This window comes from Harpia harpyja, chromosome Z (assembly GCF_026419915.1).
Source record: "Harpia harpyja isolate bHarHar1 chromosome Z, bHarHar1 primary haplotype, whole genome shotgun sequence".
Lineage (NCBI taxonomy): Eukaryota > Metazoa > Chordata > Aves > Accipitriformes > Accipitridae > Harpia > Harpia harpyja.
The window spans coordinates 100,778,372-100,834,594 of record NC_068969.1 but is presented as its reverse complement, the minus strand read 5'-3'; the positions used below and the strand labels follow the sequence as shown (position 1 = coordinate 100,834,594).

The window sequence follows — 56,223 nt, the reverse complement described above, 5'->3', positions numbered from 1 at the left end:
CCGCCGGAGCTGTCCAAGGTTTGGCGGCGAAGGCGGCGGCGGCCCTTCAACCCCGGGCTGCCGCTAGCCCCCTCGGCCGGGGCCGCCAGCCCCTTGGCCGGGTCGCCGGCGAGCCGCGCAGGCCGCCCCCCCGCCTCTCCCGAGGCAGGCGAGGAGCGCGGTGGGGCAGGGAGGCCCGTCCCCGCCGCGGGAGGGGAAGGGAGGCGGGCAAATGGCGGGCCGCCTGACGGGAGCAAATGGCGGGCGGCGGGCAGGGGCGGCGGCGGCGCTGAGGCCGGCGATCCGGCGCCGGTCCGCCGGGCGGCGGGAAGGGGCGGCGAGGCCCTGCGGAGCCGGGGCAGGAGGCGGCGGGAGGGAGCCGGCCTTCAGGTACCTGTTCTTCCAGCCCGCCCGGGGCGCTCAGCTCGCGTTCCGCTGCCTCCCTGCGCTTCCGCGGGGCTTGGAGCGGGGGGGGACTCCCGCCGGGGCGAGCGAGCCGCCCGGCCGCGAGCCTCTGCTCGTGCTGCCGGAGCGCTGATGAGTTCAAACACACTTTGCCGCTGCTGTTTTAAGTCGTACGCCGGCTTGCCCAGAGGAAGGGCCCTGGCTAAAACGAATTCTTTTTCTCGGCGGAGCGACTGGGGCGACGGCCGGCGCCTTCCCCGCTGTACGGCGGCGCGGGGCTGCGGGAGGAGGGGGCTTCGCTGCTGGGGCGGCGTCGGCCGGGGCGGGCGGGCGGGCGGGCGGTGGCTGCTGCGCACGGGCGGGGTGGCGGGGAGACGCGCGCGTTTTGTCCGAGGCCCTTTCCCTGCGCCAGGACTAGCCGGAGCGCAGAGCCCAAGTACGTCCAGCCTAAGAAATCCCGTGTGGTGTGTGAGAGGCAAAATGCGCGACTAATTCCATGGGAGGAGCCAGGACATGCCTCAGTGTTCTCTGGGTTGGGGTGTTATTCCGTATGTAGTCTGATCTATTCGTATAGCCTTGGAGGGGCGGGCACCGTCACTGGTCAGACACATGACAGTGGGTGTTACAAGAAATTTGGAGTGTCGGGACTTTCTCCTTTAAGGATGTAGACTGACATTTCAGTTGAGTCACACCGAACGGATTTGTTGACATCACAGGTGCACATGTGTTACAGCGTGTTTAGATTGTCCCCCGCCACAGTTCAGGAGGAAAACTGAAAACCGGTACTCATTTTCAGAGAGAGAAGGGTGTTCGTGTATGCGTGTGTAAAAACTGAACTGAAAAAGTATCATTCTATCAAAAAGGGCCCTAAATTACATATGTGGTATTATTTTCTTGCAGTGGTTAATTTCTTTCTAAACATTTTCTCAGATCTAAAGCAGTTCCAGGGGCTGAGCAATCCTGTGGCTGTAAACGAGCGAATAGTTTGGTTCAGTTTATTTTTCCTGACCACTTAAATATTATCATCCGTCTTGTAGTGCCTTTAATTCAACTGATGATACTTCTTTTCTAAATAGTATCTTATCCCACAAATAGATGCGAGGACCTCAGGATTTTAGTTAGTTCTAGATAGTTGGTCCATTTGGGAATTAGGAATTAAGATACCTGAATATGCTGGTTTTACTATTCTTACAGTTACTTGTTTGGGATCCTTTGAGAGTGTTGTTTTAAAATATGCAGCTTCTGGGGTATTTAAAAAAAATGTTGTCCAGTTGTGGGGTCCTTAGCTTTGTCATATGAAAATACTCAAAATGGTTTTGTAAACTAACACAGGGCCTGCACTATTGCAAATATAAATAATTTATTATAATACGTTCTGACTTAGTGATTCTGTTTTGTAGGCAATTAAGTTGCACTGGAAGATAATTGGTTGCTCATATTGTAGCCACATTATAGAATCATAGAATTGTTTAGGTTGGAAAAGACCTTTAAGATCATCAAGTCCAACCGTCAACTGTGCCCACTAAACCATGTCCTGAAGCGCCTCGTCTACATGTTTTTTGGACACCTGCAGGGGTGGTGACACCACCACTTCCCTGGGCAGCCTGGTCCAATGCCTGACAACCCTCTCAGTAAAGAAATTTTTTCTAATATCCAACCTAAACCTCCCCTGCCGCAACTTGAGGCCATTTCCTCTTGTCCTATCTCCAGCCACCTGACAGAAGAGACCAGCACCCACCTCACTACAACCTCCTTTCAGGTAGTTGTAGAGAGCGATAAGGTCTCCCCTCAGCCTCCTTTTCTCCAGACTAAACAGACCCAGCTCCCTCAGCCACTCCTCATAAGACTCATTCTCTAGACCCTCCGCCAGCTTGGTTGCCCTTCTCTGGACACGTTCCAGCACCCCCCTGTCTTTCCCATAGCGAGGGGCCCAAAACTGAACACAGTACTCGAGGTGCGGCCTCACCAGTACCGAGTACAGGGGAACAGTCACCTCCCTGCTCCTGCTGGCCACACTATTTCTGATACAGGCCAGGATGCCGTTGGCCTTCTTGGCCACCTGGGCACACTGCTGGCTCATATTCAGCCGGCTGTCGACCAGCACCCCCAGGTCTTTCTCTGCCGGGCAGCTTTCCAGCCACTCTTCCCCAAGCCTGTAGCGCTGCATGGGGTTGCCGTGACCGAAGTGCAGGACCCGGCACTTGGCCGTGTTAAACTTCATACAATTGGCCTCAGCCCATCGATCCAGCCTGTCCAGATCTCTTTGTAGAGCCTCCCTACCCTCAAGCAGATCGACCCTGCCTCCCAACTTGGTGTCATCTGCAAACTTACTGAGGATGCACTCGATCCCCTCGTCCAGATCATTGATAAAGATATTAAAGAGAACTGGCCCCAGTGCTGAGCCCCGGGGAACACCACTTGTGACCAGCCGCCAACTGGATTTAACTCCATTCACCACAACCCTTTGGGCTCAGCCATCCAGCCAGTTTTTCACCCAGTGAAGAGTATACTTGTCTAAGCCATGAGCCACCAGCTTCTCAAGGAGTACACCATGAGAGACAGTGACAGTTACAATAAACTGATCAATTAGACCTTTGGTAAAAAGGATTTTTCTTTAGGTCTTGTAGGTTGAACTTCATGGGAGGATTTTCTGGACTTCACTGCTGGGGAAGTGAGATGCTCTTTGGAGTGGAGGTATTGCAAGTTCCCACTCCATGAGGTACAGAGCACTGACCCAAGCAGATACAGCATCGTGGCAGCTGTAGTGCTTTGCCTGGGAGAAGCACAAATGACAGAGATGTTTGTAAGATATATGTTCCAAAGGCTCTCTTTGTGGGGTGATTTGGGGGTTTTGCTGTTTTGTTTGAGGCAAAGCTACTCTGAGGTGGGGAACTTAACAAATAAGAGCACATGAATTTGAACCGCGCTGACAAGTGATGGGATTAGCGCCTTACAGGTGGAAACACTACACAACTTTTGCATGGCCAGTCTTGGCCTCCAGTGTTACTCCAGAGCCCTAGAAGTTGGGAGTGTTTGCCTCTTTTCCTGATTTTTACTGTGAAATAAAGGAGATAAACTTCAATCTTTGAAACTCTTGGTTAACACTGAGAAAATCTCCAGCATCGCTCTTCTGTGTGTTTGGAAAAAAAGTAGCACTTTGTCCATAGACAGCTCTCTTTTAGGACACTCGGGAAATATTAATTAGCTCGGCCTCTGACTGTTCCTATAAAGTAGGTAAATGGCTTTTATTTTCCCTTTTTTTTTCCTTCTTCTGTACTTTATTATGGTTACACAGAGTAAATAGATCTGCAAGCAGGCAGTATTGGAACTGAAAACACTGTCCAGCTTCCTGACTTTCCTTCCTCAAGCAACAAAATCAAAGACTCTTCTCCTCATAGCAAGGAAAACAAGTTATTGAGAAAGATAATTCCAAAATAGAAATTAGTGTGCCTATTGCTTGAAATGTAATTTTCCAGCCGATTCTCTGTTCTCATATCGTTATCGTTCATCATCTTCTCTCATCCATTCTCCATTCTCATGTCTCGGTTCTTCTGAGATTGGTGGTCATAGGCAGAAAGTCTCTGGTCACCATCATCACTTATATTCTTACACTTCAAAGGTACCTATGAATTTCTAAAGAAACTACTCAGGTTATTTTATTAATTTATCTTGTTCTAAAGTTAATCACTTACTCCCATGTCTTAGGTCTAAGATGTATGATCCTTTCTCTGTTGATTCAACTTGACTGGATTTTAAGACAGCCATGAAGAGGGAGCCTCATAGAACAATTAAGCAGCTCATAGATATTGTTTTATATGCACCTGCATTCTATTAATCATATCTAAACAAATATCTAATCATTAGTTATATGTCTAATATGAATAGTCTTAAAACAATAAGGCGAATAGTCTTAAAACAATGAGGCTTAAGGCCTAGTTCCTTTTACAATTCATAAGCTGAGCCTCTCTTTCCTTCCAGTTGTGAATTGGTATTTTAAGATGCAGAGAGAGTTAGAGATTATACCAATCTAGATATCTGCAATGAAATCACTATAAGTATGTCTGTGCTAGTGATAGATCTCGTTAATGCTGCATGGAGACAGATCTGCTTGAAGAGGATTAGTGGGATACATTTTCTGCTGGTTGTCATGACAACCATAAATCCATGCAGCTGCACAGCAGTGTGTTAATCTGTGAAGTTTAATCCAGTTTCCAAATTAGATCATCAATACTGAGCTGCTAGATAACAGCTGGTTTAAATGCTCTCCATTCCCTTCTCTTAAAGTAGCACCCAGAGTCAAACTGATGCACCCCCAATCTTCTAGGAAAGACACAGTGTTAAATCATGGCTCAATTTGTTGCTGTGACAGCAGTGTATGACTTGGCTCTGTGTCCCAAGCCCAATATTTTTCAGGTGTTTGTAATAAGTCATTGTTCTCAGTCTTAATTACTATGTCATTGATGTTTTAGAGATTGTATCAAAAGTTTAAGGGCTCTTTAGTCCCTCATTGAGATAATCTGGTTATTACACTGCGCAACAATAAGTGCTGATACTATCATGACTTTCAAAGCTTTTGTTGCAAAATGAGAAAGTATTTAATCTGGAAGGAGGTTAGAAAACATGAGTATTCCCTGCAAGGTGATTGGAGCATACTTGAAAACTTGTCTGGCACTGAACAAGTCAGGAGAACTACTCCTGGCTTAAATTGATCCTCAGTTGTAGATCCCTCTTCTATTAGTTTGCAATTACTATGTTATTACTTCCATAGTTTTTCCAGTAGTTTGCTGAGATGTACTCGTGAACTTCAGTGTTTGTGAAAGCTTTCTTGAAGTCAAGGTAACCAGGCCCAGTTCATATGTGCAAGATGCTGCATTTGTGTAAAATGACAGCCCTCTCCTCCACAATAGGCCCATATATAATGCTGTTTTCTGTACAGTACAGTTGAAAGAATCAGCAGGAAGTGATTGTGCTGGCAGTTGTCTTCTCTGCCCTGCTAGGCCACCGTGAATTGAGTTAATTCTGGGCTGAGAGGGACAGCATGAAACCGGAGACTCCACCAGTGCTTCTTATTTTCAGTTTTGCTTTTATACACAACAAAGTGGTGTAAGTTGTTTTTTCTTATTGGTTACAAGTCCCACAGAATCCTCATTTAGAAACATGGTTTTGCCGTAGTCAAGTTGAAGAGTCTCTGTCCTGCTCATGCCCAAGTCTGGTCCTACATTCAGAAGGTACAAAAATTACCCTGTAGAATTGAGCCCGCGGCTCTGCTCTTAATTAAAGTTCTGCTTCTCTGGCCAAGCATGGCATAACTGCAGGGAAGGAGAGGTAATCGCCTACAAGCATCAATAAATGTAACATTTAAAATGAGTACTCTGTGTTTAAATCCCAGGGACTCACTTTCATTAGCATTTAATAGGGAAGTCTTGCTTCTCCAAATGCAGTGAAACAAATAAGAGGAGCAGGAATGAACATTAGGAGACTGCTAATGCTTGCTGCCCCAGCCTGGTGATAAACCCTAAAAGTCCTCTCTCTTCCCCATGACCCTGGGGTGTCATGCTGCAGTGTCTACTGCTGACCTTGGGTTGCTTTCCCCAAGGCTGCTTCTGTAGGCAGCTCTTTCCACTGTGTTTGCCCATGCTGTGTTTGCTTCACCCACAAAGCATATCGATGTCACTGAACTCATACCCATGTTAATTTTATTAATTCATTAACAATTAATTCATTATTAAATGCAAATTATTTTTATTAATTTTTATTTTGTTGACCTGTCAAGGTTTAACTCCAGCCAGCAGCTAAGCACCACAGAGCTGCTCGCTCACTCCCCTCACTGCAGTGGGATGGGGGAGAGAGTCACTGTCGTGGTTTAACCCCAGCCAGCAACTAAACACCACGCAGCCGCTCACTCACTCCCCCCCACCCAGTGGGATGGGGGAGAAAATCGGGAAAAGAAGCAAAACCCGTGGGTTGAGATAAGAACGGTTTAATAGAACAGAAAAGAAGAAACTAATAATGATAATGATAACACTCATAAAATGACAACAGCAATAATGAAAGGATTGGAATGTACAAATGATGCGCAGTGCAATTGCTCACCACCCGCCGACCGACGCCCAGCCAGTCCCCGAGCGGCGAATCCCTGCCCCCCACTTCCCCGTTCCTATACTGGATGGGACGTCACATGGTATGGAATACCCCGTTGGCCAGTTTGGGTCAGCTGCCCTGGCTGTGTCCTGTGCCAACTTCTTGTGCCCCTCCAGCTTTCTCACTGGCTGGGCATGAGAAGCTGAAAAATCCTTGACATTAGTCTAAACACTACTGAGCAACAACTGAAAACATCAGTGTTATCAACATTCTTTGCTCTGAACTCAAAACATAGCACTGTACCAGCTACTAGGAAGACAGTTAACTCTATCCCAGCTGAAACCAGGACAGTCACCAAAAAAAAAGTGAAACTCATGGGTTGAGATAAGGACAGTTTAATAAATAAAGCAAAAACCGTGCATGCAAGTAGAGCAAAACAAGGAATTCATTCACCACTTCCCATGGGCAGGCAGGTGTTCAGCCATCTCCAGGAAAGCAGGGCTCCATCACGTGTACTTAGGAAGACAAACGCCATCACTCTGAATGTCCCCCCCCTTCCTTCTTCTTCCCCCAGCTCTATATGCTGAGCATGACATCATACCGTATGGAATACCCCTCGGGTCAGTTGGGGTCAGCTGTCCCAGCTGTGTCCCCTCCCAACTCCTTGTGCCCCCCCAGCCTGCTCGCTGGTGGGGTGGGGTGAGGAGCAGAAAAGGCCCTGACTCTGTGCAAGCACTGCTCAGCGACAATGAAAACATCCCTGAGTTACTAACACTGTTTCCAGCACAAATCCAGAACACAGCCCCATGCTAGCTACTATGAAGAAAACTAAGTCTACCCCAGCCAAACCCAGCACATGACCTTAAGCATAAGAAAACATTCCTGATGAAGTACTTGATTTAGATCTCTAGGGTGCAAAAAACCTTCTGCTATTAGCCTTTAGTGTCAGGTTTTCATCTGTAACTTGCTCTTGCTGCTGATTTTTTGTCCTTATAGTTTATACCTTCATCATGCCAAAACTGTACATTTTTTTTTTACAAACAGATTGTCCGTCATTTTGCTCCCACCGCTCCTGCACCACACGGTGCAATCGCCTCTCCGTTCGACAGCTGTGGCCCTGGGCCGGGAGCGGTGCCGGGGATGAGCTCGGGTGAGGGTCACTCTCTGGGTGCCCCCTCAGACCCGTCACCCTGGCGGCTGCCTGCCTCCATGAGGCCATGGGCCGCTGCCCGCAGCAGCCAGGCCTGCGTTTGCTCTCCCAGCACCAGTACTGAAGCCCAGGATAGGAGTTAGCTCTATAGTTTCACCAGTTTACTCTTTTATAAGTCAAAAAACCCACAAGGTTATTGCTTCTGGGTCAGCGTTGTTTCCTTTTGGATGCTGGTGGCTGTGAAATGTCACAGCCCTGAGGCCTGACTTTATAATTACAGGTTTGCTTCATTGTAACATATTTGGAAATATCTGTTCTTTAGGCACTATCACCCCCTTAAAGTGGTGCTTCTTTTGGAGCGCAGTGCTTATTGATGGTTTAGTTCCTTCTTATATTTTAAAAGTGTTGGTATTCTTTACACACTTCTGTTTGCACACCTGTTTTTCTTCTATGTAATTGGTATTTGACATTTGGCAATATCCTGAGATGTGTGCTACTGTGATTGCTCCTACCCAGCTTAAGTTGCAGAGGGAAGTGGAGAGTGGGAAGCAGTAAGATTGTGCAATGTTCTTTCTTAAATTCTGGTTTCTAGAATTACCATATCTTAGTTTTTTCTTTCTAAGAATGGGGTGGAAGGAGAAAACACTTCTCAAACAGTTGTTTTAATCTCTGCCTGTAGCTCTGACGTGAATTTATAATGTGTCTTACTAGAGAGTAGTTTTGGGAGCAAAAGTGAAAATAGTATTTAAAAGGTTCTAATGGTCTGGAAGGTGTAAAGATTTGTGAACACAATGTCAGCTGCTGTTTCATATTTTCCATTTTAGTAGCTTCTCATTGGTGTTACCTTCATAAAGACTGTCATTATCAAGACAATAAAGTGCAAGACTGTAGGTGCTAGTAATGTGTGGAGGTTGTCTGGATGAAGAGCTAAAGCTTCAGAGCGAATGGCACCTGCTGTTCTTGCTCCTTGTTTACGCCTCTACTGTACAACTCTATCCCCTCTTGAAAAGCACAGCCTTAAGATGATCCAGGCAGCAAATCTCTTGAGCACTACTACTTACTTTTAGCAGTGCAGAAGGCTGTTTGAGCTACCAAAGAGCATGCCACAGGGGCACGGGGATTTGAGTTTGCCAGGAATGGTCAGCCACTCGGAGTGTCATGCTTTCCACTCTCGTGAAGAGCTGCCTGGAAAAGCTGTAAGGCATTTACTGACAACTTGCCCCTTGTCTCATAGTTTATAGCTTGTTTACGTGTGGGTATGTTGCACAGCTACACCACCACACTGAACACAAACATTGCAGGCCTTTGTGGCTGTAGGTATTGTATGCTTCTGCTTGGAAGGAATCAAATTCAGTGTAGGCTTCCTTCATCTGTGCTGCTGCAGTGAGGGGAGAGGGCAGCTGCACTCTTGTCCTTAAGGACTTGTAATTGTATTTATCACTGGTACTGCATTTCTGCAGGTGTCACCTAGGGGCTGGGGGTGCACGTGGAGGGCTCCCCTGAGGCATTCATGACATCTTGAAAAATGCTCAGATTTTAGCAGGATCAGATTTTAAAAAAACATCAAAGGAAGGCACTTCAGAAGTAGTGCTAATGCAAAGTGTCAGCTCTTCTGCAGCATATCAATGACTGATTTTTATCTTAATTTGAAGTGTAATCAGCTCCATTTGTTGAAGGAGATTTCTCTTGACGGCAGTTCAGTTGTCATTAACACTGACAACTTCTTCCATCAGTAATGAACATTTTTTTAAAGTATTTTATTTCAAAGCCTTCTTGCCTATTCCTCCTTGGTTTTGTTGTTTGGTTTTTTTAGTCCCTCATGCTTTCTTCTGTCCCAGACCCCTTTTGGCTGCTTGATGCCACTTGAAACAGCTGCTGTCTTGCTATGTATCAAAAAAAGATGCAGGTTTCCCTTCAGAATCGAAGTGCTGGAGCATCAGTAAGAGCTGGGTTTGGTCTTCTTCCCAGATGTGGATTGTATCATCCTCTTTGCTGCTCTTGGTCTCCGGTGACTCAGGATTTGATGACCTCCTGAGGACGTGTTTGGCAGAAAAATGAAAGCTTGAAGTTAAGAGATACCTAGAAACTAGTGGTGGGTACTTTGGTGGTGGTCAAAGCCAACATGGGAAGAGGAATTCCTGCAACCACCAGTTCTCTGGCAATCAGCGGTTTTTCTTGGATATTGCACGTGTGAGTCTCTGGTGGCTATCTGCCTACATATGTGTCTGTGTGACAGGTATATTGTAAGATTTAATTGAATTTGGGATCAGGAGGACATTAGATGGAAATGTTGAATTCAGGGCTGTAGGACCAGGTAAAATGTTGAGAAGAACCCTTGAAGTCACACACTTGCATCTGACCCTGCTTTTGTTTCACTGCTTCAGTCAAAGGAGCATGCATTTCTCTGACATGTGTGTCCACACAATGAGAAAGTCTTTCTTCTGATTTGATGTTACCATTCAGGTCACCTTAGAGACAAGTGTTATTATCTGCAAATGTGAGGAGAAATGCTGAGAAAAGTTTAAAGTCAGAGCTAGTTTTGAAGAATGCATTCTGTAAATGTGTCTGGGCTTTGAAGTCTTGCAGACTAGCAATGATCTTGATGTTGTGACTAGTAGTCTACACAAAATGGTGCAGCAGAGGAGCCTGGTTTCTGACTGCTACAGCACAAAAATGAGAATCAATTCCTTGCTCATATCGGAGTATTTTTCAACCACCAGGGACCTTAGCTTCAGCTGCTAGATACTGAGATGACAATTAGTTGCAATACAGTTCCACAGAAATTTTATCTTTCAGAAGTGCTTTGTGAAGAGTCCCTAAATTTGGCAGCTTTAGCACTGGGAGTTTGGTCACTTTTGGTTTTGGTCTCCACTAGTCCTCCCAACAGTAAATGCATCATGGTGTATATAAGAAATTTCAATGCTGTGTACAGGCGCTGTCTGCCAAGGCCTCTTGAATTTTAAGCTGATTTAGACTCTGATTCTGTTTGTATTTGTAGTCAAGTTTTACATCTGCTACCATAATTTTCATATGTGTGAAACATTCTGCTAATAGAGGAATTGACAAATGAGTTTCAGTGCAAGAAGGGATATGGAGATGCTCAAAAGATGTGTGTGTTTTACCTGAATCTTGGAGTGCAAACACTAGGCCATCTGGTGAAACGATTTGAGGAAGGATGAAAAAATGCCTCTATTTATTTTTTTCTGTCTTCTTTGAATATGTATGTCAGAAATTAGAATTAAAAAATCTAAGTTACTCTGAAATAATAATTGAAAAAACTTTGAAAAACTTTGTTAGAACTGGAATTTTCATAAGGGCTGAAGGAAGAGAACTCACCTTCATCAGATCATATTAGAAGTCCCAGTATAAATGTCTTTAATCTGCTTCAATGGTATTATAGAACTTTTCAAAGAAAGCTCAGAATTCTGTCTTAAATTTAAGTGTTGTAAAACAAGAAGTTCAGAATTAGCAAATGTATTGCCAAGACTCCTTTACATGATGAGAAATTCCATGTTGAAAATAAAATAGAAAAGGTGAACAGATTCCGTATTCATCAGAAATGAGACTCCATCATTTGCATCTCAGCCATCAGACTAGCAGCCTGGTTCCTCCAGCAATCTTTCAAGTTCAATTCCCACAGCTTATGAAACATTGTAGTCATCTGTGTGTGTGTCTTAGGCATACACTAACAATTCACTAAGGCTGTTGACTTAACCTGTTTACATCTTCAAAGTGAACTGTAGATACAAGAAGTAATTTTGTGCATTTGTTCGTTATAATGGAAAAATATGAAAAATACCTTAAAGGAATATCAGGAGTATCATCACCAGGGGTAGTAAGCAGGAACTGTGGCATTGGCTAGAGTGAGCAAAAAGTTAGTCTGTGTGCACATCTAATTTTATTTTCATGAAGAAGAAGACAGCACAGCATGGAAGGAGAGGCTGACTTTTTGCTTTGCATTTGATTTAACAATGCCCACAAATGGTGTATATGCTCAATTCTGTATCATGTCTATGAAAAATTCTGGAGTTCTATAAGGAGAGTGCAGGGGGTGCAGGATATAGGCCTTGAGATAGGAGCAGGCTTTCAGAATAACATTCTCTGTTTTTTATGTTGAGTACTACCATGATCACTGTGGTAAATGACTCTATCTTTGCCTTTGAGTGGTAAGTGGTACTCCCAGCTTTAAGAATGAGACACAAAAATGGATGAAGTTCTTTCTTCCAGTAAACAGTGATGAGAAACTGTTCATTCATGCCAGCTCTATGATTTAGAGGTTATGAGAATAATCTCTTTCCAGTCCTGTTGAGCTCTGCATGTTGTCACCAGATTAAGTGGTGTGATTAGCTGGGTTTAAGTGCTAATTTTATGGAGAGGATGCAAAAGACATGAATTTTGTTTCTTTTTCTCTCTCACCTAGTGCTGTGGCACTGAGCAATGCTGCTGCCATGGAGAGACAGGAGAGTAAATATTGTTGATGAAGGTTCAGTCAGAGACCAAGCTTTGGAGAAGCCAGAAGAATCTGTTAATCTTTACATTAGAGGCTGAAAAGCTTAGTACCAGCAAAGCAGGCAGTTCTAGCTCAAGGCAGCATTGACTCTGTTCACATGTGGTACGTCATCAGGCAAAATTAAAGACAGTGTCGTGCCTACTCTGAGCTGCTTGCTGGAGAATTTGCTTCCAATACACCTCTTTAGGAGCGGATCGTGAGTCTGCTTCCTGAGAGGTTTCAGACTCTTAATGGGACATGGTTTCTAGATTGAGGGTATAGGAGATCAAACAAGTCAGAGTCCCTTCTTAGCTGTAAATATAGGTGTTACTCCAAATACTGCAACTCTTTGCGTGTCTTCATTTCCAGACCTGTTTTCTGCTATTGATCTGTAGTCCTAAAATGACATAATGTCATTTGTAAACTGCTGTGAAGAATAACAGGTTTTGGTCTTGAGTTTACACTTTGTCACCATGCACGTTTTAATAATCAAGATGGTGGGAGGGTGCCCTTCTCAGGAGAAGAGTTGCCATCATGCCTTTGAGCTTGGGGGTGATGTATCCATCAGGTGGGAGCTTGGCCTTTTACTGCCAGAGGCTCTGGCCGTGCACAGGCTGCCATCCTGTCCAGCACCTGACGAAGTCACGGAGTTTGTCCTAAGAGAATGTGACCTTCTGGATTGCCAGCTGCACTTCGTTCCGATTTCAGGGCAACATTAAGCATTTCTTGTCTCATTTTGTCTTGCTGGCCTCGTGGTGTTAGCCTGCTCAGTTTGGAAAATCTGAACAGGCTGTTCTTCTGTATCTGTTGTTCCCATTTTCCTCTATTCGCAAAAACTATCCTAGAAACCTTAGCAGGTCTTATAACTTTATATTTTTAAACATGCAGTCATTTGAACTGCAACTGACACTGTGATGCATGTTGCTTTTAGTATTACACAAAAGTATCATTATGGTTTTAAAGGCAGCTTTTTTTTTTTCTCAGTATGTTTTCCTGCAAGCATATAATTTTATGTGCATACCACTCAAACAGCAGTTTCATTCTTGAGTGTCTTGACAAAAACCCCACCCAACAGATTTTCTAGTTTAGTTGTAATGATAAATGGAAAAAAATCTGTTGTGCTCAAGCAATTATCACCATTAAAATAGTGAGTAAAGTACAAACTTTTATATTTTGACTCTCTACATTTTCTTTCTCTTTTCTTTCTTTGTTTTTTAAACACTAATTATGAGCTAGTTCCACTGATTGTTTTCCTGTTGTTTTTTTCCTGCTTTACAGAGTAAAACGAAACCACAGAGTTTTTCTCCTTTCATTGAGTTCTGCTGCACTAAGCCTTTTCTTGTGTTGGTAGAAGGCTGCTAGAAAGGGGTGGAGCATTAAACAAATCCAGGATAGAATAGTCAGTGAGTGAAATTCTAGAAGCATTTTATTGTCTTCTATTTAAAAATAGTTTGCTATTTCAGAACTTTAGTCTAATAGGAATAGCTTATAAACTCTTCTGCATGTCTCTGTTCTCAGATGCATTTCTGGATTCTAATCTGAAATTCTCTGGAAGATTTCTTCAAGGAGGAAATTGAGGAAAGGTGAGGAACTGGAGTATCTTACCTATAGACTTTTGCATAAACTTGAGGTTTTGGATCGTGTGATGTGAATGGTTGTTCTGAAAGTATAGACACCACATAACTGTCTGCATCGGGGAGTGGATGTTTGCAGGGAAGATTATGGTTTAAAGATGTTCTGAAATTGGTTTATGCCCTACTTTTGTGTACCTTGGCTTTTTGCTTCATTAGTGAACCTACGCTTCCTGAAACCATGGAAAGTAATTCGTATCTGTATAGTAACATAGAGTTGGACTTAATTTCCATTTTTGCAAGTTTGTCAAAATCTGGTCCCCAAACTTGAGCATTGAATGTATTATTTTGTTAAAATGTTAACAAGTATCATCTGTCTTAGCTCTTGAGATGTTTTGTGGTCTTCTGTGTGGTGAATTTTATGATCTTTTGTATGGCGGTTCAAATGCTGCCACATGATATATAGTTAGCAGCTCCAAAAATCTTTGGAACAACAGTTCCTTTTCCAGCGGATTTAATTAGAAAAATTAAATGGAAAGAACACTGACTGGTTTCCTAATGCTGCTGGATACTCAGGTTTGCGCTGTTCTTTCTAATGGAATGTAGTTTATGCAAGTCTTCAGTTTGACAAAAATAATCATAGTCTCTGTTCCAGGACAGATACTCAACAAATCTCAATAAGATTAACTAATGAAATTAAATACTAGCCAAATTTATTAACATTAATATTCATTGAAGTCAGGAAAGCTTTTGCTGTCCAAGTGTGATATGTTATGAAAAGCAGGATGGTTTTAGGGATTTGGGATGTAGCAACTTTTTAGCATGACCCTGACTTCTAGTGAGTCAGTAGCGAGCTCTGTATTGCCTGGACCTCCGAGGTGTTCCTCTTCCGCACTTTCCTGGCCAGAGGAGTACCGGTCTGTGCCTGCCCTCAAACCCTGGCTTCCCTGCTGATCCTTGCGGCAGGACAAGGCAGTTGCCTAAATGTGTTGGGGTACAGGCTCCTCGGCAAACACTACTGTATTTGGATATTTGGTTTGAGAGACAATATTATGAACTTTTCGGGGCTCCAAAACCAGGCAAGTTTAAGAGAAAAAAAGAGGCTTATTTTACTAGGATGCATGTCAAAGCATTTAGCTGCAATACTGAGGCCAAGGTTGCAAAAGAAGAGTAAAATCTAGAGTTGTGCTCCATCTTGTTTGGGTTAATATCCCTCACTTAGGATCCTTAATGTGTGCCACAGCAGCTGAATCTGAGAGAACAGTTCCATTTGCAGCAGGCTGTCTTGAATGTTGCTTGCTGCAATTGTACTGTTTCTTTAGATCTCAGTTTCAAAAATACCCATCCTAATTTCATATCTGCTCTCACTCCTGTGGAAGGGGAGTTTTTAATGGGCAACATTTCTTTGATATGCAGAGATTAGTACCTGTCGTCGTTTAACCCCAGCCGGCAGCTGAGCACCACACAGCTGCTTGCTCGCTCCTGCCCCTGCAGTGGGATGGGGAAGAGAATCATAAAAAAAAAGTAAAACTCATGGGATGAGATAAAGACAATTTAATAGGACAGAAAAGGAAGGGGAAATAATAATATAATAACAATAATAATAATATACAAAGCAAGTGTTGCACAATACAATTGCTCACCACCCACTGAATAAGGCCCAGCCAATCCCTGAGCCATTGTGCCCCCCAGCCAACTCCCCCCAGTTTATAAACTGGGCATGACATCATATGGCATGGAATACCCCTTCGCATCATTTGGGTCAACTGTCCTTGCTGTGTCCCCTCCCAGTTTCTTGTGCACCCCCAGCCTCCACTGGCAGGGCAGTATGAAAAGCTGAAAAGTCCTTGACTTAGTATAAACACTGCGTAGCAACAACTGAAACATCAGTGTGTTATCAACATTATTCTCATCCTAAATCCAAAACACAGCAGTATACCAGCTACTAAGAAGAAAATTAACTTTATTCCAGCCGAAACCAGGACAGTAACATATGACCTGTAGGATGTCAAATAAGATCAGATTGCTTCCTCCTAAGCTTCTTGCCAAGCCTTGAAGACTTACTATGCATTAAGCAGTTTCCAGAGGTTAGCTGAAGCTTGAGCGATTCTGGCAAGCTTGTGCTTATTCCCCTGCATGGCTCTGTGCCTGCAAAGGTCGGGCAGGACGTACAGATGGCAGACCTGGCAGCAGGGCACTGCCTGGTGCAGAGGTTTCTCAGTATGTGGTATCCGAATACAGGTTCAGAGGCAGGAGCCGATTTGAGGAGCGGGTGGTCTGCATGGTGAGAGGACCACGTTGGTTTGAGAAGGTGGCATGCTCATATATCGCTAGAGGAATATGGCTGGGACCATTTTGCATTTCAGTGTTATTTTCTGATGGGTTCTAGAGACCTCCAATCTAATTGTCAATTAGATAAAAAGTACAAATATGTGTCTTTCTCTCTAGATTTTTTACTCTAAATGTTCTGAAAGTTCTCAGTACTGCAGTCACTTTGGGACATTTAAAATTGGCAAGGACAGAGCAGTTGCAATGACACTTTCAGAGGATAGTTCTTCAACATTCATAAAACCAAGCAGACAGTCTTTATGGCATTGCTCTGTTTCTCCATGGCTCCTGCCGCTTTTACGTGGGTATTGTATGTCTACATCTACGCCCTCTTTCAGTCAGGCTCAGTAATATAATTATTGTAATGCAGTAGCTTGTTAATGCTGATTCAGGATAAATTTTGAGTGTCTCAGACATTACTCTGAAAAACTGGAAATGCCAGGCAGTATGAAGTACATTTCAAAGTGCAGTGCAGGATTCGTATCTTTCCAGATACCTCCCTGGAAAATAATAGCAACTACTTATCTTCTGCCCAGATCCATTTAAAATTTACCTTATGAATACTTAACTTTTTACTACTCAGTACTTTTGAGCAGTGCATATATATTGATGCAGCTAAACTTGATTACCTTGTAAGAGGTAACCAGTTATTTGTATTTGCTAGGGCCCATGTGATAGACAATATAAGCCAGACCATTTTCTGTTGTCCTTTGTATGGAAACACTTTTTAGGTTTCTCTTTCCTGCAAGTAACGGCAAGGTGATTTTTATTGCAGGCCATCTGCTTAGCAATGCATATCTGCCTAAACATACAGTCATTGTCTTGAAATAAGTAAAGACTGATATCCTCCGTGATTTCAGTGGGAATCAAAGCATTGCCTACTTCTTACTTCTTGTACTATAGCTTGCTTTTTACAGATATTTTATTTTCACTGAAAGCCTATGAGTCAAATTAATTTTTAGTGAAGTAATTGAATTAGATGTAAATTTTGTCCTGTTATTTAAAAGACTAATAAAGACTCTGTTGCATCTCTGTTGCCTCAGAATACATGTTTAATGGAAGCTGGTTTTACCTTGGAAGAACAATTCCATGGCAAATTGACCAATTTGCATTATACCTCAGGGAAGGAAATAAAAGGGACTGGCCAGGTTAAAGCTTTGAGAGGGTAAATTTTATTTCAAAACACAGTCAGACTTCAAATTAACCCCTCCCATGTATTTCAAAGACCTGGGAAATCAATGGGTTATACTAATAAATTCTTTTTTTGCCTTTGCTTTTAATGCAAGTTTCTGTGCAATTCAAAGACTAATTAGTTCTTTCTCCAGGTGTTTTGATCATGCAATGCTGCAAAAGGATGAAAGGGATTTTTTTCCCCATGTTTTAGTTTCTACTTCACAGGTCTTGATGTATTAGCTTAATATAGTTCATGTTATGTTGATTTTGTGTGTTTATTTTCTTTTCAATATAGCCCATACACTCTGCAGACTGTGGATTTGATGTTAGACTCCACCAGCTGGGCTGTACCCAACCTGTGTTGGCGTCAGCTCAGCTGGGACTGGGGGGTTACATCTCAACACTGAGGGCTCTGCGCAGCCTGTCTTCCTTGATGCTCTTATCCAAGAGCTTATTCGAGCCTGTCAGCAGATAACACTCAGAGAGGTGGAAAGGTGAGTCTGTGCTGCACCCCAATACCAGTATCGCATGAACTGCCTGTCAGTAGCCCTGCAGGACTCCTCTGAGCTGCTGCTCTCATGCAGGTGCTGGTACAGGTATTGCCTGGCACATGCGTGTACTTGTGCAGGCCCAGCCTGATGGTCCACCTGCTAGGTGGCCCTGTCTGGGTCAGGTTGTAGCGCTCCTTGGACACAGCCAGTGACTGCCTATTAGAGATCACGGTGAGATCTTTTAGGGGTGGATCACGGATTAGGGCACACCTGTGGGTTTTTCCTCTATTTCTTCTCTCTGCTCTTGGCAAGAAGGAAGTTGGACTGAATGACTGTAGAGCTTGCTTGGAGCTATAATCTTCTGCCACGGTGACCTGTGCTGAGTGGTGCTCTCCATGCTTCTGCCTGTCTCCGGTCAGCAGCTCTGGGAGAGGGTGGGTCAGGTAAAATCCTTGAGTGTGAGCTCAGGTTCCAACAGGGAAATATGTGTGTTTGTCTTTAGGGGTCCATACCAGAATGGATGTGTGATCAACCCAAAAGATGAGGATTTCAGTCTTTCTGATGAAGTTGGGGGGCACACTTGATCAAGCATCCATCTGTATTCTGCTTCACTATGCAGGGCTCAGGCTTATTAAACTTCTAAATAGGTTGCAAAGTCCATTGTCTTCTCCTGTTAGTTATGCTTGTAGACTAAGCTGTGGGCTAGAATTAGTGTGTTCCAGGGTGGGGGTTTTTTTGGTTGGCTTTTTTTTCCTTTTTATGCCAGGATTTCCTATTTTCTTGGTTTGGCATCAGCCACCAGGTTGTGGTGAAGAAGTCAGTACAATACAACCATTTGTTACCTCCTCCTGCTTCCGCTCTTGGTGCTGTGGCCATCAAGTGAGGTTTTGCACAGAAGCCGTTGAAGGTGTTTGTGTTCTGTTTCACCAAGTAATGTGCAGCAGGAAAAATAATAAGAGTCCACGATCTTTAATATTATATTTTTGTTAGCCTCCTGTTTCACTTTATCTTGTACGCAGTCTTGCATTTGTGGTCTGTCTAAGATGGGCATAGAGGACAGCAGATTGCTTTGACTTGGCTCTAGTTGATGTGCTGGCACAGCTTGCCACAAGTGACTGGGGTTACCCTGTGTCTGCACGTTGTTGCGTGGCAGCACTGGGAGGTCCATGGAAGAGGTGAAGGTGACTGCTCTCTTGGTGATGTGTCAGACCACCAGAAGATCTGCTCTTACAGTGTGACCTATAGTTAGTCACTTACATGCTGGCACCATTGTGCCTTGTCACAACCTAAAATGTGCTAAATGAGGTGATGGAAGGAGTGAGTACTGTAACTCACTACAATGCATATTACAGTCATTCTCTTACAATATTGTGGCATATATCTTGTATTAAACAGATAAGCTTTCATTTAACTAAAAAATCAAATAGAGCTTATGTATAGTCTGTTGTACAGGGCCTGGCCCCCTTTTCACTGTCCTAAGCAACTCTTATTTCCATCAGGTACAACACTTGTGTGGTTGTAGTTGCATGATTACAGAAGTGTGTACAGTGTTGTTTTACATTGCCTTAGCCAGGCCTGCTGCATATGTTGATATTCCGTGTGCAGAAAAACAATGTCATGCTTTAGGCAAGGATATCTATAAGGTTAAGAATGGTGTTGATCGTGTCTGTTTTTCATCAAACAATAACTGGCGAACTGAATGCTATGCTAACTAACAGTAGTAATTCTGGGATGTACTGAAATGGGTGGCATGTGGGCCTGGGCAGAGAGCGCAAGTAGTTGTTTCTGGAGGCTCTCCACAGTCAGTGCACTGTTCATATTTCCTCCTACCTGAGTTGGGAACATACAGGTCTGCATTCAGCCTGTGATTGTGCTATATTGTGTGTTTGGAATCTTTTTTTTTAACAACTCATACGAATCTCTGGGCTGTGTATTTTATATAGTCACTCTGTTTTCTGGCATTCACAGAAATAAAACTGAGAGTGCTTCTTACTCAAATCAAAAAAATATTCTCAGGGCAAACCTTGAACAAACATTGATTTCCTTTGGCCACAACAGCCATGCACTAAACCCGTATTACTTGAGCAAAAGTACAAAAGTGAAGCTATTACTTTCCTTGTGTCTGTGAACGTTGCATGTGGCTGCACAGGAGAACTTTTGTGTCATGTTTGGTCTGTGGTACAGGTCTTGTGGACTGTTCTGCTGGGCTCTCATCTTTTATAACAGATAGGTCTTCTAAATATAGGAATATACTAGGTTGTTGGTATTTTCTTGCCATAACTGAACTTTCAAAGCTATGGTTAAAAAAAGGAGTCAATATTGTTCTTACAGATGACAGGTTAAAACAGAAAACAACTATGGGCCAGAATTCAGGCAATCCTGAATTTCCTGCAAGAAATCGTCCTTTCCCCAAATGGAGAAGGAGAACAAACAGAGAATGGAAAGTTTGGGTTTAGCTGGGGTTTTGGTTTGCTTGGGGAGGAGTTGTCCTTCCACATAGATTTTTCTTCCTTGGTATCAAATAATAAAGTTAGAGGGAACATTTGGTGCTAGGTGAGGCTGGTTTGATGGGACAATACTGAAGACTTTGTTCAGATGCCACTCAGTCTCTTGCCTACTACCAGTTTCAGGATTTGGCCAATAGTTGTTGCACACATAGAGTATTTGTCAGGGTTTTGACTCTATTTAGATCCAGAGAATAACATATGATTATTTATTATTATTTTACACTTCTTCTGCCAACCATGAAAACAGCCCTTTTCTTCAAACAGGAGTAAAACAAAAAGAGTAACAAGAGTTCAAAGGCATCATGGTATGAATACATTCTCCCTCCATTCCAGTTATAAACTATGTCAGCCGTAAGTTTGCAGCATGCACAGTAAGAAGCATCCCTGGCTCAGAGAAGTGACAGGGAGAAGAGACGGGCCCTCCTGTACCCTTGGGGCGAGAAGCCAGGCTCTCTGCCTCTCCCCGGGCAGAGCTGTCAGTGACGTGGCCACAGGACGGAGAGGTGAAGCAACTTGCAAAATCACTCATACATGTCTCAGGGCAAGGAGCAGCTTCCCAGAGGCTGGGTCTGTCGCCTTGGCCTCTCTAGAAGCAGCCGAGTGTTTCTGTGCCACTCCAGTTCCCATTTAATGAAACCGTCACCAGCTGCCTTTTCTTTGCCCTTATGTGGTGCCTTTGGCCTCTCCTCCTCTTGCTCACGCAGGAGATTGGGGTTTAGAGGGCAGCTCCACCTGGCAGCGTCACATGCTCTCTTCTAGTGCGGCACCTTAGGTGACTGTCTACCTTCCCTAAGCTCCAGACATTGAGTTACTGGTCTAATTCTCTCCCCCTCAGTCTGGTGAATCTGTACACGACGGCAGTGAGGTGTCTCCCATGTTCGTCAGTCGGGTGTTGCTGCAGGCTGAGAGCAGGGGAGGTGAGCATTGCCACCGCCTGCGCGATCTCCGAGCTTTCATGCCCAGCTCACCCACCCTCAGGCATGCGTCTGCATGATTAGCAGCTGCTGATCAACTCCTCTGTTTTTCAAGGTTAAACAAGACAAGTAAAGAAGAAAAAAATGGTGTACTGCTTTAAAGGTAAGTGATTGCTTGCGTATTTAGAATAAGGACTTCGTCTGTGCTGACAAACAAGAGTTAAATTGGTGAAATGGTATGTGGTGTGCTGTCATTTAGTGAAGCGTATGGCTGTTACATAAAGGTTTTAATGACTTTCTTCATCTGTCTGCTTAGGAACACCATGCATCTGGCAAAATTTTGAGAAGGCTCAAGGCGTTAAAGAAAGCTCATCTAAATAAAGGAGGGTTAACGTGACATTGCAGTTACTTAATCCTGTATTGTCCTGCCATGTGACTGCAGAGATACTGAGGCGCAGTGTTCCTTTTGCCTGGTGCACAGATTATGCTTTTCCTGTCATCTTCCAGGATCAGTTGCTTTGTTAAAGCTGACATGAGGAGGAAACACAGGAGCAACAAACTTTTTACAGCAAGGCTTCAAGGCACAATGACATTTCCAAGGCAGAGTGACAAGCATACAGGCTGAAAAATGAATCAAAGGCAAACCCTATGTTCAGCTCTTGGACTGGTACCAGAATGAAGGAGAACCATGCTCTTAAAGTCAGCTATTCAAAATGAACTGGAAGCATCCGGATTTATTCAGAGTAGTTAATCAGCTATTTGTTTGACCTTTATCTATCAAGTTAGTTTTCAAAGCAGCAAGCTAAAGCCTGAAAATTCATGTCAAATGTTTTGCATGTGTCAAATGTACAGCGAGCAACTCGGCGCTTTCTTGCACAAAGTTTACAGTTTTAATTGCAAAGCCTCTTTTACCTTGTAGATAAAGATCCTGACATACTAAATCTGTTAGCGAGAGATGGATGTAAACAGCTTCCAGTTTTATCTCTGATTTTTTAACAGAACTGCAATATGTAGATACACCAGATTTGCTTTTGAAGTAATTTCCAAACTAATCCTTGGACTTTCAGTAAGCTGCTTTTTTTGCTAAGTTTGTCACTGTGTCCATTATGTGCAGGATTGCGTATCCATACAGAACTATTTCGTTTAAACTCCTTATCGGGACATCTTGTTAAATGGGGAAGTAATTACCCTATAAACTATGACAACAGGATATGTGAATGGAGGAAGTCTTGGAAAACACCGCTATTCCAGGTGGCATCGTGAGGATAGCGGAGAAGACGATGGGCACCCGGAGTGCTGTGGAGGAGATGAAGAAGACAGGCAGCACAGGCTGACCCCATTTGAGAAACTAATGCATGATATGTCCCAGAATGAAAAAGTGGTGAAAGAATTAACCCTGGGAAAGAGAATTGGCTTCTATCGAGTCAGAGGAGAAATAGGAAGCGGGAATTTCTCGCAAGTGAAGCTTGGAATTCATTCCCTAACCAAAGGTAGGCACTGCTGTGTGGGTCGCCTGTGTGCTGAGCGCCCTGGTTCTGTATGTATACCAATGGCCCTATTTGGAAAGAAAGATGCTGTGTGAATCTTAAATATACATATAGTTTGTATGTGTCTTTTTTGTTGTTGTTGAGTGAAGCTACAGGCAGGGCCACACATAAATGCTTAAGTTTGGATTAGGCTTGAAAGAAACCAGAAACATTTTCTCTAGATGGTAGCTATTACAAGGAAAGTTCATCTCTGCACTTCATGAAATTAACACATCTCATCCTATGACTCAAACACTCCACACTTTGAAGCATGGTGTTGTGCCTCCCCTCCTACAAATCATCCTGTCCGTCTGCCCTCTTGCCTGCCCCAGCTCATGGACTGCAGGGCTATAGGTGGTGAACATCCAGGGCAGCCTGGCTAGGCATGCTCCTGCCCACAGATAGTTAGCAAGGCTTCCTTTGTTTCATCACAAATTTTACTAGCATGGACAAAGCTTTTATTTGGTCACAGTAATTTTGGTGATAAATTTTATGCCTGCTTTACTGACTCATTTGCAGATAGTTCATTACTGTAAAAAGCTGGGACAGGGCTAGAGGTGTGGGCTGAGCAGGTGCAGGCAAACGAGCTCTGGTACAGCCAAACTAGGGTTTATGTTGAACTGTCAATTATTTTTCTTTTTTTAAGTACAGAAAAGCACCCTATATGGTGCTTCCAGGAAGAACTAGAAAGGCTAGGAAGCTGCAGCAAACATTTCAGTTGTAGGTACAAGTAAGAACTTGTGTTCATCTGTCCTGTTTCTTCTTCTGTCTCTGTCTGACTGACAATAATAGAAACTGTGCTTGTTTTCCCTCAGGGAAGACTAGTTTTCCCCACATCTTTGTACACTGCTGTCTTGGTTTTTTTCTCATAGTCTTTCCTTTCCAATTTCATTGACTCTCCTTCCCTCCATCATCTTATAGGTGAGAGAATGAGATACACCCCAAAGCCTTCATGCCATGTTATCTGTTGTTATTTTCTCTAACCACCTCTTTCAGCCCAGCCTGCAGAGGTGTGAAAGCTCACATTTATATGTGCAGCAGTTGTTGCACTGGGAATCAAAGTGGGGAACTGATGGTATTTATTTTTTCCAAATTTAAGCCTGCCTATGCCTAAGGGCTGCTTTAACTGGGTGTGGATTTTTTGGTTTTGCTTGTTTCAGAAAAGCATCTCTGTTCTACTTGGCCCACAGCAAGTTATTGCTTCTTTTCTGTGATTTTTTTTGCTTCCAGAAAAAGCAGTCTTGTGCTTACTGTTGGAGGAAATGCTGCTCCTGTACTGGGAACAGGAAGAATGCTAATGAAAGGAAGTTATAAATTTGATGTGGATGAACCTTTTACCTGTCGAACATACTTAGGAGACGAGTTGCTTTAGCATTTGAATAGAGCTGATTGAAAAATTTTCTACTTCAGTGAATAGAGTAAGCTTGGACAAACTAAATACCAAAATCATAGTTCTTTTTCTTGAAAATGCTCTTTTTCACCAGAAGTTTCTCAAATTTTCTTTTGCTTTTTAGTAGCAGCTTTTTTGGTTAAAAAGTTCACTGGGCAAGGAGTTCATTTCTCGACACTAAGTTTGCAACTATCATGAGGAAGGGAGGATGAAGGATAAACATCTTTTGACTCATCTCTGCCTGTGACTTTACCTGTCCTCATAAAATACAGTATGTGGATAGGAGGATAGGAACACGCAAACACGTGCACACACATGCGCTCATGCATACAACACACCACCACCACCTATAAAGAAGATTCTGTTTTTTTCCAGTAGATGCACATCGTTGTGTTGGTAATGAAGTGATGTTCCTGCACAGTACTACTGAGTACAAGTCTTTTTTTTGCTGATTTTGTAAATACAAAGGCTTCATTATTAATGCTGTTTGGGTCCCTGTGGTAGGGGGAGGTATATGTGGTAGGGGGCTGTTCAGCTCTCCAGTTGTTGTCATAGTGTTAAAGTCTAAGTATTTCCTTTCTCCTTACATGTCACCCTATATTAAAAAAGGAGACAATTTTGTTCTTTACTAAGATGAGCTTTTGTAACAATTACATGTGTGCGCTGTTCTGTAGCCCTTGTGATCTGTTGCAGCAGGATACATGAAAAAAGTTTTCTAGAGGGAGAGAGAGAAAAACTGCAGGATAATACTGGATGAAGAACCTTGTTTCTCTCACAACAGCTGCCTTGGTTGCTTAGAGGATGCAGGAAAATCTTTCGTGCTATGATGTGTACTAGGTTATTCAGGAGCATTGCCCACTTCATTAACCTGAATTTTGGCAGAGATTTTCTCCAGAGACTTGTAGAGTTGCTTTCTAATGACTGTTAGGTTCCTAAGCTCTGTGTAACCTTTATTTTACATACCTTCCAGCTGACAAATGTAATGTGACAGTACAGCTGAATAGATGCAATTAAAAGCATCCAAAATAGGCTGGCTTTTTACCAGCTATAAAACATCAATTGCAAAGGCAGGAACGTCCCAGCACCTAGTTTGTTTTTTTAAAAGCAATTTTAACTTGGTTCTGTTTGTATTTTGTTTCCTTTTGCCCTCATAGCATAGACGGCTTCTTCCTGAAATTATTTCTCAATCTTTTCCTAACTTCTTTTATTAAGATTTCAGCTAGCTCTTTTCAAACCTCAGCAAACACTGCATATAGTCAATCAAAATCTCTTGCTACTCAGTGTTAGTATTTTGGTAAATAAGATGCCTGCTAAACATGCCCTTCTGTTCAGCACTGCTGCCATGCAAGGGTAATACAGGATTTGTAAACCAAGCTTTTTTTGGAAGCAGAAGGAACAAATTTAAAAAAGAAAGGGAGGGTGTCAGTTTTTTTACACTTTAGGTGGGCTGGTTTTCCTTGTATATCATGCATATGCAACTGCAATGATACAGATTTAAAGGAGCTCAGTTCTGATTCATGGTGGTGTGGAAACAGGATCAGGCCCCTCAGCTCTAAACCTTTTTTTGTTTTAAAAAAAAACTGCAGGAAAACTGACCAGGAGGAATAGTAAATTCCAGCAAAAGGGAAGAGAAAGAATTTAACCTAGAATATTATTTTTTTTAAAGCCCAAATGCCCCCAGCTTTTCTAAATCAAGATGTAACAATGCAATTACATAGTTAAGATTGTAAGAATTGTTATTCCCTGTAGTATCTAACCATTTAGTTCTGCAGATGTTATCTCCTGTGAGCTGATGCTCTTTCCTCTTGGTTTAGGGGATCAATATCCTGCCAACGTGACAAGGGTTTTAGTCTTTCACCCCTAGGTCCGCAGTCAGAGCTCTGCCAGGATCAGTGTGCTGTTACCGTTCAATAGCTGCATTTCCTCCTCATTCACCACACCACCATGAGCGCCACACAGGACTAGGTACCGCTTTCCTACAGGCCTCACTAGAAAGCACGGAACAGCTCAGAGAGAAGCAGTGTGGGGAACACTGCCCTATACTCAGCACGGGCTCCTTCTGAAAACAGGCACATCAAGGGATAATTCAGCACCTTTCACAAGAATCACGTTTGCTTGGAGTATCTGCTGCCCTTCAGTAGGGAGATCAATTTATGCATGTATGTTACTAAGAAAGGTAAATATACCAAACATGGAGTCTCTTGATCTGTACAGAGGTATGCATATGTATCCTTAACACTTCCTTTAGGTATGTTGGAATACTGAACTTGAGTTAAATAACTTTATAATATTAAGTAAAAACATTTTGAATGCTTTTATACCAGAACACATGTACAAATGTAATAGCCTTCTTACTCTTCTCTTAAAGCAACAAGTAAACAATACTTTTTTTTTTTTTAATTTACTCCCATGTACTAGAAACCAAGGTGAAGCTTTTTTTCTGAAAGATTTGATAAAAGCAATTAATTGTTAAGAAATCTGTGAATGCTTGACTAAGATATTCTTGGGGAGAAAAACCTTCTTCCCAGGAATAAACAGTTGTTTTTATTGCCATGGTCCAGTTTGATTTTGCTGTTCTGACAAGTTATACAAAGCCACTGTAAACCTATTTTAACCAGACTAATCCCTCAAATACCAGCTGTATTCAACAGAGTGAAGACAAAAGCCATAACCTACCAATTAATACAGGAACATATGGGCAATTGTGATTGACCTATTCATACTGCTCCAAGCTATCCTGGTGATGTGGTGCAGCTGCAGCTGTCTATCTGTGTTTTGTGGCCCTTGGCTTCACTGTAGGTATGCTACAAAAACATGCAGAACTTAACAGCAGCTTTGCATTACTAGGACAGTGTAAGACAGCTAGATTTGCTGTCCTACAGGATCCCTGCAACTTACTCTACTTCAGTGTTTTTTTCCCTTCCTCCGAATAAAATCTTTGTGTCATGTGGATTCATGGCCCACTGTGGCATACAGACATAAAAATGTACTTTCCCTGTATTCTGTACAGTACCAAGAACTACTCATACATGAACGTGTTGAAAAAACTGGCACAGCTATCCTGAGAAAGACAAACCTCTACAACACTTGATTTTGTTACCTGAGAATTTGTGGGGGTATGGGATAAGAAGTTGGGGAAGAGTTCTGTAAGTCACACCAACTAAAAAACACCTCTCCATTATAAAGTTGCAGGGTTATAGCCAGAACCCCTAAATTACCCCCAAGTTTGTCTGTCTGCTATGAAACAAAGCACCTAAATTTGACACCTCCATCAGTTTGCAAGTGCCAGGCTCAGGCCTAGCTCATCGGAAGAGCGCTGAGCTAACAACGGAAGAGAAAGCACAGACTTTCCTCACCAGCATTAGACACCGAACAGCAGATGATGTAACTGTGGCCATCAGACATGTATTAGCCTGACAGCAGTGGAGCACACTAAGACAGCAGATGATTTGATTAGCCCTTGCTATACTCTACCAGCCTTCAGCCATGTCAGCAGTGAGCAGGATGCCGTAGACAGAAAGTGGCATGGGTGTGCATGAAAGATGCAAGGTTTAGTAGGCCTCTGCGGCTTAGCTTACACTGATCAGAGGTGAAATTTTATTGCACTTCTGTAACCAAGGACTGTTGTAAATAAATAGTATTACCATTTGTGCCTACTGCATTAACAACATGGAAAAGCATTTTTCTTTTCAGAGAAAGTTGCAATTAAGATTTTGGACAAGACAAAGCTAGACCGGAAGACTCAATGTTTGCTATCTCGTGAGATATCCAGCATGGAAAAACTGCACCACCCAAATATCATCAGACTGTATGAAGTGGTGGAGACACTCTCAAAACTGCACCTGGTGATGGAGTATGCAGGAGGTGGGGAGCTCTTCACTAAAATCAGTACAGAAGGGAAGTTGCTAGAAACAGAGTGTAAAATAATCTTCTCCCAGATTGTGTCTGCTGTGAAGCACATGGTAAGTTGCTCTTCTTCCACAGGCATGTTGCCCCACACTACTCTAGCAGATTTTGTGGATGTATCTTTTGGTTTTCAACTAGTAGGTTTACTGTTACCAAGATTTCAGGCCCACATTTCTGAGGAGCAAAACAGCTAGAGAAGCACTGTCTTAAAGGTATCTGAGAGAGCTTTCACATCCACCTCAAGCTAGTGCCTCTCTGTTGACAGCTTTTGGGAGGGGACTGAACACTGGGTTCACCTGTGGTGAACACCAACAGCGTTCTCCTGTCTGCTTTAAGTTGCTGTAGGCACCAGCTAACAAAGCTTCATTTCTTCCCTTCAGCTATTTCAAAACATAGGATCAGTCACTCTTCTCTGGAACGCTTTCTTCTACCGGAAGAGGCTTATTAGGTGTTGCAAACATCTAGCTTGCTTATTAATGAATGTGGGAGACTGGTACTTAAGACAGTCAATTCCTGGTTCTCGCTTTGGCACAAATCTGTGAAGTTAACAGCCAGCAATTCACTTCCCCTTGCCTAGTCGTCAGTATTGCAACTGGATTTAGGATGATGCTATTTATGCAGAGCCCAAAGCATCTTATAAAGGCAGAAAATGAGCAATTAACTACTTCAATACCATCTCCTCTGAACCTTGCATAGTAACTACAGCTACTTCAAACAACAGCATAAGAAAATGGAAAGACCGTTCTGCAAGTTTGAGAAGTAAAAGTAGTATTTGTTAAAGCTGGCTCAGGGTGCCCTCCAGTGGCTCTCATTCTCCTGCCACGTAACGGCCTCGGGCAAAGCCAAAGCAAGAATGTTCCCGGGTCAAACATCTACAAACTGCATTGCAATCTGTTCATGACATATATAAACAGTGTGCATTTTTTATATATTTTGACACAATGATCATATGTCCTGTAAGCGATGGATTAGCTTCAACACCTTTTCCACAGGACAGGTACTCTGCAGCTACTGGAACTTACTTTACATTTCAAGATAGCATCTATTTCTCAGCATTAAAGCCAGACTACCAAGCTGGCCAGCCTCTTCGGTTGTACACACACAGTTCTGCAAAACATTTAACTTTTGCTAAGCCATCAAATCCAGGCTACTTAAATCCCATCTCACTGCTACCAGTCCACAACGAGGACTGAAGATCTCTGCCTGTTACTGATGACAGTTTAAAAATCTTAGGATGCCGAAAGGCTTCCTTATTGCCTCCAGATACACATACACCTTGTTACTTCAAAGGGTAGGGCAGAGAGTGCGCGAACACATCCATTCCTCCCGGTTGTTTCAAAGATGAAGCTAAACCCTTACGTAATCAGGACAGGTGTATCGCCACTAAGCAGAGCAAATTCTGTTTGAGTCCTTGGCTACTACTGCCATTTCCAAGGGAAAAAAATTACAAGTTACAGCATATGTATTTATTTTAGATTTCTAAAACTAGAAGACACCACTGAACTTGTGTCCTGCAACAACATGAAATACCAAAAGGCACAAATCTGTGGTCCTTTTCTCCTGCCACCACCAGTTCCTCATAGGACATCACATCACACAACAGAATTTTAGCAACTTTCTTACTTTATCTGTGATTATGTTTACTTGGTGAACTAAGTGCTTTCGCTTCTTAAGTCCACAAGCTTACAATATATACAAAAATGGAATTCGTTAAAAAGAAGTTATTTATGTTACTTACATCATTACAGAAATGTAGTAACTGCAAAAGCAAGTGTTCTGAGCCCTGAAAAAAACAGATTTTGCACATGAAGATATCTAGTCTTGTAGGATTAGCCACAATGCCATCACAAATCTGCTTCATTAAAATAGCTGATATTAGTTAACAAGTTGAGACTGCTATTCTTAAAAAACCCAGCATCCTTCCCATCTTCTCCACCTGCTCCATTGCTTTTGTATCAGTAGAGAATTAAGTTAAATTTGTTTACATAATTTAACTTTTCAGTTACATTGCAATACTTAGTTCTGACTTTGTCCAAGTAACTCCCTGTCTCTTGTGTGGTAATTAATCGATGGTAAGAGCTAGTCACTTGAGAACTTCCCTGTGAACAAGCTAACACCAAATTTACCTCTTATTCTACAGCATGAGAATAATATCATTCACCGGGACTTGAAAGCAGAAAATGTCTTCTACACCAGTAACACCTGTGTTAAGGTGGGAGACTTTGGATTCAGCACAATAAGTAAAAGAGATGAAACTTTAAATACTTTCTGTGGCTCTCCTCCCTATGCCGCCCCCGAACTCTTCCGAGATGAAAACTATGTTGGCATTTACGTAGACATCTGGGCACTGGGAATCCTGTTATACTTTATGACGACAGGCATCATGCCATTTCGGGCAGATACAGTGGCCAAACTGAAAAAGTGCATTCTTGAGGGGACATACAGTTTGCCTCCCTGCCTCTCAGAAACTTGCCAGAAACTGATAAAAGGAGTCCTTCAGCCAGTACCAACAGAACGATACTCTGTCAAACTTATTATGAACAGCGAGTGGATGCAAGGAATACAGTACCCCAAACCTTTACAGCCATTTAAACTAGATCCAAAGTATTTATCAGACATCAGTACACTCAAAGAGGAAGAAATTGAAGTGAAAAATATTCTGGAAGATCTGGGAATCACAGAAGAGCACATTCAAAATAACCGGGGAAGAGACGCGCGCAGCTCAATAACAGGGGTCTACAGAATTGTTTTGCACAAGGTACAGAAGAAAAGGGCACTCGAATGTGTTCCTATCATGTCCCACCCAGACCCCAAAGAACAAGACTTGAGGAGAGGAATCTGTTCTTACAGCGGGATGAAGCACACATCCAAGCTGTGTTCTATTTTATAAATTGCACTGCAGGCTTTATACTTGGCACATTTAACAAAGTGTTTTATTCACTTTCCACAAGTTCTGGTGTTACATTTTTTGTAATTTTTGAATAAACCAAAAATGCCTCATCTCTCCTTTACATTTGTCAAGTCACAGCAAAATGCTCAAATAGAGGTCTCATGCATTTGTTTGTCCCTTGCTCCAGAGAGAGAGACATGGTGTAGCCAGTGCAAGAACCCCAGTAAGTGAAACAGGTAAGGGATCATTAGTGGAGGTGATCTTTTAGTAAAGGTCAAATAGTATTGCATTTAACACACTTGGGAGATTCTCAGTACAGGCACTTAACAGCTAACTTCTTGAAAAGCTGTACCTCAGCTTGACTCAACTTTACCACTGCAAACCAGGACAGTTTATGCAGAGAACTAAATTTAAGCAGAAACCTAAACTTAAGCAGAAACCAGAACATAATCTAAAGAACTGCAAATTCTTCTTTAAGACTTCTTCAGAAAATTAAACATGATATAAATGTGTATCAGAGCCTCTTTTTTTTTTTTAATTTAAAGAAACAGCAATGCTGTTGTTGACCACAGTTCCTAATATGTCACAGTTCCGAAAAGCAAATTAGGATATGCTGCTTTAACTTTGCATGTGTGGTTGCAATTCCTAGCGCATAACTGGTTGGGCTGCCACCTACTAATCTCCGACACCTCCCATTACTCACACCATTCTGACGGTCTACAACTGCCTGGACTCCAGTTGCACTAAAGAAAGATTTAACTGTACTCCAAAACTCATGTAGTTTTAAATTCTTGCTTTAGCACTAGGTATCATGAACGCAACCAGTAACAAAATCCACTTATATATATATTGAGCATTACAGGCTTGTACTAACTCCTGCCATACTACTTTGGCAACAAAGGCTGGCACAAAGCCAATTTTGATACTGTTGACCACTGCAAGTTGAAGGTTGGATAGCCTGACAACTCCAATTGTTCTGAGCATCACCAAGATGTAGATACTCAGATTTTCAGCTTTAATTGCTTATTTTATACTTTAATCTTCAACACCATCAGCTCCAGTGCAAATGGTGGAAAAGTGCAGTAGCTGTCCTCTGAACAGGCATAGCTGACATGCCTAAGCTAAGAGGTAGAGCCTATACGATTTTAGTTAAGGCAAGTAAACTAATAACAGGTTTAGAGAGGTACAGCTAGTGCTTTCAAATTTAAGGGTAGGGTGCTTTATCTATTATGGGGACTGATGAGATGATCAGTTGACTTTAAAAGGAGTAATTAATGCAAATGAGCAACAGAATGACTCTGAAAAGCCACCCATGGGAATCTGGACTCAGTGAGGCTCAGGTAAGTACAAAGCAAGAACGAATCCCCCTTCACAGTTTTTCTGAGGGTGATAAAACAATACCATCTTTCCTAAGACAGTAATAAAGATGAATTGTATTCCATAAGCTGGGAATGAATTGCTCCACTATGGAGAGTCTCTGTATGAAAGCATTTAAGTTATCTTAAAACACAGCCCTGAAATAGTAGTTTTGCACCAGCCTAAGCAACCCTTTCTTTCCATTTTTGTAATGGAATGATATTAAGAAGAAAGATCCGGAAGGTCCACACAGCTTGTGAACCCACAACTTTGGGTTTTCACAGGGCCAGTTTCCTCTTTCTTTCCTGTTAAAGAAAAAAAAAAAAGCATCCTGAAAACCCAACAAGTCAGCACTACTCCAACAGGTTTCAAATATCTCAAACTTTATTTTAATAAAGGATCAGCCCCACAGACCATGAGGTCCCTGTGGTTAACTTTGTGCCAGTAGCTCACTTTGTGGCTTGTCCACTGCCAGCAATGGACTTTGTTCAACGGCAATTTGTTTTTCTGGTGTCAAGACAAGTTTCACGTGGGCAACCTAAACCAAAATACTTGCAAACACTATCATCATGCATCGTTGCTCCATCATTTTCAGCAGAACAAACAGATTAGTATTCATCAATTTATAATAAACAACTATTTTACCAAGGCTTGACTGTACAAATACAGCAAATTATCAAATCCTAGTGAGTGACAGATAGTACAAACACTTCATTACACACAAAAAAAAGTAATTTAACAGACAAATAATTTTTTGCTACTTTATATTAGATAATGTAGCTTTGTAGAATCAGCAAAGAAATAAATTCAAGAAAACTTCATTCTGTACATTAGCTCAATTTAAGTATATATTACAAGCTTACAAGGCTCATGTCATAGTTCATTTCCAATCTGGGCTTTAAAAATCTACCAGAATGGACTCCCCATTAGCACTGTATATCTACCACTTGCAAAATGGTTAGCTTTTAAGCTTGCATGTTGGGAAAGAAAAAAAAAAGAAAGAAAAGACCCCACTCCTACAATATTGCCAATAGTGAGAAGGACTTCAAAGTACAAAGCCAAATTCAAAGTTAGAAATAGTCTTTCAGAAATGTATTATATAAAAGATTAGCAAGAGGCCAGAGCTCCAGACAAAGTGATCCTCCTCTCTTCCTTCATTTGCCAATTAAGACAGTTCCGTAATATCTACAAATTTATTTGAAAATTCTGCTGCCTTAGATACTTCTACTAAACAATCCTGAAAGGAGCCAAATCAATGAACCCACTTCTTTAGAAGAAAAAAACCTACTACCTCCCTTCTTTTTCCTCTTTCCTCCCAGGCTGCTGTGATTTATAATACAGTATAAAACACATACTATGGATGTTAGGAGGAATTACATAGTAACTAACACAGTGGGTCACAGAGTTTCTTGGAAGAAAAGCACCTGTCAGTCTAGCCGTTCTTGATACAGTCATTTTGACAGGGGAGAGAGATTCTATTCCTTCCAGCAATGAACGTTACTTGGTTCTATGCCTTTCCCAAAGCAATGGGGTGATCGGAAGTAGACTGGGAGAAGAAAGAGAAGGTGATAAAGGGAAAGAGAAGAAGAAGTGCAGTATTCAGAAGATTGCTTATTGTGAAGGCACTGAGAACCCTAACATTAAAAGCTTGGACTATTTTGCCACAGACTTGAGTACAAATAGAAGTTAACAGTATAGGTTTCAAGTCATTTTACGTGGAAAGAGCAAGCAGAAGATTCTTTTTTTTTCTATGTACAAAGACCTTGTAATTGACTACAGCTACTGCTCAGCAATTAAAAAAATTCAGACATGTTAAGGAATCCACACAGGCCCTGGCAAGTCCCTCCATCTCCAGTATATTCATGATTTTAGTGTTCTGAAAAATACTATAAATATCAGCACACTGTATTATGACAAATCTTTTCAAGGACCTTAAACAGTTTTTCCATGCTCCAGTAAAGTATCATTGTACACTGAAGCTTCAGCACTACTGCAATCCTTTTTCTCTCTCTCTCACCCTACCCTCACACCTTGTTTCATTCCCCACCTCACAGAGGTATCTTAATGCTCCCCATTGGAAATGGCAACAGTAACGCCTTCAGATTCTGTTGTTGCAGGGATTCTTGGCACTTTCTTAGCAGGGCTTGGGATGTGCTAAGAAGAAGGGAAAAAAACCATTAAATACAGTTTTCTAGTTCACCGACATTCATACTTCATGGCTAGTCCAACTCTCAAACAGCATTCATGCTACACTGGACAGCTGGGTCTTAAGTCAATCATATCAGTCATGCTTCATGCAAACTGATTATGTGAAAAGAGCCAGTTTGTTCTTGTTTCATTCTTGAGCAGCTTCATTCTTGTCATGATGAAATGTACTTTTTAAAACCCCATGTTCAATTTTTTACTTCTGGCTTGTATGTTACATATGTTAACAAAGTATTTAATATAATTTGTTAAATCACCTTCTCTTTTAACATACATGCACATGCTAAGACAAACACATAAACCATTCCACTATTTATATCAAACTTTAAAACTGAGTGTTCACCTCATGAACAATGCCTGGGTGGACAACTTCGACTCCTGCCTCCAGAGGTCCATCGCCCATGAGTGGGCGCCGGGCGTAAGTTCTCCTGTGTTTCTCATCCACACGCACAAGGTACCATGTTCCCTCGAACAGATCTTCTACCGAACACTGCGGAATATAGTTGGCTGTAAAAAAGCCAGTAACACACTGTTAGTTGGTTCCTGGTAAGAGTTTTACGCAATGCAGGTCTTTGCAGTTTAGATGTAGTAAGACAGAAAAAACAAGTCTGCGCTTTCGTTTCAGCCACACTGGGCCAATGAACACAAGCTATTCAGAAGTAGAAAGGGTCGGATATTTCCTTCATTCTAGACCCTACTCATTTGAAGTCAGGTGAATTAAGTGATGAGCATTTTGCTGTAAGACTAGGAATGATTTATATATATGAACTTCTTACCCAAATGATGTGTTTCCTGTCTAATCTTCATGTTTTCAGCAAAGACATCAGGTGCAATACATTTTCTTGAGTCAAGTCTTGTTTTGAGATCAGAAAGGCTGGCAGTTATTTTGTCCAGTGCAGAACCTACAATATAAAACCATCACGTAAGGTAGCCCCAGTGCTGAGAGCTGTGTGGTGACACGTTAACACTTCAAGCTCATTGAACATATTTTGCATTACAGAAGCTAAACTTTTAGTCATTTAAAAATATTCCCAATTACTCAATCAAAATGTTAACAGAGTTTGAAGAGTATTATTTATTTGCCCAAGGAGACACTTTAACATTCCCTGGAGCTGGAACATCTACAGTTTAGCATTTCTGTCATTCGCCATTGCTCTCCAGGTTTACTTATGCTGTTGGGTAGTGTATCAAGGCACGCAGAGGTGAGCTGTGCAAGGGAGTTAAAATTAACATCTCTTCCTTTCACTCACCAGGAGTGGCATCCTGGGTAACTCTGATGGAATACAGCGTAGCAGCAAAACCAGAGCCATATGAGAACACACTGATTCTCTGTCCTGCAAGCTGCTCTGGGGAGTACCTGCAAATCAAGCAACAGTTGTTTAAAGTGAGAATTAAGCCAAGGTGCCAATTTTAAACAACTAGAAAGTGCAGCTAGCTTAGAAAAAGCAGCCAGCAAATTATATTGACTACAACACACATTTAGCATGCTATGTGCATAAATGACTTTTAAAAACACAGTTTCAAACACTGCTGTTAGGTCGTGAGTTCCAAAGCTGCCTAAGCAAAACAGAGCAAAGAAATGCCCAGAATATGATTATCTAGAAGGTAGCCAGTTTTCATTCTTAAGTGACCTAAAGCCTAAAATGAACAACCACATATTGGAAGGCAAAGTCAGAATAAAGACAAAAGGATCCAAGAGGAATGATTTCATTTAAACTTAACATGATTTTGTAAAAGTCTGTCATTGCAATTAAAAAAAAAAAAAAGTTAAGTACATACTAATTTAATGTGGCTTTGCTTATTACAGTGAAACAGAGAAGGCATTCTGATTCTCTTTTCCACTGCAGTCGGATTGAGGTTTTTGGGGGGTTTTTTGGGGGGTGAGGGTGGACAGGGAGAAGGTTGAGGCTGGGAAATGACACCACCCTATAAATAAGGTCCTACTTTGGAAGGCAGTAAGCAGCTGTTTCAGATCAGCTGCTGACATAGAAATGTTGAATCTGCTTGTCACTTGAACTCATTGTGTGTGCAGAATAATTTTTTAACTTTTGTCTTTCTGCTTAAGGTAATCTAGTAGGAAAAGGTTTGCTAGATGGTGCTTTTACAAAGGCTTTCTGAAACAAAAACCTTTTATGACCTTGCATATAGAAAGCTATGACTTTTTTTTCAATTTTGTGCTTACTGGGCTAGAAGAGAGGCAAGGCAACCATAGACTGAAGGGGTATACATATTTCCATTCTGGTTGGATACAAGTAATGAATCTTTGGTTTTCTGATTGAAGATCTCTGCGCTAGCTTTCATAAAAGCTTTTTCCACATCTCTGTCAAAATACGTATCTTCAAGTTTTACATCCCTAAGGAAAAAAAAAAAAAAAAAAAAAAGAGAGAAGTAGTTCAGAAACAGTTACTGAAATAGCAGAAAGTAAAAAACACACCTTGGAGGTGTAACAAATTAAGATTATATGGATAAGGAAGACAGCAGCCATTCTCACCTGAAAGCTTCCAGACCACTGAAAACACCATTTGCTGTTTCTGGGTTCTGGTCACTGAGAAAGTCATTCAGCAAGAGTCTAGCCACAGATTTCTGTACCAGTTTACAGTAGGGAGAATGGAAGATCATGAATCCAAAGTCATTCAAGGTGAAACGTCTGTCTGTCCCTTCTGGAAGTAGCAGAAATGTTGTGTTACAACTTACATTTAGTCCTCACTTCAGCTATGAGAATAAAATAAGAGGGGTGGCAGGATACCAGTCATCATATTCCATCAGCATACAAGAGACAACCGTAACACTAACTATTGCTGTCAAGTTCATTTAAAACACTGCTGCTACTTCTATTTAAAAATTAGTTTCTTACTGATCTTTTGCACCAACATTTGCCCTTCTAGAAGAAAAATCTATAAGCTTAACAGAATCTCCGTATTTCTACCCAGCATTTTGACATAATAAATAATCTACCTCATTTAACTATCTAATCTTCACACCTATGCTTAATATGAATGAAGCAATTATTAAACACATGGGGTAAAAACCATCAGTATCGCTACAAAACATTTAAGTATTAACCTCAGTATCTTAACAGCCTCGGTGAAGCAGGGAATAACACACTTTTAAGCAAATTATTATACAGAACACCAAAAAAAGCCTGTAGAGACTACTACTTACTGACTATCAGGTACTTAGCCATACCAGAACAGAAATAAGATGTTTCTTATGGGAGAAAGCAAATATTTCAATCGCCTCAGAACACACAAACACAAAGAATTGGACCCATATACTAGTCTTTAGATTGGATGCTAAAACTTGAAAATACATTGTCTGTGTAGTTACACATTCCAGTGTTTGCCAGATCTTGCAATATCATCAGGTGAGGCTACGTACCCTTTTGCCACTGGGCATGGATTTTGTTGCGGTAGACAGTATAGCAGCGATCTAATGCACTGAGGTAGCACTGTATAGATAGTTTGCCATCAACTACAGGATATTCAGAGACCATATCAGGTTTATAGAAGTCATATGCATGCTGCATGTGGGTTCCACGCAACCCTGACGGAGAGAAATTGACAAAAGTTGAAAATTACTTTATTCAGCTGCTTTGAGCCAATTTGAATGGATCACTTAACACATGTGAGGAAACAAGCAGTATTTGGCCCCAGTGAAGCAGGTTTTCATAGCACTTCGGGCCCTTTAAGGTAAGGTTTCACACAGTTCTCAATCGCTTGTTAAGTACGGTAGGACTGAGCATGACAAACACAAGTAACAAATTATTTTCATTGTTTCGTCTTGCAAGTAAGAGCACTGTGTTATTCAGCTCTAGTCCACTCTGTCAATTTTATTTGAGAATCCCCAAGAAAATAAACAGATAAGAGCATCTCCAGTTGTTCCTTGCTGCCTCCTGTAACGGGACTTGGCCAAGTTAGCCCAGAGCAACAGGAAATAAAGTGCAATTTCTGACATTAGTGGGAATTAATCCAGCCCTCCAGCAACACACAAAAAACAGGGGAAGGCTTCAGAATGGATCCAGTTATCTGGCTGAATGCCATTTGTTTTCTCACAGGACTAACCTCTCTCAAAAATTAACGGAGCATTTGGACCAACTAGCATAGCAACAGCACCAGCTCCACCTGTTGGCCTGGCATTTCCACTGGCATACACAGCAATGTCTCCAGCAACAACAAGTGCATAGCGTCCTGTGAAAAACACACAGAAATAATGATGACAAATAGCCAAGAATCTAGCACACTTTAATATCCATCAGCAATTTTTAGACTTTGGTTATAGAGGAGATCACCCCAAGATTAAGGGGTTCTTCAGTCCTGACTTCCCCCCTCCCCCCATTTCAATTTCCTGGCAGCCACTGAAATTTGCAGGAAAAGACCAGTGATTATCAGCCATGTTGTTATTTTCTGCACTGTAACTGAACTAGTGGCAAATGCCCAGCAGTCACTTAAGAAAAAAGACCTCAGAAGAGAAAAATAGTTTACCCACTGGGTTTAATATGGTTAAACATGAACACTGTCATTATAAGGCAGACTACTCAAAACCAGAGGATGATGTAACTTTTCAAGAAAACACCCTGAACTTACCATCCCAAGAACTGGACTCAATCCAGTTAATAGCATTAAAAAGAGCAGCAGTGCCTCCATAGCATGCATTGGTGGTGTCGATTCCTTCTACATCCGTATTACCAGATTCTTCAAAAAGTTGCATCAGGACAGTCTTTACAGATTTTGATTTATCAATTATCGTCTCCGTTCCAACTTCTAATCTCCCGATACAATCATAGGAAAGGCTGTTCCTCTCCATGAGCTTCTGAACCACAGTCAAGCAGAGAGAATTGATATCCTCCCGGTCAGAGCAGAAGCCCATCTTTGACTGGCCTAGCCCAATGGTGTATTTCCCAGCATCCACACCATCATACTTCTCCAGCTCTGTCTGGTCAACATACTGAGAGGGAAAATATATTTCCAGTGCAACAATTCCCACATCTTTGGGCCAACAGGATTCAGCATTCACTGGAAGAGACCCAGGCATTGTGGCAGATCTTTAAGAAAAAAAGAAAACCACAAAAACAGCTGATTTATTCACATCCATTTTGAGAGACCTGCTTTCATTTTCTGTAGGTTTCTAGAAAAAGTTAAATTTTAGGTATTCTACAAGGTCATTTCCAAAAGGCAAGCCTTTGCCTCCAGGGAGACTTTGGTCTGAGCATACCATAAACATCATTAGAAGTTTTCTAACATTTTATATTAAGAAGTTCTTTTAAGTGAAAATACAAATTTCAGCCCTGGAGATAAAGAGATGTACGTTAAGCCCAAGTTATTTTACTGAAGCAAAACACAAGCCTAGCAAGCGTTAAGTGTTTGAGAAATTCGTCTTAATGTTCATTATTGTACTTCTGTTTATACGCAAAGTCTCAATTTTACACAACCAAGCCAGAAGCATCAGATTTATTCTTTTTTAAAATGTTGCCAGCTGAGAACTAAAGTTTAAAATCTATCCTTACCAGGAAATCTCTGCGTTATAACAGGCCAGGACTTTTCAAAGTTGTTTTTATTTTTAAACTAAGTAACCAAAGTCTCTCCATTTTGTTTATACTTGCAACAAAGACAGCAGAAATTTTTCTGGTGTGGGGTTGGGAGGTTTTTTTGTATTTTTGGTTGGGTTTTTTGTTTGTTTGTTTGTTTGAAGTATACTCTGTTTTGGCATTCTGGAACACTGGAACTCCTAACACCAGGCCTGGAGGAATATTTCACAGGCTGAAATGAAAACACAGGGATTCTCCCTGGTAGACCAAGTTTTCTTATTTTGACCCCTTAACTTTACTGTCACTACACTCGAGGATATACTACACCCTAGGGCATACTACATCCTATTACTTTAACCCTATCCCTATTACCCAGACAGGCAGGATCTTCCTGTACTTTTGCTTACATCTTTCCACAGCACTTGTCCCTTTCGTACCCAGCTGCAAGTACCGTCACACTGACCTTTACCCAACTTCTTCCAGAAAACCACGATGAGCTGTATAAAGGACTAAAGCCTTTTGCTGCAAGAATGACGACTTTAGGGGATGCACATTAAGACAAGCATTAGGAAAACATTAAAAGGGTTTTCTGTTACAGGTACAGTCTTATGTAAGACCTAAAGAGCACACGGCTCGCCGTTCATTTTTATTGCCTCTAACGAAGTTCCAACCGTACCTACGAGGTACCTATAACAACCTATTTAAGTGTTTCTCTTGTAGCCTTTATCCACGTTCAAACGCGTAAACGGGAGAAAAAGGCTGTTTGCTCACCTTCTCCCGTCCGCTCGCCCACGACCCGTCACCCACCGGGACCTCTTTTCCCTTAACCCACCCTGTCACGAAGCCCCTCACCTCAGGAGACCGCCGCCCCGCTCCCCCCGCCGAGCCGGCCCTCCCTGAGGGCAGCCCGCCCCCCCCCCCCCCCCCCCCGCCGCCAAACGCCTCAAGGTTACCCGTGACCCGGCCGAGGAGACGAGGAGGAGCCACCGGGGTGGCGTGGTAAAAGCCAAGCCGCGTCCCACCCGCAGCGTGGGCCCACCACAGGGCGAAAGGCCAATCGCCCCCCGCCTCCCCACCTGACAGAACCGCGGCCCCGGCCCTTACACGTTGCGGAATCCCATGGCCGGCTGCCGGCGCGGAGGGCCGCGCATGCGCGCTGCGGCGCCGGGGGGGGGCGTCCGGCTGGGGCAGGCGGGTAGTGCGCAGGCGCGGGGAGCTGGCCCAGCCCCTCCCTCGGGGGTGCGGGTAGGCACTGGCAGCGCTGCCCGTCCCTGCCCGCACCCCCGAGGCGGTGACAACGTTGTTGCCGTAACCACCTTGCACCACGCTCCACGAAGCTGGTGGGCAGGATTAAGGCTTTGCCATGGCACCGCAGCAGGTTTACGCTATTAGAAAGGGGGTGGCCATCACAGCTTTCCTAGAGCCGCAGCCAGGGAAGGGAAGCGCGGTGGTCCAGAGACTCCCCAGCAGCTGCGGGAGCAAGCTCATGTCCCCTCTCAGCAGCACAGCGAGCAAGTCACACGCATCTCCTGCGGACGCAGGGCAGCGCTGTGATCCAAAGCTTGCTCCAAGAGCTGAGTTTTACTCCAAACCCACACAGGTCCTGCAAGGGAGAAGGAGGATGCTTTCTGGCTCCCCGTACGAAGGCAGACACGCCACTGACAGCGAGATCCCAAGGTACCAGCTGGGAAAAGGACTTTGCGGTCCAGCTCCCTTTCTGGCACAGAACACCCCACTTCCTTCAAAAGGGGACAGACCGCTGCCAGCTCAGCGCAGTGTCTGGCAGCCACCCCAAGGGTAAGCCTTGTACCCAGAGCAGAGCTCCGTTCTGCTCCAAGAGCCAGAAAGCTGAAAGTTAGAGGCTGCAGAGACTCTTAGAGGCTTAATTTTATTTAAGTTGTATATTAAAAGGAGCATGCAGCACTTAATGGCCTTGACCTGTGATAGCCATAGAACAACAGTGGCTTCTAACCGGGTGGTGAATTAGCAGGAAACTCGATATGCCAAAAGGACTTGCATTATTGGTGAGGGCTGCGGAAAACACTCTGCTCTGTCCTTGCTCCTCACAGAACTTTTGAGGTCAAAACTGGCACTTAATGCCTATTACTCGCTGTAGTTCTCTCATCAGAAAACTTTCTGCAGAAGACAGCTAAAGGGAAGCTCTTTCTGTTGTATTCTCACAGCTCACCAAATACCAAGCTTACCAAATACGCCTAAAGTAGCAGCAGTCAGGGCTATCAGGCTGTACCACAAGGAAAAATGCTGCTGTATAAGCTTGCTCTGATCGCTGAAAGAAAGGGGACAAACGACATCTTAAGTCAGCCAGTCATTAGAGGAAAAAATTTGTTTACTTGATGCAAAACAAACAGCCTTTTGTCGCCCCCGTGAAATGGCAAGCACCACCCCATCATGGAGTTTTTGCCGAAGACGAAAGCTTTCTCAAAAGTACGATTACTTTTAAAAGACTGAGAACCCCAAATGCTTTAATACGAAGAAATGAGAAACCGGCTTTGCTTCGTGCCCCCTCAGGATCCTGTAGGGAACAAAGGAGCAGCCTAAAACAGCCGCTACTTTCTGCTAGTGTTGCGACAGACACGTTCTGCCACAGCCACCGCTGGCTTTCATCCCCTTTGTTACGAACTTGGGAATCCTCTGTCAATAATCTGACATGATTATTTCCTGCCTGAGCTCTTAACTCATACGGAGCACTTGACTGGAAGTTGGAAAACCGGCCCCCAGCCCGTTTGCTCCCAGCCGCGCACCTGGCAGCGCCCTGCCACCGTCCGCAGAACCGACTTCGCGGCTGACGGCGGAGGCACCTCAGGCTGCCTCCCGGGACTTAAAAGCAGTGACGGTCCGGCCGCTTCGGCCATGACGTCATCCAGCCGCCCCCCCCCCCCCCCCCGGCAGGGCTGGAAGCTTCACAGGTAGCGGGAGAGCGCGTGCAAGGCGCTCGCCGCCCCGCCAGAGGTCACCGCCTCGCGCCGGCACCGCCGCGGCCGGCCCACGGCACGCGACCCCCGCTCGCCCACTCCCCCCCCCACCCCGCGGCCGACGCGGGCGGCGGGCGAACTCGCGCCCCCCCCGAACACCGAACCGCTGACCCGGCGCCTCCAACCCGGTGGTCGGGACCCACCCGCAGCGCCCGCCCCGCGGGGGGGGGGCGCTCCCCCTCGCGCCGGGCGCCCCCCCCCCCCCCCCCCCGGACCGGGACGCCGTGAGCAGCGGGTGCCGGGATGCCCGCCCGCACCCCGGCCACAGACGCCTCCACGGGAGAAGGCGACGGCACCGCGGGAGGCAGCACCCGCCTGCCTTTGCCCTGCGCCATGGCGGGGGACGGGACACGGGACACATACACACGCCCGCCCCGCCCTCTCCGGCTTGGGTGGGCGCCTCTGTCGCGACACTGAGAGGCGATGAAGGGACGCGCCGCGGCCGCCGCCGCTTTCGGGCTGCTTTGCGGCCCCCGGAGGCGGGGGGCAGAGCCCGGCGGAGCCCCGCAGCCGCCGCAGCTCACCCAGGCGGGGGGCTTCTCCCCCCCCCCCCCGCCGGGGGGCAGGACGGGAGGCAGCACCCAGGACCCCCGGCACCGGGGCTGCCCACCGCGGGCACCGAGCCCGTCGGAAAGCGTTTGGCCACGCCGGCTGCCCCGGGCAGGGAGCGCCGCGGGCGATGCTCCACGGTGCTGCGGGCAGCGCCCGGCGCGGCGTGCGGGCTAACACCCACGTTGAGGGACAGCCATGCGCGCCCCTTTCTGCTTTTTCTTCTTCCCCTCTTTTTTTCCCCTCCTTTTTTTCTTTTTTACCTTCTCCGCCCCCCGCCCCTTGCCGCACTGCAGGCGCTACTTCCAACGCCCGTGCATCCGCTGCAAACACCGCTCGCGGCTCCGCCGGCGGCTGCGGGGAAGAGAGGCAGGGGCCGCCGCCCGGCGCCGAGCCGCCCTCACCTGTCGGAGGCGATGGCTCCCGGTGCCGGTCGCTGACTCCGCGCCCTCGCCGGTTCGCACGCACAGGACGGGAGGGGGAAACGCGGGTCGCCGGCGCGCGGCGCCTTTAAACAGCCCCGCCGCCGGGGCTCCGGCCCGCGCCCTGAGCGGCGGCTCCTCCCGCCAATCAGAGCTGCCAGGGCCCGGGCCACGCCCGCCGGCCGGCCCGCAGCTGGCGGAGAAGGCGGGGGGAATGGTGTGAGAAAGTGACGCGGCGTGGCCAGAGGGCGGCGCGCCAATGAGGACGCGGCAGAGGCGGCCGGCGCTCAATGGGAGCCGAGCGCAGCGCGGGGGCAGCCAATGGGAGCGCGCTGCCGACCGCGGGTGAGAGTAGGACGGCTGCCGGTCCCCGGCGAGGCGAGGAGGCGGTTGCCCGGCAACGGGAGGCGGGGCCCGCCCGGCCCCGCCGTCGCGTCGCCCCGGTCCCGGTCCCGGCCGCGGCCCCGGCCCCCGGCCCCGGCCCCGGCCCCGAGGTCCCAGCGGCGCCTGGGACGCCGGGACCGGGCGCGGAGGGCCGGCAAGGCCGCGAGGCGCCGGCCGGGGCGGGCAGGGGTGTGCAGGGGCGGCAGGAGGCCCCGGTGCAGGTGACTGGCGTCGGGAAGCGCAGCCCCACGGCCTAGGTCTGTGACATCTGCCTTGCCCGTGAGGCCTCCCCGCAGCCCTTCGCCTTGGCGGGCCGCGGCGAGGCGCTCGGGGCGGGCAGGGGGGCTCCGCCAGCGGAATTGCTTCGCGCGGGGTGCGGTGTCCCGTCCCACCTGCCCCGGATCCTCCCGCCACCGTCTCTCCCCAGCTTGTTAAATCCGCATCGTGCCCAGCCGCATCTCCTGGCGTTACTGCTACTTGGCGGATCCACAGTGAGCTAACGTATGGGCTTCCCATGCAAGCCTTGGTAGCCTTTAGGCCCTGCGATGGTTTATATCCAGCTAGCCCATTGCTGCACGGGTTACTGAGCGTCCCCAGAGGAGTCGTCCCTGCCAGTACGGGGAGTATGAACCTTTGTTGCAGATGGGAAACTGCTCGATAAAAATCGCACAGAAATTTTAGAGCCTGGATAGTTTGGTTGTAAAGCCCCACTCGAGTCAAAGTGTATACTCCCGTAGCAGCTGGTGTCAGGCTCTGAGAGATCTGATTGCTGCAGCTGGCAGGAGACACCGCCTTGCTCACCTCACACAGCACCAGGGTGTTAAAACCGTGTTGTTTCCACCATCTTAGGGGCTGGTAAAAATAATGCAAAAGAAAGGGAAAAACTGTCATTGAAAGTGTTAACTCCTATCGTGTATGTTCAACCTGTTTTGAACTTGTAACCGTTCTGCTATCGTCTTACAAAAACACAGATTTGTCACATAGCTCTTTGTAGTGCAAGGGTTGAGAAATACTACTAAGAAATTGAGAAGTTTTGTTTGCACGTGTTACCCTGCACTCTTCCGATAAGCTTACGCCAGTCTGTGTACAAGCCAGTTCCATTTGTAATTCTGAAAAAACATGTTGACAAAATGCAGACTCAATAGCCAATGACATAGTTACATCATGTAGACACACTGTTAATCTTCCATGCCTATAGACCAAACAGACTTCTTGTTAGAAAAGTTGAACTTCTGCTCTGGGAATCTAAAATTTCAATTCATCCTCCTTTTCCCTTCCTACCACACCCCCCCCAAAAAAACCCAAAAACCAAAACCAACCAAAAAACCACCCAAAACCCAAAACCAGAACTCTGTCCTTGTTCTAGACTTCAAAATGGGTTCCTAACACCAGGCTCTCATTATATGCTTTGGTGGCAAAATGTTTCCTGACATCAGGCTACTTGGATTGTTCTGGCTTTAGAGACGAACAGACTCTCAGGAGGAGACGAAGCAGTCTATCATCTCATCAAATTTGCGGGAGCTCGTGTTAGGGCTGCGAGTGCACGCTGAGACCTTGCAGCCCCTTCCCCGCTCCCTGGGGGCTTAGCCGCCTGCGCGTGAGGCTGGCTGCGGTACCACACGCTCACGTAGCCTGGGACCAAGCTGCAGTGAAAAGAGCTGTGATGAGGAGCTGTGAGGAGCCTCCTCGGTGGCCTCTTCGCTTGGGAGCTGCGTTCGGACTTGGGCCCTTCCCTGAGCGGTGCTGCAGGTGTGCCTATGTCCCTTGCTGATCCTGACCCACTGACGTGACTTCCCAGCTTCACCTCTGACCTGCTCATCGCTATGGACTTGTCCGGAAACCCGGGCTCTTGGCTGACCCTGCTTGCTGTCACTGGCTCTGCTCTGCTTTTTTGTTTGGGCACTGTGAGAGCGTGCCCTTGTCGGCGAGGTCACTGCCCTGCCTGCCTTGTTGTCACATTCAGCTCTTGGCTCACCCGCCCTTGCAGAACAGCCTGCCCTTGCTGCTCCTTGACAGCTTAAATCTGCTCGCCTGTAAGCCTGCACTTACATGGTGGTGGGGGGTTTTTTCTGATAAATGTCGTATTGGCTTTCAAAATGGTAAAGGCAGAACTGGTTTTTGCAATTGTTTTTTTGGTGTGTAGTCAACAATAAACACAGACGTGAATAGCAGTCTTCTTATCTTTATTACATCTTCACAGATCTGATCAAAAAAAGGTACCAAAATGACTAAGATTAGCCTGGGGAGATTATCCACATTATTGCTTTCTTTTCTATGGTGCAAGATGATGAATGATGTCCCATAGTCTTTGCCATTAACTTTCTGTGTTGTAGAAGATAGTCTGATATAGACATGCATGAAATCATTACTATTAATTTAAAATCTTGTGTTTGCAAAAAAAAAAAAACCCCCAAACCCCCACCAAATTAACCACCTATAGCCAATAAAATTATAGCCGTGTTCTCCTATTATGCCAGTACTGAAGCGTATTTAAAGATTACACCCTGAAGATGATAAAACTAAAAGGTAAAATGTGACAGACGGTTGCTGGATTTTCAGAATTTTAAAACTGAGGTTAAGGACACAATGCAGTCCCAGTTTTTTAATAATTGGCTGAAGCTAAATTCAGGGACCACATATTTAACCTACGCTGCTAAAAGCAATGTATTTGTCTCTTCAGGATGTTTCTGGATCAAGATGCTAATTTAAATTTACGTCAAGTCCAGACATCCTCCTCCTGTAGACTAGTTTGATGACTAATTCTTGCTAGCCTAAGATCTACAGTTTCTAATTATTCAGTACAATTTATTTCATAATTGTCAATAGCATTATTATTTTTATACAGCTTTATGAGGCTCCTATCTGCTTTTCCTGTCATTGAGTGTATTGCAAGGCAATACTTACCAAAAAATTACTATTATTTCTTCACAAGAAAAGATCTGCCTATACTGCTATTGCGATAGACTACGACTGCTTTATACGAATTTCTCAGAAAGATTGCAGTAATAACATTAAATTTGTTGGTCAATCTTGTTCCAAACCTCTTAGGTAATTAATTATAGTCCTCTAACCAAATTATGCTCCAGACATGTGATCGCCACTATTTCCAGCCCAGCTTGTGAGAATGCAGGTCATTTTCCTTTTGTGGCTCTAGAGCTTAGCCAATCCGTCCAGTGAGATTTTCCGTCGAGACTGTATTCGGTAATTTGGACTAATGTACCAAAATGAATGCTGCACCTTGGTAACCTTAGAACCGGAAACCTGAGAAAGGAGAGGTCCATTTAATAAAGATGGTATTACCAAAGAAATTCAGCATCGTTCAGAATAACCTTGGAGCAGAAACATGCTCAGATGCTGCTAGTGAGAGGACAAACACACTTCCTCTTTCTCCATTAAAATCCAGTCTGTTTTGATAAAAGAGGAGTTTGAATTTGAGTCTCTCCCACCATTTTTTGGCTGTGTAAAAGCAGGTGGGATTTTCTAATCCAGTACTGTTTTGAAAGAAAAGTGTTTGCTATCTGATGACTCACCTTTATCAAATTTAGGGAGCTTGTTTTGTCTCAACACATTCTTTGCTTCTGTTTATCAATTCTTAAGCAACTCTGTGACTTTTTTTTCTAAAGCCTCCTAGAGAGATAAAGACCGTCATATTAGTCTAAGTTAATAACTCTTAAAATAAATGAAACAGCCAGATGATTAAAGCTGTTTCTTAAAACCATTTAAGAGTGAATTTATTGGAATTTTCAAGAATATTAATTACAGGCCTAATTTGGATTTCATTCAATGGGAGCTACATTTCTAAATCGCTAAAACACTCACTGGTGTTTTCAGATGCAGCCAACTACATCTTTAGGGGCCTAAACCCACTGAAAAAAGACCTTTAGCCAGCATTTTCAGGGAAAATAATGTCATGTGCTGTAATAATCTCTTCCACAAAACAAGATGTTGAGATGACTTTACTGAAAAAAGTATTGATTTTATTTTGTTGCCAAGTACAAAATAGCAAAGGTCAAAAAATAATGCTCAGGTACAGAGAGTGTGAGGTAACCCAGGTGAAGGTTCGGAAACTGGAAGTTTTTTCTTTTACATATTTGTGTGTCAAGTTTCAGGGATAAATGAAACTGCACCAGACAGTAAATCTTTCAAGTGCTGTTTTGATACTTCATGTACCAATATCAGGGAAGAAAGTTTTCTGATTGATTGAATGACTAGCAGAAGTTATTTCTGATTCAATTCCCAAAAGAATGCACAGGAAACCAAACTTGAAGCACAGCTGGCAGCTGGGAGAGGACTTCTGTCATCTCGTAATCTCTCCATTTGATCTACTGAATCCAAGAGAATGTGATAGGAGACAACACATACTCCGAAGAACTGGGAGGTGTAAACAAAACTATCAAAGCCTGTCTTTTAAAGTAGGTCCAGTAAATGAAAATATTTCAGTAGTATTTGAGCTGCAGATCTGGCTGGGTCTTATTGTGACATTGTAACAATTCCAGTTATTAAAAGCTATAAAAATGCATTTAGATCACGCTTTGCTGCTTTTATACAGTACGTGTAAGAGGAGGAACTGCAGCAGTGTTACAATTTCAAATACAAAGCAGTAATTGTTGAACAGATAAGGATCTAAGATTTGGGGGCCAGGAAAGCTGACTGTACAAAAAGAGGTCACCCCGAGGAAGCAGGTCCTGCTCTCCAAAGTGGGGAGACAACCGCAGCGGTGCTGCGTTCTTACAGCCGGCAGAGGAGAGTTCTGCAAGCCAGGGCTGTACGGAGCTTCCCAGCAGCCCATGCCTAAACCAGAGGGGACTCCTTCCCTTTGGTCAGGCGGTTCACAGGAGCCTCAGACATGCCTGTGTCAGCCTGGAAAGTTAGTTGCATGCTCTAATCCTGTGAAACGCTGAGTATCTCTGATAGAACAAGCATGGAAATGAGGGTACACTCCACACTTTAGTCGGTATTTAGGGTACACTCTATACACTCAAAAGGCCTCTGGTTGCATTGACGGAAAAGCTATGAGGAGCTGAGATGCCATCATAAACCCACCTAGAAATCTGTGACTCGAGAGGGAAGCGTGACGGTAAAATCTGGAATCCGCAGAAGAAGATGAGGAAGAAAATAAATAGAACTGCTGGAAATGGTAAGGTACTGATACTGTAGTGTAATGTATTTCAGCAATTTAGCATTCCTGGTGCTGTGCTGACCTGGGCCCAGGGGGATTGAATTCTGTCTAATACCCATTTGCTATACCCTTGTGGTGTCCAGGCAGTGCAGCATCCAAGTGCAAATGACATGGTGGAAAACGTGTGCCATTTCAGCTTGCATCAGCCAGGGTCACATCCCCTGCCTCCCCAGCACGCCGAAGATGGCGTTCGGGAGGAAGAGCTGCTGTGTGTGTTCAGAGTCAGAGCGAGCAATCCCAGCTCTTGCTCCTGGCAGAAGTCTTCCCACGTGTCATTTCAGCAGGCAGAGGATGGAGCTATGCCAATGTACACGGTGTACACAATATTCCCTGGAAACTGGAAGAAGAGTTAGATGAGTTGCCTCATCCCTGTTAGGAGGCTGTTGGCTCATCAGAGAAGATAATTTTGTTTCTTGTTTCCTCTTATCTGTTTTGGAAGGAGTCAATCTCTTTCATCAGATATGCATCCGTGGGAGTATGTTACCTATTCTCTAGTGACCTTGCTCCAGATGTTCATCTTCATTTTATTTTGGGAACCTATCAGCAGCTGCTTCTATCTTCTCTCATCTGCTGTGCTTTCTCCCCGTTTGCAGTTTGTAGTTAGACTTAACAATTACAAAACAAATACAAGAGACAACACTGAGGAGCTAATTTAAGTCAAATGCAGTGAATGAAAACAAATAGTAATTAGTAAGGGAAGAGGAGGAAGGACAGAATTACGCTGCTATATTAAGTATTTTGGCTCACTAGGTAAATATTTGAAGTATGCATTCTATAGCACTTACTCTTTTTAAGACCTCTCTTTTCCCTCATTTGCTGCTTTCCATGTATGCGTCTCTGAGGAAAAGTGCCTTTGACTGAGGTGGCTTTGTGGAAATACTAAATTAGTTTGAAGTTTCCAAGGAAGGAGGGAGGGAATTGGAGACTGTGCCACGTGGGAGAAGGAAATGCTGTGCAGTGGAAGGGAGGCTATGGAGTGGGCAGCTAGACTGGCATCACTGTTAGTCTTCAAAGAAAGGCCTTAACAGACACATGCAAGCCTCAATGCTAATTACGAGAAATTCAGCAAGGAGGGTAGGAAGGACCCAGCTGAAGGATTTGTATAGGGGATTGAATGAACAAAAGCAATAGAGATTATCTTTATTGCATAGCTTCGGATGCCACACTTTGAGCCCAATGAACAAGCTTGGAACAGCTGAGAGCAGAGATTGTTTGGAATAGGTGAAATGGTTTTGGTCAATTTAAACTGAACTAGTATCTGGAAAGGTATCTGTAAAATTATGTAAGAAGAAAAAAAAAGAGATTAATGACTGGAAAAAGAGAAACAAAACAGGCAACAGCACAAAGATGATTGCAGACAAAGAAGAATAAGGACCAAGAAACAGACTGGGAAAATGGAGCAATGAGAAAGAGTTGCATACTGGCATGTTACAATAGAAATCGCAGGGGAGGTTGCCATGAAAGCAGGGTGGGAGAGAAGAGGATTTAAGTCTACCAACAGATCTAGGAGGTACAGTGAGCACTTGCTATAAGACATTGTTAGGAACACCTTGTCATTTGGCTGGTAATCTGACCAGCATCATTCTTGTGTACAGGTGATGTTTTCTGCCAGTGCTTTCCCTAGCACATAGATATTTGAAAAGTCATTTTAATGCTACAATCATCCATCGTTGATAAAGTCTGGTATCTGTTCGCAGTGCCGTATGCCACAGGTATCTTTGTCATGGGGCTTGCTTCATCATGTTACTGTTTCTTTTTAATAATTTTGATTCTTCTCTGCTTTTTACCATGACTTTTATTCCTGGGAATCTTGTGCTTATTCTTCTTCATCCATTTTTTAACTTTTCTAATCCGTGGGCTCACACAGAACTTTCTGCCTTCTATGTAGAGACTGCCAGAGCAAAAATTGGTTGTCAGTTTCAAAGAAAAAATGTAACCCCCCCAACTTTTTAAAATGATCATACTTCTCATGCACCTATGAAGACCACAAAGTTAGAATTGGTTAATCTTAGCTTATATTTTATACTACGTCTATTCACTTTTGTCTGGTTGCAGTTATGTAAAAGTTAGGGTCTAAGGTTTACATGATTACACTTGTCTTCCAAAATCTGAAAAAAGCTTTACTACTTCAGTGGGTCTGAAAAGTGCCACAGTGCAAACCAGTACATTTCTATGGCCAATAAATAAGTAGACCTTATTATTATTATTGTCACAATCATCATGCAAATGTCTAGAAATAAAAAATGTCCAGGATTTCTTTGAAATTTATCAACTTAACCCCAATAGTGGGATATTGTACCAGCCAAAAAAAAAAAAAAAAGAAATAGCTTATGTACAAAAGTAAAGCTGATTTAATGAGTTTAGGCAAGGTTTGTAGAGGATCAACAGTTGGAAAAAAACAGAGAAGTCTTGAGGTGCATGAGTCATTCTTCAGTTCTGAAAATAAAGCAAGTGTCAAAGTTAGTGCAGGCTGAATAATGATCAATATTATTACTGAAAAGAAAATTCAATTTTAGCAGTCAGAAGTTTAAATAGCACAAAGAAGGACAGTTCTTAAATCACACACAATCTTGTTTTTCATTGAATTTGTGTTAGCATTCTAAGATTCTACTTGTTTAAATGGTGCCTCATGGGTTTTAACTTGACAGTGCCCCTTTCACATTGAACGACCCAAAACATCTCTTACATAATAGCTTCTAGGTGACACAGGCCAGCTGCTTTCTGGATTTCAAACCTCTCCACTCTTCGGAGGATTCCTTTGGGAATTTCGTCTGAAAGTTTCGTGCAACAGTTAAAGGCCCCAGGAAACAAAGCTAAAAATAGTAATAACAATGTTAGAAACAACACAGATACGAAGGGGACAAGTCATAGCTTCACTTCACAGAATCATAGAATGGTTGAGATTGGAAAGGACCTCTGGAGGTCATCTGGTCCAAACCTACTGCTCAAGCAGGGCCACCTGGAGCCACTTGTCCAGGACCATGTCCAGACATCTTTTGAATATCTCCAAGGACAGAGACTCCACAATATATCTGGGCAACCTGCTGCAGTGTTTAACCACCCTCACAGCAAAAAAAAGGGATTTCCTGTGTTCGGATTGAACTTCACATGTTTTAATTTGTGCCCATTACCTCTTGTCCTGTCAGTGGGCACTACTGCGAAAAGCCTGGCTCCCTCTTCTTCTTTCATTCCCATCAGGTATGGGAATGATGGTTACAACACCCTGATGAGAACTCCCTTGAGCCTTCTCTTCTCCAGGCTAAATAGTCCCAGCTCTCTCAGCCTTTCCTCATAGGCAAGATGCTCCAGTCCGTCATCTTTGTGGCCCTTTGCTGGACTCTCTCCAGTAAGTCCATGTCTCTCTTGTACTGGGGAGCCCAGAACTGGACCCAGCACTCCAGATGTGGCCTCACTAGTGCTGAGGAGAGGGGAAGGATCACCTCCCTTGAACCTGTGACTGGTACCCCCTGCTCCCAACCCCTGGTAATGTGGTTAGCATAACTAATGCCATTTTATGAGGCAAGCAGCCATTCTCCATGACTGAGCGAGTCACATATTCATTCTCTTTCCCTCACTATCAGGCCCTGAAGGTCCTGTGAACCAAGTAGATGAATGAAACAGATTTCTTCTCTCCTTCCTTACTGGCCTCTAGCATGTACTGCTGCCTGGCATAATTCCTCCCCAGATGCAGGACTTTGCATTTCCCTTTGTCAAACTTCATGAGATTCCTCTCTGCCCATTTCTACAGCCTGTTGAGGTCTATCTGTAAGGGAGCAAAACCATGTGGTGCATCAGCCACTCCCCCCAGTTTTTTATCGTTTGTAAACTTCCTGAGGGCACATTCTGTCCCATCATCCAGGTCATCAATGAAGATGTTGAACACTACTGGGCCCCACGTTGACCCCTGGGGTATACCACTGCTGACTTGCTTCCAACTGGACTTTGTGCCACTGATCACAACCCTCTGGACCTGGTCGTTTGGCCAGTTTTCAGTTCACCTCACTATTCACTCCTCTAACCTGATGATTAAAAAGCATTAAAAATCATTAAAGCATGATTTCCCCTTCATAAATCCATGCTGACTACTCCTGTCACTGTCTTGTCCTTCAGATCTTTGGAAATGCTTTCCAGGAGGATTTTCTCCATCACCTTTCCAGGGATTGAGGTGAGGTTGACCAGCCTATAGTTCCCTGGATCTTCCTCTTGCTCTTCTTGAAGATAGAAGTGATATTCGCTCTCTTCCAGTCTTCAGGAACCTCTCTCAGTTGCCATGACTGTTCAAAGATAGTTGACAGTGGCCTCACAATGACATGAGGCAGCCTCCTCAGCACTGGTGGGTGGTACATCCCATCTGTCCCCTTGGCCTTACATAGGTCCAATGTATTCAAGTGCTCCTGTGGTGGTGGATTTCCTTCCCCCTCTCCAGGCTGATTTACGAACTCGAGAAGGCTCGCTAGGCCTTAGCATAAGTGTAATGAGTTGGGCGGTTAAGCGACCCTTGTCTGTGCCAGGTACTCACACAGCTAAGACAGGGAGATACGCTGTGCGTCTCAGGGACTCCTGCTGCCCGGCGGAGGCTGGGGGATGGGAGAAGGGGTAGCCAGTTCTCATAGCAACCTAAAGCCAGTTCTTTCTCATAACAACCTTGACATATTACAGTCTCTCAGGTTGAGAACCTCAGCCTTATCCATGTAATTTGTCACCAGTTGCCCTGCCCCATTCAGCAGCGGGTTCACATATTCCCTCCTCTTTCTTTTGCTATTTATGTACTTGTGGAATCCTTCTTGTTGCATGTCACATCCCTTGCCAGATTCAACTCCAGCTCAGCCTTGGCTTTCCTTACACCTTTCCTACATGATCAGACAGCAACTCTACACTCCATCTGGGTCACCTGCCCCTGCTTCCACCCTTTCATTCCACACTTTGTTTGTATGCTCGAGTTCAGTTAGGAGCTCTGTGCTCATCCATGCAGGCCTCCTGCCACTTTGGTTTTCTGTTTGTCGGGACAGACCTTTCTAGAGCTTGGAGTAGGTAACCCTTGAATATCAGCCAGCTCTCCTCAACCCCTCTTCTCTCCAGGGTCATATTCCATGGGATTCGTCCAAGCAGGTCTCTGCAGAGGTTGTAAATCTGCTGTCCTGAAAGCCAGGGCTGTGATCTTGCTTTTTGCCTGGCTCCCTTCTCCTAGGATACTGAACTCCACCACCTTATGGACAGTGCAGCCAATGCTGCTTCTGACTTTTATGTCCCTGACCAGTTCTTCCTTGTTTGCAAGTATCTGGTCTAGCTGAGGGCTTTTCATTGCTGGTTCCTTGATTACTTGTGCCAGAAGATGTCATCAATGCACTCAAAAAATCTTGTAGATTGCTTGAGCGCTGCTGTATTGTCCTTCTAGCAGATATCAGGATGGTTAAAGTCCCCCATGAGACCAGGGCCTCTGAACGTGAGGCTTTTTCCAGCTGTTTGAAGAAGCCCTTGTCTACTTCTTCCTGGTCAGGAGGTCTATAGCAGACACCCACTACAATGTCACCCATATTGGTCTGCCCACTAATCCTGACCCATAAGCTCTCAGTTGGCTTATCGTCCATCCCCAGGCAGAGCTCCATGCATTCCTGTTGCTCTCCTGCATAAAGGGCACCTCCCTTTCCTCACCTTCCAGCCTGTTCTTCCTAAAAGCCCCTATCTCTCCACTGCAGCACACCAGCCACCTGAGCCATCCCACCATGTCTCTGTGATCCCAGCGAGGTCCCAGCCCTGTACCTGCAGGCAGACTTCTGACTCCTGTTTGCTTCCCATGCTGGATGCATTAGTGGAAGGGCATTTCAGAGAGTTGCCAAGGGTTAGTTATCTTTACAGCTTATGGGATGAGACTCCATCCTTTCAGCTTCTCCCACAAGACAGATAGATAGGTGTTTTTGTTGTTTAATGAACAGTTTCTTCCACTTCTCCTTCTGCATACATATGTAAAGGCTTGTTACAGTAAAATAAAAATTATTAAAAAAAAGATTTAAGTGCTGTGTTTGTGGAAGAAGACCACCAACATTAATGACAGAGGAAATGTCAGGAGTATAATTTAAAAGCTCTGCCTTGTGAGGTTAAATCAGGCCCATTATCTTTTGTCTTTGAAATTATTAATGCTGTTGCTGGGTTTTGTGTTTTCTTTTGCCCCAAGGGCTCCCATGGCTGAATGTGTCTCCACTAGGGAATGATCTCCTGCAGATTTTTTCCTGCTTGCTAATACCATCTTTAAAATAGAAAGTCACTGAACCTTAAAAAGCAGATCATAACTAAAGATTTTTTGGCTGACAAATACTAACATTTTGTTGTTTGATTTTCTTCTGCTCTAGCACAGAAGTAGATCTTCTAAAAAAGATTCCCTCCATCAGCTCAAGGACAAGCAAAGCTCTGTGGCACAGGGATTTATCTAGGATGTGAGGGTCTCAAGACAAAACCCACACTTCAAAGTGAGCACAGCAAGGACCTCTGTGTCCCAGTCCCTGAACTAATCTGGGAGAAGTGGGGAACAGAGACTTCTTCCTATTTGTTTTATTTTTTTTTTTCCTAGCCTAAACATCATGCTGTTCCTTCAGTAATCATTTAGCCTTGGAGCTCAAGAGTCATAGAGCAAGAAAAAAGAAGCAAGAGAATCAATTTCAGTTCCTGTAAGCAGGAGATGAGAAGTCTATTTACAAATTTTCCTGTAAGCAAGAAGGTTGTGTGCTCTGTTCCTTACAAGAGTGCTTGCTGAGCCCTGGAATAACAGATGTCGGCAAAGCTGTAGCAGTAAGCTTGAGCAGCTAGCAATGTAGTA

General features: G+C 44.0%; 2 protein-coding genes across 12 annotated transcripts; one reads left to right on the top strand and one right to left on the bottom strand.

Moving 5' to 3' along the window:
* Positions 1-216: 216 nt before the first annotated feature.
* Positions 217-30,910, top strand: NIM1K (NIM1 serine/threonine protein kinase). 8 transcript variants are annotated; one of them, XM_052779169.1, is made up of 7 exons: positions 429-646; positions 13,623-13,687; positions 17,472-17,670; positions 21,204-21,251; positions 21,405-22,578; positions 27,683-27,966; positions 30,051-30,910. In XM_052779169.1, the coding sequence occupies exons 5-7, from the start codon at positions 22,287-22,289 to the stop codon at positions 30,798-30,800; spliced, it is 1,326 nt and encodes a 441-aa protein (XP_052635129.1). In that variant the 5' UTR covers positions 429-646; positions 13,623-13,687; positions 17,472-17,670; positions 21,204-21,251; positions 21,405-22,286; the 3' UTR covers positions 30,801-30,910. The 8 variants fall into 8 exon arrangements, with proteins under 8 accessions (XP_052635135.1, XP_052635129.1, XP_052635130.1 ...); XM_052779171.1 differs by lacking the exon at positions 429-646 and adding an exon at positions 13,491-13,507; XM_052779170.1 differs by lacking the exon at positions 21,204-21,251.
* On the bottom strand, positions 30,815-43,982 carry HMGCS1 (3-hydroxy-3-methylglutaryl-CoA synthase 1). Of its 4 annotated transcripts, XM_052779165.1 has the most exons (11): positions 40,990-41,008; positions 38,945-39,402; positions 38,423-38,548; positions 37,740-37,904; positions 36,853-37,021; positions 36,544-36,714; positions 35,612-35,718; positions 35,138-35,263; positions 34,705-34,868; positions 34,204-34,310; positions 30,815-32,461 (listed from the first exon to the last, which is right to left on the bottom strand). In XM_052779165.1, exons 1-10 carry the CDS (start codon positions 41,004-41,006, stop codon positions 34,218-34,220), a joined length of 1,596 nt encoding a protein of 531 aa, XP_052635125.1. In that variant the 5' UTR covers positions 41,007-41,008; the 3' UTR covers positions 30,815-32,461; positions 34,204-34,217. The 4 variants fall into 4 exon arrangements, with proteins under 4 accessions (XP_052635125.1, XP_052635126.1, XP_052635124.1 ...); XM_052779166.1 differs by lacking the exons at positions 30,815-32,461; positions 40,990-41,008 and adding an exon at positions 43,832-43,982 and having other exon boundaries at positions 32,523-34,310; XM_052779164.1 differs by lacking the exon at positions 30,815-32,461 and having other exon boundaries at positions 32,523-34,310.
* Between the last annotated feature and the right edge of the window lie 12,241 nt (positions 43,983-56,223).

Bases quoted from the DNA above. Each gene is read 5' to 3' on its own strand.
- NIM1K (XM_052779175.1), top strand. From the start codon at position 22,287: ATGACAACAGGATATGTGAATGGAGGAAGTCTTGGAAAACACCGCTAT. The intron at 22,579-27,682 runs GTAGGCACTGCT...AACATGGAAAAG, and splicing joins AATTCATTCCCTAACCAAAG to CATTTTTCTTTTCAGAGAAA. The intron at 27,967-30,050 runs GTAAGTTGCTCT...CTTATTCTACAG, and splicing joins TGTCTGCTGTGAAGCACATG to CATGAGAATAATATCATTCA.
- HMGCS1 (XM_052779165.1), bottom strand. The intron at 37,905-38,422 runs GTTAGTCCTGTG...TCTCTCCGTCAG, and splicing joins TCCGTTAATTTTTGAGAGAG to GGTTGCGTGGAACCCACATG. The intron at 34,869-35,137 runs GTAAGAAGTTCA...GCTTTTTTACAG, and splicing joins ACAGGAAACACATCATTTGG to CCAACTATATTCCGCAGTGT.